Below are 72,089 nucleotides of genomic sequence, written 5' to 3'. Positions count from 1 at the left end.
AATGGTGGATATCTGTTGATATCAATTCACAGTTAACAGTTGAAAACACATTAAATAGGTGTATCCACATGCACTATGTAATAAACCATTATAAGCATTGTATATATTTTTAGACTACTTCAAAGTGCCTTCACATTGACACTTTCAAAGCACTGTATCCATGGAAGAACAAAATACTTTTCTGTGAGTGGCCCTGTTTAACTCTTTGTCAGACTTCACTGAAAGGGGCCACAGGGCAAATGGGTGGCACACGGCCACAGCAGTGGTGGTTTGGGTTGTTTACTGCTGGTGTTTTGCGGTCCATTCTAGTATGGCTCTGCAAGCTGGGACAAGGTATACCCTTTCTGCACTTGACTCCCGGGTTGTGAGGACGAGCACGCAAAGGCTTCTCAGGGTGGTAGTTTGGGAGTAGCGACACAGAACTCAATCATACAACAGGCACAATTTAGCTTTGTTGAGACGTGTGTTTTTCTTTTAGTAAAACGAGAAGTACTTTAATCGCATAAAAAAGACACACTACTCACAAGAAATGTCAGTTACCACAAGATTGCACATTACGGGTGCTAGCTGGTTAATCTACCTAGAAATCAGATTCAAGTCCACATGCACGCTTACTACCAGTGCAAATGCACAGCTTCTCCGGTTTCTGTGACTCATAGCTCAGTTACTATTCCCTTTACCATACAGTTTCCTTTAAATGGGCTTATTGTTAATGCATGCATCCCACACATGTTTCTATAGCAAAGTTCACAATCAATGTTCAGTGCAGACAGTGGTCTCACCAAAGATGTCAGGCGATTGTTAGACTTAAGCATGAGCGTACTTGCTATAGCCATACAGACAAGGAGATGCGTTGGCAAGTATGGTGTCTCTGCTCTTTTGAGCAAGACCTGAAGCACGGCCAGAGGCTCTGCCAAAGTTGTTTCTGATTGGGCAGGTCATGGCAGTCCCAAAGACGGCTTCCATCCTTTGGTCTGTCGTGCAGGTTCCTAGTCTAAGTGCTCAGAAGGTAGAGTCAGGAAAAGTCCATAGACCCTCCCTCTGGTTGTGGTCGCTTAGGCAGGTAGGGAGAGTTGGTGGGGTGGTTCAGCTCATGTTGGTTTCATCTAGAAACAATCAAGGAGGCCAAGAGACCTTCAGGCAGACACAGGACAACTCTAGTTATTCTCCTGCATAAGGGCACTCTTCTGGACTACCTCTCATAAGGGCTTGGCAGCTAGGCCACTCCTTCCTTGGGTAATTGGCTCCTTCAGGGCCAGCCATGCTTCTCCCCCCTCTCAGCACTTTAGGCACGCTCCTAGGTCACATGCAGACCCACAGCTCTTTCAGCAAATGTGCACATTTCAGATAATGCCTAATCATCGCTGGCGGAGTGGCTGTCTGATAGACATCAGTCCTGGATTTCTGCAGTTCTTCGAATACCTTGGTCTTGAAGAACTTAGAACTGGAAACAAGTCGCGTAGTTTGGATCCCAGTTTTATACACACTTCCCAGACAGGGGATGTCGATATCACTTTCAGTGTCTAAGAAGCGGTTTGAGGGTGGTTCCTTTTCATTTTTCACATTCTTTTTACACTGCAGACAGTATAACTAGCTTTGCATTTTCTTGCGGTCTTTTCTCATTACACAAAGGCAAACCTTTTTTCTTGCCTTGGATCCCCAGGATCATGAATGTAGAGAAACCTCGGCATAGAGCTAGCAGATCTCCATAACTCCAGGGCTACTGCTTAGGCTATCTCATTTTACATCTGGCAAGTTCACTCAACCACTGGACTTGTTGCCAAGTCTTGGTAGTGTACCAAAAGTTTTACCAATCTACAGGAAAGGGTTAGTTACCCATTATGGAGACTATCAAACAATCTCTCTCTTTGACTCAATATTAGCAAGTTGACATAGTATTGGCAAGTTAATTGTTATCGTTTCAGATCCGGTTTTAACACTGCAAGATGGTGTGCCTCATCTTCCAAGCAGGGTTTCGGTCAGAGCAGCTTTTGTCCATACAGGGCAATTAGCAGTATGCAGCCTTTAAAAAAGAACTTTATATTTAGTGTCTGTAGCTCCAAGGACCACTTAGGGCCATGTTAATGCTTTGCATCTTCCCATCTTCCGAAGACACGTCGACATTATTAGATTGTTCAACACAAACAGCACTTCCCAAGCCCAGATGGAAAGTGAAGCGATGTTTTTAGAATACCAAATGTATGGTGACATGGCTGTATGGAGACTCCATTTCTATTTAACATCCTTCTGAATGGACTAGCTGTGTCATTGCTACCATCTATCAGCCTATGTTCCTGCCCTAGGTGGTACTTCTACCTTCTGCTCCTTTATGGACAAACTTATGTCTCTAACTTCACAGAGACCAGTTTAGCTAAATCTCTGCCTGTGAGCGCCTTTTTAGAAAATAACAGTCTAAACCTTTTCCTATCAGCATGTTTGTTTCTGGCACACCGCAGCGGCTTGGAAACAGGATGGGAAGGATGGGCCACATCATCCTGGGCAGGTTGATCAAATTGGATGATTCAAAATTCCCTGCATATGCTATGTATGGGGCTCGAAAATGGGGAATATTAATGCTAAAGCATCAGAATGTAATACATGTAATAAATCCATCTTCTCCAGTAGTTCCATGCACAGCACACTCAGAAACGGGCATAAATTGGGTCTTGATGCCTGATAGCTTTATGCCAGTGCATCTATTGAATATGACTATGGTCCAACTATTAGGGTCTCACTATCAAGAATATGAAAACATAGTGGTAGTTAGTTAATGAAGGTTCTGCAAAACAACAGCGAACTTGCGGCTAACATAATCTCATGAGTTTGGTAAGAACATGTAGATGTACTTTTTATGATTAAGTAGCAGATCAGACAGAGATCTATGAACAGCTGAGTTTAGATCTCAAGGCTTATGCATGGAGTTTACAAGATTCAATTAGGCTGGTAATACATTCTAACACATGTGACACGTGGCCTGTCAGATTCATTCTTACGGGCAGATCCAGCTTTTTGAGAAACTGTGATAAGCTCCATTTAGTTTGCTGGAAAGGGAATACACGAATCCAGTCTGGGAGGGTAGCAGCCTCACTCGTACATGCATGAAAGGTCTTTTTCTCATTCAATTTGTCTCTCGTCTAATGATATTGGTGGAAATAGAAGTTTAGAGTTTTGCCTCTTATTGTTCACCTTTTCGAGAGTCGACTGAATAAATTAAAAAATTCCTTGAGGATTCCATGATGAAACTCCCACAAACAACAACCTTCTTTTCTTGTTTTGCAACTAAATTTTTAATACAAACCTAACGTACGTACCACAAATATATATGTCTCATTGGCCAGACTTGGGTATTTCATTCAAGCACAAATGCAAAAACAACAAGGTCATGGATGTCGTGGTTGAATTAATCTTAGACACTGGCAACCACTTGGGCCGCACCCCAATCCATCGTTTTTCACCCACCATGCCACCTCAGTATGGACCCAGCCATATACAAATCAGTTTTGACCAGGCTCCTTATGGAAACGGTCCAACCCGAACTGGCAAGCCACGTCCTCCCTGAACCGAACCACAGGCAACCCAGAACTAGGTTCGCCCTTTTTATGGTCTCTTCAGCCACGTAATTGAACTTATCTCAGCCACTGGCAATTACTTATCTGCAAAATACTTACTATGGACTTGGTTTAGCTTCTTCAGGTTCTCAGTGGGGGTAAAGGGGAGTTTTTATTTCTGCAGTAAATTGTTAGGATCTACGTGTATGTTCTGCATAGTGTTGGTGTGCTTACTCTGTTTTGGAACTTGGCACAGTTTTTTTATGAGTCATTACTATTGTGCATGGAGGCTACCATTTAACAAGGGTGATGTTGGTTTACACGTTTACACGGGAAAATCAAGTGAGATTTATTGGTCAAATAAGTCAGTCAGTGGTAGGGTAAAACAGACCCAAGACCCATGACAGGAGAAAAGAGGCCAAGTCTGATTTGATAACAGGTTAGTGGGTGAGAAGCGAGAAGGAATCTAATGGTGAAACAGTCCTCAGCCAGCATAGACTAGGAGGTTTTTACTAGGTATGTGAACCTGGACAATGCATATGGTACATGTCAGAATGGCCCTCTAGGATGGTTTCCAGAGACAGAAAGGACTACCAAGCTATGGCAGAGAGAATGATAGAGCAGAGAAAGAGGATGCTGTGGCTTTGAATGAGGAGAGGAGTGGAGGAAATGTACCGGTTGCTCTGCTATCATTAATAACCTGCATAGGATCAAGAAGATAAGATCACACACAAAGCCCCAGCATTATATTTTGAAAAGGAGTTTTTTTCTGTTATGTGATTGTGTCCTTGTTTTTTTCTATTTATCTTTTTTGGTTTTTTTCCTTTATCTTTTTCTTCTGTGTACAAATGTTTGTGCGAATAGCATATGAGTCGTGTGTTCTCAATTCGAGCATTGGTAAATCACTGTCTTTTCTCTGTGCATCATTCTAATGTGTCAGTTGCTGGTTAGCTGTGGTGTTGACTAGAGGGCAGGGTTTTTCCTCTTCTAATGACTGCTTGCTTTTCGCTGGCATTCGTGAATACTTCAGCAATGTGCAGGACTTCACACATAAACTCAAACATCATAAATCCACGAAATAGCACAAGGTGCAAGGGCCTACACAAAATCACCCATCAAAGCACAGAAAGACCTCGCCAAGGAAGGTGCAGCAGACACACAAAAATAAACATATCTAATCCAATTCCATAGTCTCGGCAAACGCAAACCCCAAGCATGCTGGAATACGCACACCCACATGAAGGAGTTAACTAGAAAGTTAAGTTTCAACAAATGGCTTTAGGTGGAGGCATTCTGATAGGCAAAACATTAAATCATGGAAGTGCCACACACAAAATGTTGGCAAAAACGAAGCAAATAGGTTAGAGGCAACATTGCACGTAAAATAGAACAGTTCTGCAGAGTAGTATGAATCACACACACTTTGATGCGTTCAACAAACTCCTTTAATCCAAATGGAAGGGTGCCAGCATGCAGAGACAGAACAAACAAACACGGAGGCTGACATTGAAATAAAACACAAGCGACATAATTCTCACTCAGTAACTGATGTGTGCCGTTATAGCATATTTCAAGCCAGCTAGCAGGGCTGGTGGCACCAAAACGAAAGTCCAAATAATGGAATCAGTTTCTGCCACCCTCACAAATGTGCCTGTGGCTCCTAAGCACATGTTCAGTGTGTCACAAATGTTGCGATACAGTACAATAGTATGTACAGGGTACACTGTATATAGTGTTGACATTCCAGACGAATGGCTGAACATAACCCGCTACATGAACAAACACACACACAGTTAAGTTGTAAGTAAACACGTTAACTTAGCTCCTGTAGGCAATCCAATGGAAGTGTCACTTCAGTTATATGTTATGCTATGTTGTGTGTATCTCTATAGCACAAACCTTACCACGGAGGGTTTCCCCGCGAGGAAGCTGCCGTGGCTGTAAAACAGCTTTCAGGGAGCCCTTCCCAAGCCGTAGCCCTCAGGCCAGAAGCTGTTTCGCGTGGAGACCCAGCTCATGCTAGTCCAGTAGTAAAAGGTTGATGAAAAATGTATTACTTACAGACATCTGATAGGTAGTTCTTTAATTAATATTTGTATATGTTCACTTCATACCGAAGTTTAGTCTGTTTCCAAGTGCTCCCAATTTTGACACAGAAAGAACTGAGGCATAAGCAAATTATATAATTTGCCTATTATCAGAAAATGTGGATGGGCTGGGAAACATCTAGTAGAACTCATGACTCCTAGTTCCACACAACACATCACCTTCAACCAATAAGTACAGCAAGGAAAAGAATTTAGGGCCAGATGTAGGAAGATTCCAATTTGCGACTTGCAAATTGCGAGTCAGAGCGACTCGCAATTTGTGTGTCACAAATTTGAATGTAGGATGGCGTCCCTGCGAGTGGCGGCATTCACAGGGATGGTGGCCTGCTACGGACAGCAGACCACCATGTCTGTGACTGCTTTTTAATAAAGCAGTTTTTTTTTTTTTTGTAATGCAGCCCGTTTTCCTTAAAGGAAAACGAGATGCATTACAAAAACGAAAAATGAAACGTTTTTGTTTCATTTTTTCAGAGCAGGCAGTGGTCCATAGGACTATAGTCCATAGGACCACTGCCTGCTCTGATTTATTTTTTGAAGTTCCATTCACAACGGGGTAGGGGTTCCATGGGGCCCCTTCCCTTTTTGCGAATGGGTTACCACCCGTTTGAAATGGGTGCAAACTGCGATTGGTTTGCGACCGCGTTCGTGGTCACAAAGCAATCGGGCATTGGACTGAGACTCACAATTAGGAAGGGGACTCCCCTTCCTAATTGTGACTCGCAAATCTGTTTTGCGATTCGGTATCCAGGTTACCGAATCGCAAAAGGGTTTTGTGCTTTGCATAGTGCAGTTTGCACGTCGCAAGCAGCGAAAATCGCTGTTTGTGACGTGCAATCTGTTACCTACATCTGGCCCTTAGTGATTGCAAATCAATTCCGAAAACCTTCTTGCGCTTACAACAAAGTCGATGCAATGGCACTAATTCAGATCCCAAAACCAAATCTACTTGATGTGCTTATAATGGACCTCATCGTGCCACAAATTGCAACAATGTACTGATGACACTTGTTGCCAGTCAGATGCATATGACCGGCTATTCGGAGGTATGGCTAAAGCATTAAAATCATTATCACCTCAAGGTGGTATGCAGCCCACTTAACTGAGGACATGGACCACTCCCTGACAGGACAATTCGATGAGTTGTTCCAGATCCTGAGTGCATGGTCTGAGACTGCTCTCTTCTGCCTTTTGTCTTTCTATCAGTTTTTTTGTCTCCAGTCTGGTAATATCCTGGTTCCTGGTGTGACAATGTCCACCTCATGGGTCAGGTATTTTGTAGGTATGTATGGCAGTTCATATCCAAGTTATTAATTTCCAAACAGTAAACAGCACGTGTACCTAATTTATTTCCTTTGGAATGATGAATGTGTGGGTTGTCCCAGCCAGCATTCAAACTTGTGACCTGTAGGGCTTTCTAGATATCAGCAACACTTAACCTGCTGAGTCATCTTCATTCGGGAAGAGGCATTGGTAGAAAGCATTATGACATGTGAAAAGTACATGCTTGAACCTGTGCAACACTGATGGCACTGTAGCAATCCTAAAGGGCGAGCTCTTGAAATTGACTGCACCCTTAGTTATAATTAGCTAGCTAAGTAGCTAGGCCACGTGCTTTTTTTTCTAGTTCTATTTAATAATACACACTATGTAAATTAATCATGCAGAAACCTTTAGCACCTTGTAGAGTCACAACAAGCTCATTAATCATGGGAGAAGGATGGGAGTGAATCAATATATTTCTGTCTGAAAAAAAAATAAAGAGTATAATATTAACTTGGTAAGATACCCCAGGAAAAGCATAGCTCAAGATGAGTATTTCACATGTCAGAATAGGAGCACCATTGACAAAGTGTATATTTTTTAGGGTCGGGACAGCATTGTTGGCAGTCAACAACTAAGAGGTTTAAAAATGAAAATTGCCCCATGTGCTGATCCCCATGTATAATAAATCAAATTATTGAACTCTTGATTTACTGTTGAAATATTAGTGAGCTATTCAGTGACAAGCTAGGGATACTGAAACAGTCATGTAATAAAACTCAAACCAGATGCTAGCCCAATTCAACATAAAGTATGAGACATAGGCCAGCCCACAAGACACGATGCCACCCCCATCTCAAGAAGAGAATGCGATGGGAGTGAGACTATTAATACCACATAATCATCTCCTCAGCTTTGCCCCTTTGTAGTAGCCTAAAAGCAGGGAAGTTAGATTCCGTATCATGTTTCTTAGGTCTTTAAACAAAAATGTAGGGGGTAACGGTCACTGTCTATCCATAATTATTGAAATCATTGTGACCCTAGGCTGTGGTTGATTTAAATATATCAAAATCAAACAGACCTGGAAAGAAACTTACATGACCTAACTGACCTCAAGACCTAACTGACTTATTACACTGCTGGGTGCATTCCGTTTCAAGAGAATACCTTTGGGCTTGCATCAGTGACATCGTTGTTTTAATGGTTGATGCATCAACTTTTCAGACACAAAGAGGACATACTAGTCTACTAGCCAGGCGAGGTAGATCGTGACAGAGCTTTAGAGACTGCACTTTAGATTTTGAAGGAAAAGGGAATGATGTTTCTAAGGGCAAGTGTGTGTTTAGCAAACGGGGTAGAATATCTAGGACATATCATTATAAGTCAAGGGGTCTTGCCTAAAACTAGATCAGGCAGCTGTGCCATTTGACAGAAAACAATGTTTGCCCTTCCTCGATCTGCAAGAATATTATGCCAAGTTCTAAAGAAAGAAGAACTTGGCATATTAGTTTATAAAGAAAGAAGCCTCATGTATGGATTGATGGATAGGCAGAAATGTTTTAGAAATATTCAAAAGAGTATTATATTAGTGGAGGAACCACTGCACTATTAGGGCAATGGAGTGTCGCCCACCCCCCTGCATTTGTTGCCCCCTTGGCTCCAGAGGCAAATGTTAGATTCACAATTTTGTTTAGACTTGTTTTCCCCGCCATGATGCTTTCATTGCACGCCAGGTCCCAATCAGCATGAGTGAGAGCATAGAGCGGGCAGGCAGGGATGGGGCTTTACAGCAGGCTTGGCTTGAAGGAAAGTGTGCATGTTGGGTTGGCCGGGTGTCTTTCTCTGTCCAACTCGACATGCGCACTTGAGGCTTCTCCTACATGTGCAATGTTAGGTTAGTGAGCTCTTGGTCTACTAAGGCTGCTTTTTTTTTCGGCTCCAGCCAATCCAGATGCAGCTTTCACGCTGTTTGAACAAGGAAGCAGAGTTGAAGTCGGCTCAGGAGATGCCTCTCTACTATGGCAATCGGCCACGTTGGAGTTCAGTGGCGCCCACAGATTTTCTCTCTGCAGCGTGCTAATAAAACTAATCGGACTTGGAGAGACGATACTGACAGCTATTGGCCTTTTCAGAAATGCAAAGAGGACCATGTTATCTATGAGGCTATCCCCAGTGAGTGAGGTCAGTGGGAATTTGAAACCTTTCATTCTTTTATGTCATATGAAACCCCCAATTTCGCTTTTGTGGCAACTCTGCAAATTTTGCTGTGCCTTACACAATATGCCTACAAACACTAATGATGGACAGAGCGCAGAACCAAACATTCATACCTAGTCACAGATCTGGGTTTAATCCATCAATTCTTTTGCTCACCATGCCACTCCAGTTTAGACCCAGTCACATGCAAATCAATCTTGACCCTGTTTCCCATGAGAACATTCCAGCCCAGCCAGGTCCTCATTGGACCAGTAACAAGCATCCTGGGACCAGTTTCAGGGCATCACCCTACATCAACCAGGCTAGCTTGAATGCAGTAGCATAGTGAGCCCTGGACCCAGGTCTGGACATACCCAGCACACCTAGGGTGACAGAAGCAAACAAACACAAATGATGAACGGAATGCCTGCCTGAAGAGGGGTGATACCCCAAAACCGGTCCCAGGATGCTTGTTTATTGTCCAGGGTGGACATGGCTTGGAAGTTCAGGCTGGACTTTTCCCATGGGGAGCAGGGTCAAGACTGATTTGCAAACTGGAATGGCATGGCAAGCAAATAAACTGATGGGTAAAACCTAGATCTGTGATTGGGGTGAATGTTTAATTTGTTCCGCATTCCATCTATCATCTGTTCTTTTTAGACAGTACACCTGGCATTTTCAAAATGATTGGAAATATGATCTTAAGAACTTTCAAAGGCTGAGAAATGTATGTTTTGGTACGTTACGAATGCTTTGAGTTATGTGAATAATGTGATTCAACGGCAGGAGAACCCCTATGAGCCGCCCGGTGCCCTTAAACATCAGCATCAGGGGACAGCTTTCATAGCAGGAACTCTCCCAATACATATCATAAGCGAGTGCTGGAGGATGATGTACACAGAAACAGGAATGAAGCTACAAGCATTAAAGGTGTAAGATAAAGATGAATCTATAGAAATAGAAAAGTATGAACAGTTACAGACAACAAAAATCAAGGAAAATGGTGAAGTGAAAAAGAGGAAAAATTTCAGATGAATATCTCTTAACTGTTTTGGCTATAAATAGATTAACTGTATAGTTGCACAATGTGTCTCTCCAGTTGAATACACTGTTTTAACCATGAACTGACAAGAGGCAATTGTAAAAAAGAGCTTTATCTCTTAGCGCCTATTTCCCTCTCTAATTTACCCTCTAATAAATAGAAGTTTTACCTAACAGCGGTGTAAATACCAAAATAAGCATAACCCCGCCTTAGTGAGATGAAACAAATATTGCGGAACACAAGGCTCACGCTTGTCATCCTTACTGAGTTTCCACTCATTTGTCCATGATTCAAACGCATTTTCTTTCTAAAGCTTGACTTATTTTGTTGTCTTTTCTTAATAAGGTGACAATTTTCAGCTGTGATTTTTCTAAGGTCAACAAGCAGCCTCGGGTTTCTAATGACCCTTCTTTAGAGTATTATTTCACAGTTCAGGAGGCTTCAGGTTTACAGTAAAGCTTGACAAAGGGGAACAAACATCTGGGCCAGTCATTAAGAGTACACACGAATTATAGAAATACAACAAATTACACTGCCTGATATTTGTTGCTACAGCAAAGAAACAGCAGGATTGTAGAGATCATCCCTAATTTGCAAGAAGTAAACACAATTCCTTCTAGTTACCCTGAATCTTGTTTCTTGAGATGGTTATAAATAGTTATACCTTTTCCAACTCACTGCACTAAAATTTGTGTTGGGAGTCTGCCCATGGTCGTTTTTATTGCAACCAGCCTGTGGTTACTCGACTTCGCTTCATGTTTTCTCAGCTCCATGTGAGACATGCAGTGCAGGCACTTCACCCACACTACATGTATATCACCTGCTCAAAGCACCCACATTACTCAGTGTGCATGCACATCATTCACGGCACACAGACATCACTGTCAACCCGTGCATTAAACCACCACATCCTAAAAGCCACTTTTTATGCTCATTGCAACTGTCTGTACTTTGTTATCTTGGCACTTTTCTTATTTTTTTACACAGTTATTATTCCGAAATAAAGGCTAGCCACTTTTTATTTGGGTGTGATGGATCACCGCATTCGCAGCATTCTTCTCGGAGGGTGAGCCTACATGTCATCATTACCAACACCCACCTGGGCCTGAGGATCATTTGGAAAGTGCAGCACTTACCATCAGCATCCTCAGGCTCACAAAGGAAGTGCAGCGGGTCAAGGTCTATGGATCTGGTGTGCCATAATTAAACACTGCAGCGGTGTTGGAACAATTGTCATAGTGGGGGTGCTGCCATCAGTGTTGCATAAGTAAAATCTTAGGGATTGTGAAAAATCCAAAGGTAGCACAAGGCACGTGGTAAGGGTGTAGTATGTATCTGGTGGTCACGAAGGTTGGGGCACACTGTTGCAAATATATTACTAAAGGATGGTGCAGTAGCGCACTGCTATTCACAGATAGCACATTTCCAGTGAAATGTGCATTACATTTTCACAATCACAAAAAGCAATAATTTGCTCACTCTTTTTTTTTTTTTAATAATCCTCCTGAACCTCCATTATGATAGTCAGACTTGCTTGCTTCACTTGCAATGTAACACTCATCCATGACGTTTACACCCGATCACCTTCAAATGTCACCAGCTGCCACTGGCTTTAACCATTTATTAAAATGTGCTATTGAAGTTGAAGTATTGAAGTTATTGAAGTTGATGTAAGTACCTTCTGCATCTGAGGTATGCTGTGATGCAAACTGATGTATCAAAAAATATATGGCTGCATTTGCTTCAAGGACTTTACGTCATCTGGATTGCAACTACACTGTGATATTAAAAGAAAACTTGTCATGCACCTAGGGAGTTGAGAAATTCAGACAATTAGTTTGGGGAAACAACTTTAATTTTCCAACCAATCATAAACTGGTATGGGTACAACCCTGTTGGCAACATGTATCAATGAGTATCAATATGATATGCAATACAAGCATGGTGTCACAAACACAGTAATTTTGAGACATTAAGGTCAGCCTCTCCATCACCCTGCACTGGGGCAAGAATGCTAACAACAACACAGGCTAAAGTGAAACAGAGGTAAGGAGGAAGGAATAGAGGGTGACACACTCCTGCAGGCTGGTGTCCACAAAAGCCAAAATGGATTTTGGGGACGCCGAGACTCTGGACCAAACTGTGTAACATCAAAATCTCCCCCAATGGTTGAAGAGAATATAATTACTGAAGGATTGACAAATTAGGACAGGAATTACAAATAAAGATAACAAAATGTAGGACTTACCCGGTGCAAGCAGGTGGGATGCAGTAACTAGTCTCTAGCGTACCGCAGACTCTGCTCAGGTGTCGAAGATGAAATACCCTCGTTGTAGTGGGAGAGAGGAGGCTTGGACAACAAGACAAACTGACAAGAGAGTAACAAGACCGTAAGCACAAACAGTAGGTAAGGGAACTAGAGAACGAAAGGAAACCAGACATGGTAAAAAACAGCAAAGGTGTGTGGATTAAACAAGATGAGCACGAACTGTAGCAAATAGCGAAGAGTCACTACAACCTCTGTTGCCAGACAAGGGAACTTTATACGAGTGGGTCTGAAATACTTGGTTTGCCACTTCCTGACCAAGTGTACCTGAGTGTGCTGGTCCTCTAGTGGGTGAGACTCCGCGTGAGTCTGGGAAATGTAGCCTTTTGAGTACAAGTCTTTGTTTGCCACTGCCCTATATGCCATCTATCAAGTTTCCAGTCTCAAATCTACTAATGTGAGTTGAGGCCTGACACATGGTAATAAATGCATGGGCGGATTCCTTTTATAGATTTCTGCCTCCTGCTAAAATAGAGAGCAATTGTGATAATTAGCATGATGACTGTCAAGGCCATCAATGATATAGACAGAGGAACGGATATGAGCATTGAAAATGATGTTTGGATGACAAAATTGCTTGCATACAGCAATCTCGAGAGAGTGATATGCTATATCAGCGAAAGGTGTCAGAGGGGAAATGGATTATCCATTATCTGGCAACCTTATTTGAAAGTAAAAAATTGGCTATTTAGGAATGGCCTTTTCTGTAGTAGGTTTAGGCTAGCTTTCCCAACTAATTTTAGACATAAATTAACTTTTTTAGCACATGCATGACAAAACACCACGAAAACACGGTTTTTGGTTGCCAGGTACGGACAGAAAATTTGAGTTATTACTATAAAGTTGCGATGACTTAAAAAAACTATGCAAGGACTTAAACTCTTAGACTACTTATCTGAACCATTTGTTAAATTCAGAACCCAGAAAATTTGAGTTATAATTGCTATAACTGAATTCCTATTCTAAATATCTTATTCTAAATGGTACGAGTGAAAACTTGTGGAAGACTCAAACAATGCCACTGCAATTGAATGTCTACAGGAAATCGTCAGCAGGGAAGGGCACCATGCAAAAAATGATTAATGAGGGTGGTTCATATTTCATATAATTAGAAATGAAAAATGTCTTAAACATGTCAGGCAAACAAAATAAACACACCTCCTTGAATCACCCACAGGCGATGGCCAAGCTGAGAAAACTGATTGTGTTATCAAACACTGCATTTCTAGCAATAGCATCTTCATTGATGTGTTAAAGTTATGACAGGCTCACAAAACATCCACAGTGTTACCAAAATACCACTGTATTTACCATTCAGCAGACAAATATAATTGACACTGTACCCTACCTGGATGTGTATTTGGAATGAACACAATCGTGTTCAACAAGATAAATGCCAAAATTAAGTTTTAGTAACACGCAACATAAACACTAGCAAAAATTTAAAACACATTATAACAAAAAAAATGTATGTATAAAAACTAAAATTCATATAGGAGATTTGATAAAGATCAAGAACACCTCAAGAGAGAATAAAGGAAAAACATTATATTTTTATACAGGCACAGAAAATGAGAGTTGGCAAAAGGTTGGTTTGCACGGAGCAAAAAGCTGGAATCTGAACAGAATTGAATATAGCAGATACAACATGTTGGTATTGTACAGAGGTGGAATGTACCAGATAAAGCATGTTGGTTTTGAGAATGAATCCAATAGAAAGATTGTTATGAACAACAGGTCGGGACTACACAGAGTTACAATATCTGTGGAGTTTGTTGGTGATGGCTACAGAGATGAGTCTGCCAAAAGGTCATGTGTCTTTTTTAGTGTTAAGGTGTGTGAAATCACATAATTTTTACCCCTGAAGTACGTTAGTTGCCAAAAATGTTATATGAAACTACACATAAATCCTGTGTGGGCATATCTCACTTTCAAAGGTCACTTGAGATACCAGCAGAAGAAAATGCCACTTGTTATGCATGTCCTGCTCAAGTATGTCAACCATTCTCTGTTCAAATCAGTCCCCTGCAAAAAATAATGTGTGGAATTTCACGCTTGTCTAATTTATGAGAGTTTGTGTAAATTGCATAATATGAAATTGCGTGAATCATGCATGTTATGTGAGTTTAACAGAACATTTCACACAGGCCTATTTTAAATTAGTAAATATGGCCTAAATTATTATGAGATGGATTGAGATGAAATTCCCTCTGTGGTGCCACCCACCTTTATTATAAATAGTTATTGTTTTTCATGTTTGTTTGTAATATATCATTATATTCATAAACAAAGTGAAAGTGCTGAGGGCAGGCGAATGGTATAGGGACATGGACTCGGATAACAGAGGCCAGGAGGGAGATGGGCAGGGGCACCAAAGTGACCTTACAGGGCGAGCCTCAGGGGTTGCAGCAGCACAGTACACTACACAGGGCTAACAGGACGTCAGTGCAGCACAACGGACCATGGAAAGCAATAAGGAGGAGGATAGGGCCATGCGCATGAACAACAGAGAGCAGAGGGGAAAGAGGCAAGGGCAGCAAGGCCACACAGAGCTGTAATGAGGGAGCAGGGGCATGGACTTGGACAATGGATGGCAAGGAGAGGGGGGCAGGAGCAGCAAACTTGGGTAGGGGGCAGCACAATGCCAGGCCCGGCGCTGCATCCAACCCCCGTGCATTGCTATGGGTATCTTAACGTTTAAATAAAACAGAAATTCAATGAAAAAACAAAAGTTACAGGGATGTTATAGTTAGGAAATAGAATTTTTTTAAAAATAATTCGAATTCACTAAAAAACAAAGGTTACAGCGACGTTACAGTTATGTTCAGCTTTTACATGCACAAAACCATATAAATTCAGCTGTTATAGTTAGAGTTATTTCAAATAATTAGAACTTGTGCCTTAATGTAACTATAACTTGCATCCTTGCGATGCACTGCTAATTACCCCAGTTATTACATCTCTCCATGACATCTGCTTTGATATCATTGATAATATCACTGTAACATCTGCAGTAAAATTACTGATGAGAAAAATGTGCATGGGGAGGGTGCAAGTTATAGTTACCGTAGGGCACAAGTTATAGTAACATGAAATAACTCTGAGTTTGCCACTCACTTCAGCTGCTGCTCTGGAAAGTTTTGCTGTGAGTCGTCAAGTGGGGCAGAGAAAGAGGGAAGGGTCCCAAAACGCATTTTCCCCATGCAGCTTCCCACAGGGATTTTAGACATGACTACAGCCCGACTACAGTGCAGCTGCTGTGCAACATGGCTGAAAGAAAAGAAAAAAGCACTATGACGCAGCCAGTGTTGACCGCTTTTTTAGGTCAAACCATTACCATACCAGAAAGCGCAGCTATCTGGTTACAAAAGACATAATAGGGGCATGCCAGAAACTGACCTAAGAATACATTCACCCATTGCTTACTAATGGCTTTGCTTTTGTCATTCACATTTGCTTGCATTTTATTTGCAGGCTTTGTTTGTTTTAGTTCCTACAGCTTGTGTTTGTCCCACCAGTGGAGCATAGCCTATTTACCACCTCTCTCATTAGCAGCTCCTATCCTCCCACAAGTCCTTGCTCTCAAGGGACATGTTATTCTTTTTATGGAAGAATTCAGTGAGAGAGAATGCTTTCGATCTCTCACTCATCTCTCACTCATGTTTTCCCCCAAAATCAGGTAAACTGAGCTTCGTGTTGCAACTGTTATCTAACTTTTTTCGGCTTTGTTGGCTTTGGTTTCATGCTCCTTTGCACAGAATCTTTGTTGCCGTTTACAGTTATAATATCCTTTCTTAACTTCTTAACACGCACACCACTGTGCGCTCTGTTTCACTTTCTTTTCACAAAGCTTAAACACAATCTTCTTTTTCTAAATGCGCATAGGCTTTTGTAGCTTTATGTTACTATTTTTAATAACTTCTATTTCTCATTACAAGCACCCTTGCGCACTGTGTCTATTTTTAACATATTGCTTTACCATTAATTCCTGTTTGTTAAAATCCTACTGTGCACACTACTGTAAATACTCCGGCAATAATTCCATGTAAAGCATGATGACATTGATCCTTGTGAAAACAAGAAAACACTTTTTCCATATCTTCAGTTTTGGTTTTAAATGAAATTGAACATTGAACCTTTACTACTCATTGGCATGATGCAACTTCTCTGCTGCACCAACTACCAGACCCACTTACCCTCCAATTCACTTACTGTCTCAAACATTGACGTGGAAAGCCTAACACTGATCCTTGGGGAAGCATGGAAATGCTGTCCCCAAATCATCTGCTTCCTTTGTAAAAACGAAAGGGGAACGTTGGGTCCTTCGCACTCATAGGCCCTGGTGCAACTGCTCCTGCTGCATCAATAACAAATACAACCCTTCCTCCGTTAAAACACAAAACAATTCCCATAGTTTTGCCATTTTTAAAATAACAAACACATTCAATTCATGTTTTATTTTTTTCTAACTGGAGGTAACCCTGATTCAAACAGTTTCCAGACTTAAAATTTCATGAGCAAGCCATCCCTTAAAGTATATAAGCTCAAAGATCTGACACTCTCACCCTCCGTTAGTCAGTCATAATTTTTTATTCGGCTACGACTGGCCACAGAAGCACAACACATGCATCCAAAACAACATTAAAAGGATAAAGTCATTCCAGTGGTAAGCTGTGATATCAAAAGCTACTATTTAATGCATTCAGACTATAGTCCATATCACATCCTAAAAATCAGGGAGTATTGTAAAAAATGTAACATGTATTTTCAAGGTCAAATTGCATCCTCCATCTTTTAACATGAAATACTATAATTCCATTTTAACTTTTAGACAAGGAAAACACAGTACTTTGCAACAGCCAATCTTTGTATACATATCCATTAGGGCCCGCTCAGTCCCTCCACCTTCTGAGGTCGATATTTTAGGTTAGTTTGCAATGAAAACAACAAGACATTTTATTATACGTTAGAGTATCTGTATTATTTTAATCCACACTAAAAAGAACTTCAATTGCTGTGCACATTAAAAGCAGTTCGATCTAGCTTGTGACAACGTATTCTCTGCATGCGCTCTCGCTTGTGAGGGGTATTATTTGCAATAAAGGACTTAGAACTTGCCCATTGCCTACCATTCCTTGACCTCATTGTTACTCTTCTTCACTGCCTCTTGTTTGGCCAGTGAGTGCTGGGCTTCACTTTCTTTTCTGTCTGTGAACCATGGACCAAGCACTGATTGCTTCAACTTGAATAGTGTCCATCCACTGATCACGCTTTAATTCAGGTATGCATTTCCGACACTTGCTCTGTTTCCTGTTCTCAGGCAGCTTTCTCCAGCTGTTCTTTTTTCAAATGCATTTTTGGACCTTGTTTATCTACTCCTGCATCTTTTGTCTTACTCGTACATTACATTTTATGTGGATTGAATTAAGCTGTTACAATGCATAAGTGCCAATCTAAAAACACTTTTACAGCTTCATGATGCTTGCTGCTACATACATATTTTCATTGCCTTTCATCCTTCATCCTCTTATGCCTGATACTTTTGTTTTAATTTTAAATTTAGGTTCTTGTTTAAGTTACTTACACCCACAACAGTAGAACTCTGGCACTCTAAGCCACCCCACTCTGTGCTACCCCACTCTATTCCACGCCACTCTACACCACTCCACAGCACTCTATTCCACTCTATGCCACTCTACTCTATGCCACTCTACTGTACACCACTCTATGCCATTCCACTGTATGCCACTCCATTCTATGCCACTCCACTCTATGCTACTCAATCCAATGTACTCTACGCAACTACATTCCACACAATGCTACTTTATGGCAGCCTATGCCATTTTACTTCCCACAGTGTCACTCTACTCCACACAATTTGCGTCTACACTGCTCTTCTTTATGGCACACCACTAACTTTTAGCCATACTGAACAGCAGCCATGCTGCTGCATATCATGGCCAAAAAGCATCGGCATAGCCAATAACTCTCACATGGGTGAGATTTCAAGCTTTTGCCAGTGATTGTTTTTTCTTTACTTTTAGCCGTGCTGAACATAGCTAAAAGACATTGACAAAGCCAAGAACTCTTGCATAGGCTGGACCTATTGGCTTTGCCAAAGCTTGTTGACCTTGAATGCAAAATTCAGCTATTCAAATTATCACCATTGCTACTCACAGCATGAATGCTTGCATAAAATATGAAGCAGTGGAGCACTTGGAATGCCAGGGACCTACAGCCTCAGGGGCCCACAGTCAGCTGAATATCCACGAGGCACCAGACATTGGCAGAGGAACGGCTCTTATACCATTCTTGCGAAGTTAGTAGGACTGTATATATAACAATAAGAACTTCACAATGTAGAGACTTAAGTCCTAGTTTAGATTTCGGCAGACTGGTTACTCCATCACAATGATGATGGATATCCTGTCCGCCTAAATATAAATTCCATTATATCCTATGGGATTTATATTTTGGTGAACAGCATATCCGTCACCGTTGTGACAGAGTAACTCAGCCGCTAAAATATAAATCAGGTCCTTATTCTACGTATATAATCAGTAACTGTTGGGTAACAGATGTTAGCATTAACCTTGAACATGACACTATGGGTCCCTAAGAACCTGTGAAAACAGATCTAACCCTTCTGTTTGGTCACTCTTGTATGCCCAAGGTAAAAAAGGTATGAAAATGCATTTTCAAACATTTATTGAAATAATCGTATTCTTGCAAAGAAAGCATGAGCTGCAATTATTAGAAAGATGAAACATGTTAATGTAATCAGCATTATTAGAAGTGTGAACAATATAAACAATTCAACCATGTTAATTGTTACTAATGTTGCTAACTCCTATCTAATGCTATACTAAAGAGAGCATCGCAGGAGTACCCTCTGCCAGATCAGTTAGGATAGTCCAACCCCCATACCTTGGTCTTATCAGGAAGCCAGTTTAAGAGCATGGGTTATCTTCCTTTGTAGGATGGAGATCAGTAGGGCTGCATCTCAGTCACAGTTCACAGCGGTTCCATGATCATCTGGCATGAAGTCCTCCTCTCAATGGGAGTAGCATGGATGCTATTTATATTAAAAAAAACACTCTTCTTATCACACTGTGACAGGGGTGCAGAAAAGCTACTGTGGTTCATCTAGTGAAAACAGGTTGCCTCCTAACAAGCACAGAAAAGGAAAACAAGGGCATCACATTCTAATTGTACATCCCTGGAAAAATGTGCAGACTACAGGGTGACAATGCCTACCAGGAATAAATGTGTGAGCAGCACATACTCATGTTAGTAGGAAATTGTGTGAAAAGTCAACATTAGAAAAACATGTCAAGCTAAAAAAGTGAATCTAAAATGGAGACCGTAAGCAGGTCATCCAACACACCACCCCACTGAGAATGTTGTGGCTTGAAAAGCCATTGAGTAGGACACAGGATCCTGAAGCTCTGCTCCTGCCCAGCCTCACGAAGCACTTAACATAAACCTAGGTTATGCTGAGTGAGCCACAAGTACTGTCGGAGCTAGCTGAGGCTGTCAAGATATTAGAGGGACCCTGGGGGCAACTGGAGAGGTGAACTAATAGGGCCTGGAGACCACAAGATGTTCAAGACAGGTGGGGGGGTCAGTTGTATTCCATGCATTTAGGCAAGAACTCAACTCCTGTACTCGCTGGAGGTTTGTCTCTCACGTATTTACTGCTAACTTCCCATTTTTTACCCTACTCTTCTCCCCTATTTTCTGAATTCACCATGGTTATTCCTACATTGCTGGCTCATCAGCCTGCCTCTTCTAAATCAAATACAAATTCTACATTGTTTCCAATTTCCTTATTAATATCTACTCCCAGGAAATCTACAGATTCTTATCTATTTACTTGATAATTATCCACTATGGAATCTTGGACATAAAATAGCCTGAAACCTGATTTCACGCTTGCCTATCCTCTGATTATAAGGTTATTCAATACCTTCGTGCAGGTAAAAAATGAGCAGTCCAGCAATGTTTTTCAACCATTCTCTTTACCTCACAAAATGTATCTGGGTTCTTTTCATCATGCTGAACTTTTTAGTGTTTCCACAACTCTCTCTTCTTAAAGTACTTTCTTTTACATTCTTTATTATTGTTTTCCTGGTTCATTATCTTCTTTTGGTTTCCTCATTATTGATTTAATTTTACTTATCTGTTATCATCCTCACATTCTTTTATTTATTTTGTGACTTCAATATCTAGGCAGATATTTCCATTAGATCTGACTGGTCTCTTCTTCTTGAGTCCTTCAAATCACCTTGACCAGCTTGTGGTCGGCGAAATGTAGTATCTACTATTACAATATTATCTAGTTATTTAGCATTTAATAAATGCTAGATTCAGCTTCGAGGTAGCTAGAAAAATGGCTCAAGGCCACATTTTGTTAGTAATTTAAAATCTAATTTAATGGACAAGTTGGATTTTATATTACTATTTTGGAAATTACACTTTTAGAAACTTGTCATTTTTCTACCTAAAACCAAAAGGCTTTCCTTCCAGTGTCCAATTGTCACCTGACCATTGATTACTCTCCTGTGGTGAGATGTATATCACTCCTAAATAATGGACAAAGAGCTCTGGGTGTGGAGAAGGGTACTGCTCTCTTGACAGGATGGCCTTGGGCTGTGGCCAACCCCTTCTCTGACCTTCAAAGAATGCCTCCATTGTCACTGGCTCATGCCTAGGCCTGCCTCCCCTTTTGTTTCTCTAATCAGGCTGGCACCAAAGCTTGTGAAAATAGAGAACCTGATCACAACTGCTTTAGGAGGTGGACGAAGGCTTGCCCTCCACCCACAGGCTGGCACGGGGCATAACATTGGACCCCCACTGACCACTCCTCAGAGCAATCCTGGACCTGTAAAGATCAGAACATGGATTATCCTACTTTCTGAAACCTGATGGAAGACTGGATATGCTTACTGTGAGCCCAGGGCACCAGAAGTGACTCCAATGGTAAGCTGGCTGACTTCCTGTTTGAGCTACAGGGACACAACAAGCTTCCAGAGGCCTTTCTCCCAGCAACTGCCCAGCTCACCAGTTCCAACTGGACCTGCTATTGGACTCTGTTTGAGTGATTCCTAACCCCCAAGTGGTGCTCCCAGGTCCTGGACCTCTGGCTGGTATTAGAGTGTACTCCTTCTTTTCCGAAACTGCAAGAAATGGGACTTAGAAACATTGTTTCAACTCTGCCAGAACCGACGGAGACCTGGATCACTGTTGATGTCGCATCGCCGATGGCCTAAGCTTAGTGTTTTTTCCCACTGAAGGAGATCTGACTTACAGAAATGTTTTTAAGTCCGAACGTAGAGGGCTTCCTCAGGAATTATACAGAGCAGCATCCAGTCATCAATAGGCCTTCCCACGCACAGATTTTGGACTTCGTCTGGTCAGAGCTTTTCCACTTTCGTTGATGGCCGCTTCATGACAGCATTCTTCAGCAACTCACCATCTTATCCCCACTACAGATCCATCTTGCCCCGTCAATAGCTTTAGTGACTTCAGTAGTTCACCCTGACAAGGATTGTGATTATTATATGAGATCGTGTTAGACCTGTCAGGTTTAGGGTGGTTCTCCCCCAAACTTTTTGCTTGCGTTCCTCATATTTTTGCTGATTCTTTTTGTTGGCCTTAAGACTCTGAGCACTTTACCACTGCTGACCAGTACTAAATCCCTTCTCCTCTAAACATAGTAACATTGGTGTATACACAATTGGAATATTTAATTTGCTTGTAAGTCCCTTGTAAAGTGGTATACCATATACCCAGGACCTTTAAATTAAAAGCCACTAGTGGGGCTGCAGCACTGATTGTTCCACCCACTTAAGTAGCCATTTAAATGTGCCTCAGCCTGCCACTGCAGAGCCTGTGTGCGCAGTTTAATTGCCACTTCAACTTGGCATTTAAAACCCCTTGCCAAACCTTAAACTCCCCTTTTATTAAATATAAGTCAACCCTAGGGTAGGCCCTAAGTAGCCCATAGGGCAGGGTGCTACGTAATTAAAATGTAGCACATGTACTTTTAAGTTTTACATGTCCTGGTAGTCAAAAACTCCCAAAGTCGTTTTTCACTACTGTGAGGCCTACCCCTCTCATAGGTTAATATTGGGAATTCCTTAATAAACTTTTAAGCTGTAATTCCTGATTGAGAAGAAGTAGCTATAACATGTTTCATATCGTTGGAAAGATCATGATAAATCCTCTTTACAGGTAAAGTTGGATTTAACATTACCATTTTAGACATACCACTTTTAGAAAGTGGACATTTCTCCGCTCCTATAGTTCTGTGTGCCTTCAAACTGTCTCCTATACACGTCTGTGGTGGGGTGACAGCTGCACTTTTAGCATTTTCTCTAAACAGCCGCAAACACAGGAAGGTTAAGTGTGTCTGAGTGCTCATCAGCATCCTGTTGGCTCTTCCTGGCCAGGAAGGGCGATAGGGGAGACACTTATGCCTAAATAGGCAGTGCCTGTCCCCCACACAAAGGGCTGATTCATTCCTACTGATAGTCTGTAGCCAGGGTTCAGGAAGAAAGGATACTTGTGCACTTCAGAGACCCTTCTTTGAAGTCGTCCCCACTTCAAAGGCACTTTCGAGTATAAGTACTGGGTCTCTCATCCCACTAAATCAGAGACTCCTGGGTCTACAACGGGACTCTGTCAGAAGAACTGCTATGCTGCACCAAAGACTGCTACTCCCGACCTGGAAGGACTGCTTTTCTTGCTGTGGTGTCCTGCTGTCTGCTGCTCTCTAACCTTGCTGAGGGAGAGCTGGACTCTGCTTTGCACCCCAAAGTGATCTCCAAGGGCTTGCTGGCTTGCCTCCTGTTGCTTGAGACTCAGGGATATCAAAGTCTCTAGCTCTTCTCCTGTGCCTGGTTCACTGGAAGTGGACCCAGATACTTACTCCAATGAAAATCAATGCATTGCCTACTGTAAGAGGTAGAACCGACGAATCGCCATTGTTGCAAGAGCAGAACCATAACACTGCATTTGGAACGAGTGCTCCGCTATCGCACTGTCACCACATTGGAACCAGTGCATCGCCGCCACTGCTGAAGGAAGATCAGTGCATCCCTTCACTGCGTGAAGAAATCCGGTGTATCGGCTTAGGACCTAGCACATAAACACTGCATTGGAAGCACCACATCGCCGCCATCCTTGAAAGAAGATCGATGCATCCCTTCAGTGCATGGAGAAACCCGGAACTGATGCATCTCCATCACTGAGTGAGGAAAATCAATGCATCTTGTGACTGGGATCAGGATTAAAGTACTTTGCTCATCTGGCCCTGCGTGGGTCCTGTAACCAGCCTGCACTCCATCGTGGGCGGCCTGACTCCTGACTTTGTCCTGGTTCAGCCCGACCTTAAGTAACCCCAAAAGCGATATTTGCTTTGAAGCGCCAGAACTCTTTTATTCTTCTAAAATTCTTGCCTCGGCTTGTACTTAGTGGATTTCTGTCATTTTGGTCTTGATTTGTTCAGAATATAATAATCTATGTTTCTAAACATGTGTGGAGTCTTTTTGTGGTGTTTTCATTATTTTAGGGTGTGTGTGTGTGTCGCAGAAATACTTTATAGATTGCCTCTTTAGACAAGCCTGACTGCTCTGTGCCAGGCTACCAGATGGTGAGCACAGGTTATCTTTTAGTATGTATCTCACTCACCCTGACTAGAGTGGTGGTCCCTACTTGGAGTGGGTGCATACTCCTGCCAACTAAAGACCCCATTTCTAACAGATTGGTTCTTACCCCCCTCAACTAATACTCCAAATTCTTACAGCCTCAATGATCACACTGCAAATTTTCATCAAAGTTCAGTTTCATCTGCCTCTTGGAGGACCCTAAACTGCCTAAAAATCAACACTGATAAAACTGAAATCTTGCTTCTCTGCATTTCTGATGACTTCTTGTTATGGGGACCACCTGAACTCAGCCCCCCAACTCCAGATAAAGAAGTTCACTCTTTAAGCTTCTAGTTTGATGAATCTCTTCTCCTTTCAAATCAGATAAAGTTTCATTTTCTTGTTTCTATCATTTCAACTTCTGAAAATTCTCTCTTTTCACCCTTTGACCTATTGTCAACTTGTTAGCAATGAGTGATTATTTTAGACTCTCTTACTGTAATTCTCTCTGCTTAGGTCTACCACAATATCGAAATGCACTGACTATTCTGTATTCAACATGCAGCAGCCAGAATTATTATCTACCTTCCAAGATTCACGCACATCACACGCTATCCCTCGTAGCTTCTCTGCTTCTAGGCCACATCAAGTGTGTGCTGTGGTGCCACATTGCTTCAGATGCGACAAGTAGTATCCTGGTATTACGGTGCAATTTACTGGAAAGGATGGGTCCCACAATTGAGTTTTGTCCTTTCATATGTTGGGGGCCCAGGGCAGGCAAAAGAAAGAGTCTGTGACGACTGCTAGCACGGCTAACACACAATATAATAAATTTGCTGCGAGATGGTCTCCGCTGATAAACTAATTCTCTTAACTGGAACGTATTTGTGCTTTTGCTTCTAACACTGATAGCCCTCCAACTATGTTGACTATAAGTTGATGTCAGTCGACAAACTGTACTACTTTTTGTTTACCTCAGTCGCCATGCTGCCATACGCCTACATCCTGATGTACACAAGGAGAATTGCTACAATGCTTGTGTAGTAAGTTCGAACTTCCTTGTTCTCTTTGCTCCATACCGCACTTGGCCTGCAGCTGTTGTTTCGGAGGGGTGAAGAGGTTACTTCATGTTGAGTTTGTAACCACTAGTTAGACTGTCTTCTTGTCTTGCTCTTTCTGATATTGACTTTCAGCCATTTTTTACTACTAACATTGAAATAAATAAAAAAAATAGCAAAAAAATATGAGAGTTTTTGGAGGTGGCAATCTGAGGAGTGACAATTTATGCCATGAGGTACAGAAATCCCAAGCCCCCGGGTATCCTTTTTGCAGGGCATACAGGTCTGCAACACGTGGCGTCATGCTAGGGAGGGACGCCATCGTACCTAGCAATGTGACTCTACTAAAAAAAAAATCACTCCGAGCTGCCGTGCATTGATCTCCAAACGATCTTTGCCTCACTCGGTGCTTAATTTGTGCTTGTTGTTTCCGGTGCTGAGCACCGGCACTTATTTGTGAGGGCCGGGGCTTATACTTATGCCTCAAGCATTTCCTGCGAGCAAAAGACACATATGGTAAAGACGGAAGAAGGAAAAACTAAAAAGCCGTCATAAAGGGAGAAAGTAGAAGGTTGCAGGATGAGCTGAAGGGGCAAGGGTGGCCATAAATGGATTGAAGAGGCCCGAGATGGCTTCAGGGTTACGCTGCCTCAGTATTCAGTGCTGGCAGATTTAATTACAGCAGCCTCGTGTTTAAGAGAAGGGCTTTGAGCACTGGCACCTCCTTATTTACAAATTAAGCACTGGCCTCACTCAACTACCAGGATTTGAAGTTTAAACTTGGAAATTAACCTTTGCTGTGGGTGGTCAATTAAATGCAAGAGCACGAAAAAAAGAACTGGTAACGTCTTTCAACACTTGTGTCAATCATACCTCCTACCATCAGCAAAGCTGCGTACATTCTCCCGGTCCTGGACACGATGTTCCATCCTGCTGCAGTTTTTAATAAGCCCGTCCCCCGTCCTGCAGACCCACCAAGTTGCAGGCGGACAGTGGACACGAACACAGGAAAACAGACTGCATCCCTCAAACCCTGCTGACATTTCAATTAATGTTGCAGGGAACGTACTGGGTCAGCAAACAGTGATTTGTGACAAGACATTTGCGAGGTCTCAGTACAAACTGTTCAGCACTGCACCAACGTGAGAGTCACCACAACAAAATATACAAAAGGACAGAGGGAAAAAGAGATGCGTCGTAGGAAAAGCTATCCAACGCTGAGAATAGAAGAGAACTCAATGTGCATCTTGCATTCAGCCCTATCTAAACCATATTAATTTGACCTAAATTACCTGCTTTTTCTCTTTTCCACCGGCCACATATTGCATCAATATTTGTTTCATAGTGGTGTCTATTCTCGTTATTGTTATTTGGCACGTATACAGCGTTAATATTGTCATTAATATGGTATCTGTTGTAATGTGATGTGCCTTTATTAAAATAATCTTTAAGTGTTGTCATGGAAGCCGTGGCATTCTGCTTCAGACGGTTGTAAGGAGTTGGCTGAGGTAGAGGTCACATCAATTTTTCCAGATTATTAAACCATCTGTTTGATAAAGATACAGGCCCTGATTCTAAGCTTGGCGGGCGGCGGTAGCCGCCCGCCAAGCGGGAACCGCCAGAAGACCGTACCGCGGTCAAAAGACCGTACCGCGGTCAAAAGACCGCGGCGGTCATTCTGGGTTTCCCACTGGGCTGGCGGGCGACCGCCGAAAGTCCGCCCGCCAGCCCAGCGGGAAACACCCTTCCCACGAGGATGCCGGCTCAGAATGGAGCCGGCGGAGTGGGAAGGTGCGACGGGTGCAGTTGCCCCCGTCGCGAATTTCAGTGTCTGCAAAGCAGACACTGAAATTCTTTGTGGGGCCCTCTTACGGGGGCCCCTGCAGTGCCCATGCCATTGGCATGGGCACTGCAGGGGCCCCCAGGGGCCCCACGGCACCCCATACCGCCATCCTGTTCCTGGCGGGCGAACCGCCAGGAACAGGATGGCGGTATGGGGTGTCAGAATCCCCATGGCGGCGCAGCAAGCTGCGCCGCCATGGCGGATTCCCATGGGCAGCGGAAAGTCGGCGGTACACCGCCAGCTTTCCGCTTCTGGCCGCGGCTGTACCGCCGCGGTCAGAATGCCCGGCAGAGCACCGCCAGCCTGTTGGCGGTGCTACCGCCAACCTCCGCCCTGGCGGTATTTACCGCCAGGGTCAGAATGACCCCCACAGTGTTGGTGTGTCCTTCACAATATAAGTTTAGGGACCAGTTTAAACCAGCTTTTATTGTGAAGGAGCAATGTGACCTTTACCCTGAGAATCAGAGGAATTGTGTCGAAACTGTCGAGCAGATAAGACGACGGTTCTTTAAATGAAGTAAGGAACAAGGAGATGACGATGATTTGCAGCCAACCTGTACGGGATTTATGGAGGTAACCGCTGACAAGTTACCAGAGCAGTGACAGTGTTGACTTTCAGTATAGGAGCACTTGTGGTTTATCTGCGGGCCGTTTACTGTTCTTTGCATGTCACGCATTGCGTGTGAATTCCAGGATCTATTTCACACCTCATTTCAATCGCATTACCAGTTTGATAGTAGATACTAGCATCAAAGTGCAAGCACGAGCAGCGCGTGTGAAATTTAGCTTCAGCGCAAGCACTACATTTGAAATTCAAACTGGAGTCTACATATGAGCGCGAGTAGCACGTGTGAAATTTGCTTCAGTGCAAGCACTATGTTTGAAATTCGAATGCAGGATCAGGGCAAGCAACACCGCGTGTGCGTTTTGAACTGTTTATATATTGTATCGTCACTGTAGTGAACCCAGGACAAATACAATATTGCATTTAAGCACAGAGAACACAGAACATTACTGTCTAACGCCGCATGAATATCTCATCGGCTATCAGAACTTAATGTTACAGCAACGAAACGCTTCTGGGTGCACGGTCGTGGCTTAGAGGAAAGGCCCTTCAGAAGTTTATTGTGGAGCAAACAAAATATGATCTGTGGACTGTGAACTCATCGGGTATCGGAACCTTGTGTTAGGATGAGGAAACGCTTCCGTGTGCACGATCATCGTTTTGAAGAAAGGCCCTTTTGGAGTGGGCTGCAGGAGCAAACAGGATACAGTGGTCTATCAGGACTGGGAACCGGAAATGTCTTGTCGCTGTCGGTAGGGCAGGTATATCAGTCAGTTTAGGTCCCTCATAATCAGTAGCCTGGTAATCCTTACCAGGTCAGCAATCCTGTTGTGGGTAACCTCAAGGGGAGAGTTGTTACACCAAAATCCAGGGACCTCATATTGAGGCCCTTATTATGTTTGACACGTGAAGTGGTGGGATGGGGGGTGTCTGCACCAAGCTATCTTGTTACTCTGAATGCATGCCCCCTGGCTGGCAGACGTACGTGTGTGGTAGGTAGCTGGTGGTGCCACCTGCTGTTGAGTACTTTTGTAGCCAGTTAGTTACACTTTCAGAGACGTATTACAATGACTCTAGTCCTCTGAGTTTATAACAGGTGATTGTTAGAAATGTGGTCTCTAGTTGGCAGTAGGTTTGCACCCTGTCCAAGTAGGGACCCTCACTCTAGTCAGGATAAGGGAGATACCCGCTCAGATAACCCCTGCTCACCCCCTCGGTAGCTTGGCACAAGCAGTCAGGCTTATCTCAGAAGCAATGTGTAAAATATTTGCACATAACACACAGTAACAAGTGAAAACACTACAAATGGACACCACACCAGTTTTAGAAAAATCGCCAATATTTATCTATATAAAACAAGACCAAATACGATAAAAATTCAACATACAGTAATAAAAATATGAGTTCTGCAGGATTTACTCAAAAATACAGTTCCTTGAAGTCAACAGCTCCACCTGGGACTATCACAATGTTGTGATCAACAAAACCAATAGTTCAGGCCGGCCGCGGCGTTGCGGGCCAGCTACGGTGTCAGGAAGACCCACAAACAGTACCTTGGATTTGCAGGGCGTCGTGATCCTCGCGGTGAGCTCAGGAGAGCGGCATCGCTGACGTTGCGGTGTCGGTTCCGGAGTCGTCAGGCCCTTGAGGTCAAACGTGTTGCAGATCGAACTCCAGGCTGATGAAGTCAGGTGCGCCGGCGTGGATGGCGTCTGGGCTGCGGTGTGAAGCGGGCGGTGCGACGTGCGGTGTCCTCAGGTCACGGTGCAGGCAGCGTCGTTGCTGAAACGCTGTCGTCTGTAGGCCCAAGCCAGAGGTGCAGGACGGGACGGTGCTTTGTGACCCTCACGAGCGGTGTCCACAGGCCACAGTGCAGACAGGATGCCTGGTGACAACACAGGAGTCGATGGTTCCGGTGTCAGCAGGAGCGGTGTCATCGGGGATGCCCAGGCTGCGGTGTGAGCAGGCAATGCCGGAGTGCGGGGCCCACAGGCCACGGTGCGAGCAGCGGCTCGGTGAAGTCGTCCTATGACAGTGTTGGGGAGACCAGGGTCGCGGTGCAAAGGGGGGCAATGCAACTCTGTGTGGCGTCAGCAGGTCACGGTGCAGGCCAGCGACGTCATTGGCGGCGCCGTGGTGGTTTCTCCTCTTGAACAGCACAAAACACACAGTTCCCAGTGCTGCAGGTCGAGGAAACTGAAGTCTTTGGTGTCCCTGAGACTTCCAACAGGAGGCAAGCTCTTCTCCAGGCCCTTGGAGAATTTTCTCAAGCATATCACACAGCAAAGTTCACCCTTTGCACTCTTTTCAGGCAGAAGCAGCAACAGCAGGCCAGTCCAGCAAAGCAGCACAGCAAAGGGACAGTACTCCTCCTTCAGCTCTTCTTCTTTGCAGAGGTTCCTCTTGATTCCAGAAAGATTCTAAAAGTCTGGGGTTTTGGGTCTTCTTCTTATACCCAGTTCTGCCTTTGAAGTTGTCAAACTTTAAAGCAAAGTCTCAAGTGTTTGCAAGATCCTTCCTTGTCCAGGCTAGGCCCCAGACGCACACCAGGGGGTCGGAGACTGCATTGTGTGAGGGCAGGCACAGTCCTTTCAGGTGTGAACGACCACTCCTCCCTCCTCTCTAGCTCAGATGGCTCATCAGGATACGCAGGCTACACCTCTGCCCCCTTTTGTGTTACTGTCTAGAGAGGTGCAAAACAGCCCAACTGTCAAACTGACCCAGACAATCCACAAACAGGCAGAGTCACTGAATGGTATAAGCAAGAAAATGCCTACTTTCTAAAAGTGGCATTTTCAAACAGACAATTTAAAAACCAACTTCACCAAAAGATGTATTTTTAAAATGTGAGTTCAGAGACCCTAAACTCCACATTTTTATCTGCTCTTAAAGAGAATCTGCACTTTAAGTTTAAGGATATTTAAAGGCAGCCCCCATGTTAACCTATGAGAGGGATAGGCCTTGCACAGTGAAAACCGAATGTGGCAGTACTTCACTGTTAGGACATATAAAACACACTAGTATATGTCCTACCTTAAACATACACTGCACCCTGCCGCTGGGGCTACCTGGGGCCTACCTTAGGGGTGCCTGACATGTAGTAGAAGGGAAGGTCTAGGCCTGGCAAATGGGTACACTTGCCAAGTCGAATTGGCAGTTTAAAACTACACAAACAGACACTGCAGTGGCAGGTCTGAGTCATGTTTACAGGGCTACTAATGTGGGTGGCACAACCAGTGCTGCAGGACCACTAGTAGCATTTGATTTACAGGCCCTGGGCACCTCTAGTGCACTTTACTAAGGACTTACCAGTAAACCAATTATGCCAATCATGGATAAACCAATCAATAGTACACTTTACACAGAAAGCATATGCACTTTAGCACTGGTTAGCAGTGGTAAAGTGCCCAGAGTCCTAAAGCCAACAAAAACAGGTTAAAAAAAATAGGAGGAAGGAGGCAATAAGACTGGGGATGACCATGAAAAAAGGCCCATTTCTAACAGTGATGTAAGGAGGTACATCTTTACTGAATATGTTGAGGCCCCCCACACACAGGGCCAGACTGGGGAAACAAAAGAAGCCCTGGCAAAGGGCTCAAAACAGCCCCACTCTCCTCGTCCCCTTGTGCAATGTCTCTCCATCTATCCATTCTCTTCTCTCCTCTTTTCTCCCTCTCTGATCGCTTTCTTTTTCTCTCTCTTGAAGCCTCCCTGTGCCTGCTGCAGTTAACATCGGGGAGCTGGGGAAAGTGACAGAGGCACCAGGAGTGGCCCTGGTCATTCATAACCGGCCAACAGGAGCTCCAGCTCATCAGGGAAATGCCCAGTAGAATAAAAAGTCTGCCCAGCCCTGCACACATAGACCTGTGTGGATGATAGGATGAAGAATGGTTCAAGGTGAGAGGTCTTGAGTGTGGCTGGAGTGCAAAAGAATGGGGGGTGCTTTGAAGGATCCTGAATCCTTGCAGATTTGCTACAATTCTACAATGGTGTTGGTAGATGCCTGTATGATCTAGTCATACAAGAAGCATGCCTACTTTGAGATATCTGTGATTGTTAATAGTGTTGATATAAAAGTGCAGGCAACACCTTTTCCTTTTGTACTTTTTTTGCACGTGAATGGGGCTGTACATCACCCTCACATCACAAACAGGACTGGAGAGGTTTCATCTACCCTGTAATTGAGGGTTTAGATTATCCGAATTGTTGATTATTAATAGAATTCCCTTGGGTAAGGCAATAGGAGAATAGAGACACCCAAATGGTCATCACCTTGTGTTTAATATTTTTTTAATTTGCAATGCCTTTGTTTAATTGATTAGAAGAGCAAACCAGGACGCCTCAATATACTACTTACCAAATGGGAAACAAACACTACATAGCAAAGAGATGACAGACATTTAAATATATTTTATTTACTGTATGATGTTATATATTATAATTGACTATATGATGAAGAAATAAGGATAAATAAGAAAAGTATATAAAAATAAAATGTAATGGAGTACAATCTCTCTATTTACAATAAAGTTAGGGGCTGGAACTGTTCTGATTTAAGTACTTGTTATCCAAAATGATTAAGGGACCGATAATGGGCTGGCATGTTATTTCATGCTGGTATAGATTGTCCACAGATCGTAACACAGAAAACTAATTTCATAAGGATTTCTGTTTCTCTCTGGGAAACATAACGTGCAGGTTTGGAAGAATGAAACTAGCATCATGGACCTACATTTATAAAAGACCTGTTGCACCTGCAGAACAAATATCACACTGAAACATCTTCATGTAGTGGCATTCTACCACTTATCCTGAAGAAGGTTTCTGAAACATTTTTACTGCTGTGAGCCAAAATGTCAACAGCGATCAGACATTTTATGTTAGGCAGGTGGTCTGCAGTTCCAATCAGTCACAGTGGACCACCACATAGAGATAATCCATTATTCATACCTCACTCATATGGGTTAAACTTGAAGCGTGCAAGACCCTTCCCCCCATTGGATTACCTATCTGGGGAAAACCCAAAGCATCCAAGCCGCATCACTCACAATAACTGGGGTCAGTGGAACTAAAGTTCTCTTTCCTCACAGAAAAGCTATGTTGGGGAACCCAACAAATGAAGAATGCAGTTGTATTCCGAACCAATGCAATATATATACACACTCGGTAGCATAATATAACAACATTATAATGACATGACATTATCACAACCTTGACTAGACCTTTTTTGTGTACCCTGGTCATATCTCGCAGAAGCCTCAGTTGGTAGAAGATGTGTTTTGTGACTACTGTTGAATTCGGGATGTGAGAACGGAAGTTCTGTTTTTCAGTGAGCACATCTGCTTCACGCAGTGTTACATGTTTGGCAACCAATTTATTATTGACTCAATAAGCCTGACTTGTGAAACAGAAGACAATTTTTTAAAATATATTCTTGTGGTAGACGAGAGACCAGAGTAGGTTATGCAACGCCTATACATTGAACAAGTGCAAAGGTTGCTGATTTTACTGTTTGCTTTTGGAAACATAATCTCTAATGTGGCACGTTTTGCAAATTTCAAAGCCTTTCACAATGATCTATACCTAATTCATCTCCTTCCACTGACTGAGGGCTGACTAGGTTTTTATAACATGCCAAGATCTACGGATTTTCACGAGTAAAATCATATTCCCAGGGTTGCAAAGGACCAGAAACAGCAGGCATGTTTATGAAACTCTTTTGTGCCTCAGAATTGGAAGGGTTAGTCAGACCTGCGGGTACAGACCAGATATTTGGCATTCTTGGAGGACTGGAAATGAGATTATCTGAACCAGGTAGGAAACGAGAGTGTAGCAGTCAAGAATTGTAATAAATGAGCTACAAATAAGCCAGAGAAAATAATGAATTACTTCAGTAGAATTATTAAGCATTATTGACTTGATAAGACGTAAAAATACATTATAGTGTGAAACTAGAGCTAGATGTCTTTGATGTTCACTGAAGTTGAGATAAAGTGGCTTGATTTATCAAAGTAGACTGATGTTCGTTTATGATGTAATATAGTTATCAGTGGGTGGCCTTACTAACAAAAAGTAGATATTTTTTGCCAATTACAAAGGCTCCAATTTTGAATGGTGGCTTTAAGCATTGAGATCAAACTAATGAGGCCAAACAACTATTGTGAAAAACAAAGTTACATTAAAATGCACCCAGTATAGTGTCGACAGTGCGCCTTAATGCTAGGCATTGCCACCCGTTTTGTTTGCATTTTTCTCCTAGGGAGTGGTTGTGGTAAAGGGTGACACATTTTAGTAGAAGGTATTAATTAGGTATAAAGAGACTTCAGAAGTACCGGATTACCAACCCATTAGTGGGAATATTTGTGAGGTGTTTTTATAGCAGTGAAGTAGAGAGGAGTTTGAAAATGGCCTTCTCTCCAACTATCCGAAGAAACATTTTAAAGTCAATTTGAGGTAGTTTCGTTGCCCTGCAGTAGGCGCATTGAAGGGCATTGCAGCTGAAACCTAATTCGCTGATTTCAGTAAACAAAAGATGCTGAAACAATACATCATTTTTAATTCACTGTCTTGTGAGGTAATTGGGATCCAGGAAAAGTCAGAGTTCTAACTAGAGAGTTGTGAAAAAAAGAAGCTACGTAAGTGCCATCATCAAAGACACAGATTATTTTAAGGCAATTCATCTACTTAAGTGTTAAACAAACAATATGCACATTTGCAAAAATAATACTGATTCCTCATGAAATATAACAGTGCTAGAACCTGAAGGTTTTACTTTCACAAGAGTCGCACTGTTCCTCATTACTGCAATGTTTGTTTTTGCAACGATTCCAGTAATATAGACGCATATGAAATCTGCCACAAGACGGTCGTGGTCAGTCAGAGGTTTATGTCTTTGGAAGCGGGCACTTTCCCTTTGTGTGTACAGCTGGGGTCAGTTGTCAAAGGAACAAAGATAGGGCGATAACAAGCAAGCTTTTCACTTTAACACACACAGATGCACACGCACGCGCGCACACGCTCTCTCTCTCTCTCGACTCTCCTGGCCTCCGCTCCATGCCTAGTGTAAAATGTGGGAAAATGCCAAACCCCTTGGAAAACATGATCCTCTGCTATCATAAATGTCTCCAAATCACTAAGGAGCTTATAACAGAAGGGGGCATATTTATACTCCGTTTGCACCGGAATTGCGTCGTTTTTTTTTACGCAATTTAGACGCAAAACTAACTCCATATTTATACTTTGGCATTAGACGCGTCTAGCGCCAAAGTCCATGGAGTTAGCGTCATTTTTTAGCGTGGACACCTACTTTGCGTTAATTATATGCAAGATAGGCGTTCCCGTCTAAAAAATCGACTCCGAGGCATGTGCGTCGGATTTATACTCCCGGGCAAAAATCACGCCCGGGAGTGGGCGGGTCAAAAAAAATGACTTACGTCCGCTTTTGCGCCGTTTTTTAGCGCCTGCAAAAGGCAGGCGTTAAGGGACCTGTGGGCTCTGAAGGAGCCCAGAGGTGCCCTCCCATGCCCCCAGGGACACCCCCTGTCACCCTTGCCCACCCCAGGAGGACACCCAAGGCTGGAGGGACCCATCCCAGGGACATTAAGGTAAGTTCAGGTAAGTATTTTTTTTTAATTTTTTTGTGGCATAGGGGGGCCTGATTTGTGCCCCCCTACATGCCACTATGCCCAATGACCATGCCCAGGGGACATAAGTCCCCTGGGCATGGCCATTGGGCAAGGGGGCATGACTCCTGTCTTTGCTAAGACAGGAGTCATTTCTATGGGGGTTGGGAGTCGTAAAAAATGGCGCAAATCGGGTTGAGGCAAAAAAATTGCCTCAACCTGACTTGCCCCATTTCTTGACGCCCAAGCCCCATATCCCCCTACGCCGACGCTGCCTGGTGTACGTCGTTTTTTTTAACGCACACCAGACGGCGCCGGCAGCTAACGCCGGCTAACGTCATTCAATAAATACGGCGCCCGCATGGTGCTTCAGAATGGCGTTAGCCGGCGCTAATTTTTTTGACGCAAAACTGCGTTGGCGCAGTTTTGCGTCAAAAAGTATAAATATGGGCCAAGGTGTCTTATAATTGACATCTATTTGCAAATGAAGATATAGCTTAACATTCTCGGAGAAGATTCCAGAACGTTTCCGGGGCTAATCTGCATAACAAACGACGGCGCGCACGATGGCCCACGTAAGTTTGCGTCGGCTCGCGGTTGCCGGTAATGCCCCAGCACAGGGAGAGAACAGCACTGCGCCACTTCTGAGTAGGCACGAGGCAGTTCTGCTCTGTTAGGTGAAGAGACGCGGCAACTCCCCTCGTTGCCCTGCGTAAATCTTGGCCGTGGAATTTCTTACGCTCAACCCCTCTTGAATGCAGAGTTTTTGTCAACTCTTTTGCACCCTGAAAATGCACTGACTCGTGCTTCTAACAGGAGTAAAGTTATGTCCATTCCAGGGTAGCAGGATAGCAAACTACGCGCAGTGGTGGGGGAATAGCTACTGACTTCTGAGTCTGTGGATGCTCACATGCTTTTATAGAGTGATCCACCCCGAAAATCCCACTAACCTGCCCATATATCGACAATGCACCTCATTGTCCCCAGTGCAGCAGTGAACTCATGCCTCTACTTGGGAGAGTATAGCACTGAGAAGAAGTCCCGCTTGAAGCCGACAGATGCTGGGGTCCCCTGCAGGTGGGCGCAGTGTGTAACTGCACCTGCCTTCGAAGGTACACCTGAAGGGTTCTCAGGGACCACTATGCCATGGAGGTGCAGACGATGCACTGCCCCTTACACATAAGCACACTCCACGTGTCTAGAAACAGCTGTTTTTTTATCCCTGCACCCAGTGTAATATACCAAAGGTGCAGGGGAAAAGCTATGCCCATATGCCAACGAGGGATTGCCCCTTCTACAACGCACCAGTGTAGCTTTTTGGTAAAAAACTTCACACTTGTATAGCACACTACTCACCCATTGCGGTCTCAAGGCACTGTACACACACTGCTGTGCAACCCCTCCTGGCTTTTCCCTGTGAGGTGCCCACTCCTGGACAGCCCCAGGGTGAAGCCAGGCATCCAATCTATTGCCTAGAGTTAGAGTGGGACCCATTAATTAGATGAAGCACCTGAGGTGAGCATTATCTGGTCCAAGGGAATTGAACCCTGGTCCCAGGCCAAATCTCTGTATCAGGGTCTGCCACTCTAACCATTGTGCCACACTGGTCAGACACTTCCTATTTTACAGAAAGGGGAGCACAAGTATCTGCACCCCCTTGTAATACCAAAGTGTTCCTGGGGTGCAATAGCCTGTGTAGACAAGCCCCAGGAAAGCCATATGGCAACACTACAAGCTTATCTGTGCTGCTCTACCAACACGCGTGTGCAATATGCAGAAACCATGGAAGAGTGCTCAAAATGCAGTACGTACAATCTTTATACTTTGGGCCTCTTTGCTGAGGCTGCGATGCAGAACAGTCTATTAATAATTGTGACTTTGAAGTGACAGTCTCTGGAGTTACCCTAACACCTCTAAACGCTTTGTCCACAATAGTTCTCGATGGAAATTGCTTTCAGTTCTTGCATACTTTTGGCTGCTCTCAAACCAATGATAACTTTGTAAAGGTTTGAACCTACACATTAAGAAATTGGAGAGCACAAAAGCTGTGAGACTGTACGTCTTCTCCATCAGATTAAATCTTGGCTACTATGATTGCTCCACTCACATTTTTCCCTTGCAGTACTTTGCAGCCAGATTCCCCCTTTCCCTTCTTCACATAGATAGGAAAAGGGGAATGAGGTTTTCTGGTGCAATAGCAGAATAGCATTACCCGAAACACGGCAATAACAGAAAACGGCCTGGCGCCCTAAAACGTTTCTAAAACATTCCCAACTAGTGCAAACAATCCTCCTCCTTAGTAAAACTGTGAAGCAGGTAAACTGAGGATAAACTGCACATCAGACCGAGCAAGTACTGTGCTGTTAATGTGAATGCAGCAGTCTGTCTGACCTCCAAGGCCTCCCTGGTGTTTTCAGTGCTCTTGTATTTGTTTCTGCTCTTATCAGATATCTTGTTTGTTGCAAACCTCTGCCAACAACTGGCTACTGTGACCCTGTCACCCGGTTTACAGGAATGGCAACAAACACGCTGACCAGAAAGAGTGCAAAGTACACTCCACTGAGCGGCCAGTGTCGGTTCCTCCCTTTCTGAGCAGGGTGTGGCATTGCTGTAAGAGATGCCAACTTTGGACCTGGGAAACCTGGTTCGAGTCTCGGGCGCCGGCTCAACATCTTGTGATTCTGGCCAAATCACTAATCTCCCCGTGCATGTGACCTTGTGTAATTTAACTGGTGATAGCGTAAAGTGCTCCAAACCTTTCAGGTCGAGTTCGCGCTATATAAAACTGCAAAACAAATGTGCAGGTTAGATTAACAGAGTTAGTAACATCATGCCAAGGAAACATCCGCGGAAATGTACAAATGTAGCAATAAGAGGAGCTGATAGGACAGAAGTATTTGTTCTTCCAGAGTAAAGCAATAACATGGCCTAACAGAGGAAAACCTTGAGATCGCACTCAATGTGGCAAAGTTGCAGAATTCAGATAATGAAATAAATATTGCGTTTTTCCAAAAGGACAGGTTTTTAAGTTTGGCTAGCAGCAGCTCTAGCTGTCTGCCAAAGGTCATGTAATAAATAACGCAAATAAGTAAAGAGCAGTATAAAAAGCGGGTTTCGCCCCACCCCTGTGTTGATCGTCTTCTTTCCGGACATTTGTTTGGACAGCAGTTATGTTAGCCTGGCTATTAAGAAGTTCCTTTGCTCATACTGATGAAGCCTTTATATTTATCAAATACAGACCCTATGACCTATGACCATACGTCAACTTCAGTGGCAGCCGGTAAGTGCAAATGAGAGTGGGGTGCACACACACAAGCACACTCACTTACACTTACATGCAGACTCGTGCGCACACACACACATTCACAACACTCACTCACAAAAACACACACATTCGTACATGCACGCGTGCACCAAACAGTCAATAAGAAACAACACTTACCTGCTGCAGCTTTCAGGAACAGAAGCCTTGGTGGAGCCAGGAGGGTTGGGGCTGCTGCCTCCCCTCATTGGTTGACCTCAGGTCAGCAGTCCCTACCTCCTCACAGTATGTACATTAGTCATTTTAAATCCAGTTGTATATGAATTGAAGTGCATTTATTTGTTACTATTAAAAGAAATTGTTAGCAATTGATTATTGTTATTCTGCACTGTAAAGTCTGAGTTTCTCGCCCACACTACCTCTGTGAGCAAGCCTTGAACTCCTGTTTCTCACCATCCTGAAGATCATGTGCTAAAGGACATGAAGCTACACCAGCTAGTGAATTCACATAACAAAACCACGAGTGAACTTGTTTTGTGCAGGAAAGCCCTCAGCTATCCCCAGGGGAAAAGAAAGGGGCTACAGTAATGTTTGCTTTAAAGGCCACAGGCTTGTGGTGGAAACTATTCACTGATTTCAGTGTACGTAGGGATGCTGAAGCAAGTGTTTTCATCAACAGATTTATTAATATTATCTCTTACATGGCAGATTATTAATATCTGTTATATGGTAATTGTGATATAGTAGAAGCAGCAGGGACACCTCTTTGTGGGTGTGTCCCTGGGGTGGGGAAAGTTGTCTACCTTGGCTGGAATATGGCTCTTGCTGCTTCCTTTCCTGCACTCCCGTCTGTCGACCCTGACTGACCCTCTGCCCACTAGGTCGGCAGCCACTTCCTTTTCTTTTGTACTGAACAAGGTTTGCTTGGCGAACCCAGCCACGGCTGTGATGATCTCGAAAAGCAGAGACTCGTTCCAGTTTATTGTTCCATCTTCTGAAGACTAGAGGCAGTGGCCCCTTTATTAACACACGGAGACTGTCTTTATACTGCAGAGATGACTTATCATCCCTTATATCATTGCATGGGCTTCCACTGGTCTAGCATAGATGTGGGCACAAGTGTCTTTGTTCTCAGTCTGATGGTTTAGAAAAGCAACACTGCTATTTAAAATTAATGATGGATGCCTCTTCCCCATTTTCCTAGAGCTTTCTAGAGTTGTTGTATGCACTTACATGGTCCAGATTCTGGATTGCACCTTGTTCTGCAAGAAAAGGAGCATGGAGCAGTCTCACTGCTACATGTGCACTGTTTGGGAACAGTATATCCTATGCTTCCTTTTTACCACCTACACTACAGCGCAGATGTGACTTAAACATGGGGAGTAATTGGCAGTGCTGCTCAGCTGAAGTCACACCACCAGCTAGGGCAGGGGGGCTTTGACAGGGGCTGCTTCAGTGCTCTGACATTTGCATTGGCAATGCCTTTTACATTATTTACAGGCAAATACATCGCAGCTGCTCTTGGTCTGTTATGTGAAAAAAAGCAACTTTATCACAAACAAGCACATTAAAGCAGTGATGTATAAGTACACATCCCATGAAGTCCCATACTTATCAAGGAATCTTGCTCTCCTTTGAGTCTCATGTTTGGGCAATAAAATGATGTGCACGTTGACTTAATGCCAAACCATGAGAAACTCTTAAAACAGGATTTTTTTCATGCAGCATTACACCCAGAATTTGGGTACAGTCACATTCTGTGCAATATCATGGTGTTAAATGATCTCACATGCATGTCAGGTTTGTTCTCAGAAATAAGTGAAAGATCGGAGCTTAGCTGAGTTCCTACTGCTTTGGGAGGAAAGAAATCTCCCACACGCTTCTGTTCAGTGAGCTGCTGGTTGCCGTGCCATATTAGAAGCAGGCCTTTCTGCTGCTTGAGTCTCTTTGGTACCACCCCATTTGTAGACATCAAGAAGGCCTCCAGATGTGCAAGTGCAGAGTGCAGGAAATGTTGCAGAATGCTAACAGAGTGTCAGGACTCCAGAGTATGGCATGGAACACAAAATGTCAAAACTGAGCTTTTTCTGTGTGGAATCACCAATGCCAAAGCCTTTCCAGTTGAAGGTGGAGTTTGGTCATGTAAAGTGCCTGATCCAAGATGGTGGCTATCAAGAAGACAACTTCTTGGTAGGTTGAAACAAGTTTATTTTCTTTTACAGCAGGACAGCAACCAACTCCTCGCAATCTCCGACCATCTCCCACCTGCCATCTCGCCGTCTCTCTCTCAAACCCTTCCCCCTTTCTACATTCTATAATTATACCATAATGAAGGCATGCACCAGGGCTTACATAGTGTGATAATTTATTACCTTGCATCCCAAACACACCTCTCTCCTTTATAATAAAACAAAGACACTAAATAAAGGATTCTAGTGTTTCAAAATGTTATAATATACAAACTTCTAGAAAAATGTACAAAATATGGAATATACTACAGAATTCTAACTATTTAAAATGTTATAACATAAAACCTTCTCGAAAAGTGTACAACAAAAGGCATATACTTTTTAGGATCAGTTCCTGATATAGCAATTCATGTGAAACACATCTACAATTCTTGTATACGTTAAAGTCCTAATACATTAATGATGAATGAAGAATTCAATAATTACATTTTTCTATTTCAAACTGTAATCACAGAATTTAGTAGGTAATCTAGTTACCATTGTGGATGGCTTGCGCCTAACTTCTTCCTCCATAATGCCACCCTTAGTGTTCATTCCTGCTTGCTTTTCGTGCTTCTGAAATTGCGATATTGATATTTTATCTTTGTTCCACCACTTATTATCCTCCAGCTTTACCACACTATGGGGGTCATTACAACATTGGCGGTATAAGGCGCTTACCGCCGTGCAGAAGACCGCCAATACACCGCCGCGGCCGCGGTAGACCGCCACAGCTATTATGACACACATCACGGAATCCGCAGAAATTCAGACACCCACACAACACCGCCACACCAAAGGTCAGCGATAAACTGGCGGAAACAAATCCTCCACCTCCACGCCAACAGAATCACGCCCAGGCTATTACGACCCACGAATCCACGCGGCGGTCTTTCAACCGCGGTATTCCATTGGCGGTACACACCGCCGCGCTCAAAATACACACACATATACAAAACATCGCCACATTGGACAATTCAAAATACACACACCTGATACACATACACACACCACTCCCACACACCTAACACAATATAAAATACACACCCGCATCACACACAAACCTCTACAACCAGAAATTCTGAGAGAAGGCCAGAGAGACAGCACAGCTATTGACAACCCCATCACACAGAGGCACACAACACCATCACCCACACAACATCCACGCACAAAACACCACATACCACTACACTCACCACACTCATCAACATATACACCACCCCACACATCACACACAACACCCTATGTCACGCCAAAGACACCCCCGCTTTTCCGAGGAGGAGCTCAGGGTCATGGTGGAGGAAATCGTACGGGTAGAACCACAGCTATTTGGATCACAGGTACAGCACACATCAATAGCCAGGAAGATGGAGCTATGGCGCAGAATAGTGGACAGGGTCAACGCCGTGGGACAGCACCCAAGAAATAGGGAGGACATCAGGAAAAGGTGGAACAACCTACGGGGGAAGGTGCGTTCAACAGTCTCCAGGCACAACATCGCAGTGCAGCGGACTGGCGGCGGACCCCCCCCTCCTCCCCCACAACTAACAACATGGGAGGAGCAAGTCCTGACCATCTTGCATTCTTAGGGCCTCGGAGAAGTCGGTGGAGGATGGGACACTGGTAAGTCAAATCTTAACTATCACATCCCCCACCCTACCTGCATGCTATCACACACCCCCACCCTCACACCCTCCCCTATCACCCCAAATCCTCACTAATCTACCCATGACACCAAGCACCCATCCCAACACCAAGCCCTGCATGACACAACTAAGCATGGGCACCCCTCACTAAAGCATGCCCACTGCACACACCCAGAACACCCCCCCCCAATCATCACCAGACAAGCCCCCACACAGGAATGCCTGCACTGGGGATCACGCACACCCAACCATTGCACACCATTACACACACAGATGCAATAATCATGTTCTTATACCCCTGCAGGAACCCGAAGGAACGTCACCACACCAGAGGGTCCAGACAACACCACTCCACCCCCAGAAGAGGCCCACAGTGACAACAGCAGCTCTGCCCCACTGGATCCTGATGACCAGCCCAGACCATCGTGGGCCTCATGACAGTCGGTTCCCGTTGCCCAGCCACAGCCCAACACCGAGCTGCCACCCTCTGGTCACCCACCCAGCGGGCCCAAACCTCCCTACCCAGGACAGGTCAATCAGCGGTGTGTCCACCACTACAGGGCACCTAGGCTAACCCACCACCCCAACAACAACAGGGACCTGGGGGCAGTGGTAGTGGGCACACGGTCCAGGGGACGGAGGCACAGGAACACCAGGGAACTGGGAGGGCTGCTGTGCGACAGAGGGAGGACAGGCCAAGGGAACCAACTCTCCACGAGGCCCTATCCTCCATCATGGGAGCATGCCACCACTCCCAGGAGACGATAGCGACGCTCCTGGACAAGTTGCAGGAGACCCTGCGTCTGCAGGACGAACTGTATTTGGGGTTCAGGGAGGAGCTCAGGACCATCAGCTCAGCCCTGGGCACCATCGTAGGGGTGCTGACGGACATTCAAAAGACCTTGAGGGACACCGTGGCACTCCAAGGGGCCCCTGACACTATCCAGGATGACAAACCGCCCACCACCTCCGCCGGTGCTAGTGGACAGGACGCCCTGCCACAGGACCACCACACCAGCACCCCATCCCCTGCAGACGGACAAACACCACGCAAGCGGTCCCTGAGATCCAGGAACAGGACAGAGCAAGATGGCAAGACCCCGCCAGGAAATAGGACCACCCTGATTGTCCCCCCACTGTCCCACTTTGTCACCCTGTCCAGATTGGAGCTGCCCCAGCTCCACTTCCAATGCCCAGATGGGCAGTGCACCTGTGAGACGAATAGACTGGACTCTGCCATGGACATTCCTCCACCATCACCCATCCCCATTTTACAACCTTCCTTGATTTTTTTAGCACTTAAATAAACACCCTTGAAAGCCAAAAAAATCTTGAGTCAGTCTATGATTTGGAACTTTGTATTATCAATTACAGTGTCATAATGGGTTACCCATTGTAAGGCTAACATACCAATGTCACACATCACAAGCCCTTGAAGGATGCAAGCAGTTGACACGTAGGTTACCACACTTGTGAAACTGAAATGGAAGGGTACAACTCAATTAACAAATAGTGAGTGCAATGTAGGTACAGGATAGAGGTAGACGTGTGAAAGTTAATGTAATGTTAAACCAGAAAATGTTCTCACCTGTGTGTCACTGGAAATATTGCTGTATGACTGACTCCCTGTTGTCGTTTTCTTCATCCTCAGCTTCATCCTCATCACTGTCCACTGGCTCCACAGGCTCCACAGCTGCCACAACACCGTCATCTGGATCATCCTCCTGCAGAAAAGGCACCTGGCGTCGCAATGCCAAATTATGGAGCATGGAGCATGCGATGATGATGTCGCACACCTTCTTCGGTGAGTAGAATAGGGATCCACCTGTCATATGGAGGCACCTGAACCTGGCCTTAAGAAGGCCGAAGGTGCGTTCGATTACCCTCCTAGTCCGCCCATGGGCATCATTGTACCGTTCCTCTGCCCTGGTCCTGGGATTCCTCACTGGGGTCAATAGCCAGGAAAGGTTGGGGTAACCAGAGTCCCCCAATAGCCATACACGGTGTCTCTGGAGTTGACCCATCATATCAGGGATGCTGCTATTCTGCAGGATGTAGGCGTCATGCACAGAGCCAGGGAACATTGCATTTACCTGCGAGATGTACTGCTCTGCCAAACAGACCATCTGGACATTCATGGAATGATAACTCTTCCGGTTTCTGTACACCTGTTCACTCCTGTGGGGGGGGGGGACCAGAGCTACATGGGTCCCATCAATGGCACCTATGACGTTGGGGATATGTCCAAGCGCATAGAAGTCACCTTTCACTGTAGGTAAATCCTCCACCTCAGGGAAAATGATGTATCTCCTTATGTGTTTCAGCAGGGCAGACAACACTCTGGACAGCACGTTGGAAAACATAGGCTGGGACATCCCTGATGCCATGGCCACTGTTGTCTGAAATGACCCACTTGCAAGGAAATGGAGCACTGACAGCACCTGCACGTCAGGGAGGATTCCAGTCGGATGGCGGATTGGTGACATCAGGTCTGGCTCCAACTGTGTACATACTTCCTGGATTGTGGCACGGTCAAACCGGTAGGTGACGATGATATGTCTTTCTTCCATTGTCAACAGGTCCACTAGCGGTCGGTACACCGGAGGATTCCGCCATCTTCTCATATGTCCCAGCTGATGGTGCCTAAGAAGGACAACAGCGAAGAACCAGTCACTATTCCTCCAGGTATGTACCCACAGTTACACACAAGACTACACCAGACAAAAAAGCCTTCCTGTATGTGTGTTGAGTATAGGCCTAGCTATGCGTGACGCACTAGTAAATGAAGCCATGTGGGCCCCTGAAATGGCGGCTGCCTGACCTCTAAACTTGGACAATGGGATTGTGGGGTAACTGCGCTGGTGTTGCACACCGTCGCGGTAGGCGGTCGTAGACCGCGGCGCAATGCTGCATTGGTTAACATTGGACCCTATGGGTCCCAGGAGCCAATGAACAGGTGCGCCGGCGGTGATGATGCGCACCGCCGCGGACGTCACCGCCGCGGTCGTCACCGCCATTTTCTATCTGTTCACTCACTAGATACCTGACCTTCGACAGGAGAGGACCTACACTGCTAGTGCTGCTGTGACCTTGGTCTGGAAGCGACGATGGCTGCTGCGTCTGGGGAAAGGGCCCCTGCCTTCACTGCACAGGAGTTGGAGAAACTTGTGGATGGGGTCCTCCCCAGTACACGCTACTCTACGGTCCTCCAGACCAACAGGTTAGTACACAGGGAGCACATTGTATGGGCTAGGCCTGGGTGGAGAGGGCTGGGTGGAAGAGGGAAGGGGGCAGAGTACATAGAACAGGTATGCATGGGAATGAATGGGCCACATGGCCAGAGTAGGGAGGGGGTCACTCACATTGACGGTGCAGTTGGTAATGACTGTTCCTCTTTCCTTGTGCATGTCATGTAGGTCAGCGCCCACCAGAAGAGGGACATTTGGCGTGCCATCGCCAAGGACTGGGTAAGCTATTATTACATTGCGCACTTTGGTGTTGACTGGGTGTCTGGGGTGACTTTTCTTTGGACTTTGGAAACATGCACACTCATATTGTGATCAAACTTTATACACATGGGTTATTCACATATATATTCCCATTTTGTGCTTTAACTTTATAGGTAATCTTATCATATTTTGTGATAATTTTAATAATTTTATTGTGGTGATGGGACTATATGTTAGTTCCCAACAGATGAATGATCACAAGAAGTCACAAATTACATGTTTTCGTTTTAGGATCTCACAAATTGTCACGATAAGATATACTTTATGGTCTGCTCTTGACGGTTCTGTACACATGTTATGAAGTAGTGACTGTTCTCATTTATTTTCAGCCCTGATGAAGTCCGTGAGAGTACTGTTCTCATAGGACGAAACACGTGTTGGCTGTGGCTGTATGTGCTACATGGATACTGACTTCAATACTGTGTTTACTACATGAACATGGATGTCAAAGGACAATTTTGTGGTTACTATGATGAACTTTTCTGTTGAAGAATAAATTGAGCTTGAAACTCTCCATGGTATTAATGCCATTATACATTACATATTGATACATTACTTACTTGGAATTATATATTCATGGGTGCCCTGACAGCTGTGGTTTTGCCATCGCCAAGGATGTCCGGACCCTGGGGGCCCACCAGAGACGGGGCACCCACTGCCGTAAGAGATGGGAGGACATTCGCCGCTGCAGCAAGAAGACGGCGGAGGCTCAGCTGGGGATGGCCTCCCAACGTGGGAGGGGTGCCCGTCGCTCCATGACCCCCCTGATGTTCCGGATCCTGGCGGTGGCCTACCCGGAGTTGAATGGGCGCTTGAGGACATCACAGCAGACACAAGGGGGTGAGTACAACCTCATTCAGCGGACTTTGCGTGCATTGGAGGGGTCTGGGTGGGGGAGGTGGGCTGTGGGTGTCCCTAGGCCAGGGCGAGTTAGGTAGGCAAGGCCCCTCCGTAATGTAGGCCATGTGGCACTCAAACCCACCTCAGCAGACTGCCAAGTTGAAGTATAGTTGCCCCTGTGGGATCCATGTGCGCAGATTCCCACCATTGCCATGTAGGCCATGTCCCAGAAATTGCATGTGCAGAGGTCAAGAGCACGGCGTAATGCAGGGGGCTGCTGCATCTGTCTTGTCCGCCAACGGTAGAGGCATGCCATGCACTAAAACTCTCTTTGTTCTGTCTCCACCCCTTTTCTGCTCTCCCTGTCCTTTTGTACATCAGCATCATCAGGCGGAGGTACAGTGGCACCGGAGCACGAGGGAGCTGCATCCCACATGGCCATGGAGGGCCACACCACAGACTCTGAATGCACCAGTGGGACGGAGGGCGAGGGGAGCTTCACGTCGGCCACCGGATCACCAACCAGCGACACAGACTCGTCCGCCGATGGGAGCTCCCCTGTGGTGGCGGCACCACCTGTGCGCCCCACTTCTACAGGTACAGCCGCCACCCCCCCTACCAGCACCACCCTCCCAGCAGCCCCTCAGCGTTCGCCCCGTGCCCGCTCACCCAGGAGGGTGGGCATCACCTTCGCCCCAGGAACTTCAGGCCCTGCCCCAGTCACCCCTGCTGCCCTCAGTGAGGAGGCCATTGACCTCCTCAGGTCACTCACTGTTGGGCAGTCTACCATTGTGAATGCCATCCAGGGTGTAGAAAGGGAGTTGCAACAAGGTAATGCATTCCTGGAGGGCATTCATTCTGGTCAGGCTGTCCTTCAGCGAACCCTGCAATCTCTGGCCTCAGCACTGATGGCAGCCATTGTCCCTGTGTCTAGCCTCCCCCTCCAACTTCCTCCACCCAGACCCAATCTCCTGTACCCCAGCCCATCCCAAGCACACCTACAGACCAGCATGCACACAAGTCAACACACACAAGTAGCTCAAGCAAACATAGGCACCACACACACCACAGGCACTCACGCAAGCCTCACCCACATACAGACACAGCAACATCCACTGTCTCCACCGTGTCCCCCTCCTCCTTTTCTCCCTCCTCCCTCCCAGTCTCGTCTACAAACACACCTGCATGCACCACATCTACAGGCACTAGGACTCGCACCAGGACACCCAGCACCACAAGCCGCTCACCTGCACTCACCACCTCCACTGCCATTTACACAACCCCTGTGTCCTCTCCCAATGTGTCTGTGACGCCCCCTCCCAAAGTACACAAACGCCGGCAATCACTCACCCAACATCCATCCACCTCACGACAGCCTCCAGTACCTGCACCTGCACCTGCACCCAAAACACCTAAAGTGACACCTCCTCTTCCTCCACTCCCAGACCCCCTCCAGCTACCCATCCCAGTGTTCGTCAGAAACTGTCCCTCTGTCAAATTGACCTTTTTGCCCCCACCCCCCCTCCAATTCATCAGTCCTGTCGTAGCGCCTCAGCCAAAAAGCCTCCAGTACCAGTGGTGCGTGTTCCAGGTTTTTGGAGTGCACCGGCCACCAGGGCAGGCAGTAGGACCCGGAGCCAAGGCACTGGCAGCCCACCCCCTGTAAAGGCTCTGAAAATGGAGAGTGGACGATGGGACCGTCTTAAGACTCCTGGTGGGACAACAAGTGACATGGGATCGAAGGCGATTGGTGAGTCAGCTGTAACTCCAACAAAGGTGGGGAAGGTCCAGAGGAAGTCTGCCCAGCCTGTTGTGAGTGTCACGGCGGAGAAGTGCGCCATCATATCCGGCGGTCCAGACACAACCGCCAGCACCGTCGTCACTGGTCCAGAGACCACCGCCAGAGTCACAGCCCAGGAGGGCCCAAGTATCGTCACTGGTCCAGAGACCACCGCCGGAGTCACAGCCCAGGAGGGCCCAAGTATCGTCACTGGTCCAGAGACCACCGCCGGAGTCACAGCCCAGGAGGGCCCAAGTATCGTCACTGGTCCAGAGACCACCGCCGGAGTCACAGCCCAGGAGGGCACAAGTATCGTCACTGGTCCAGAGACCACCGCCAGAGTCACAGCCCAGGAGGGCACAAGTATCGTCACTGGTCCAGAGACCACCGCCAGAGTCACAGCCCAGGAGGGCACAAGTATCGTCAAGTCACAGCCCAGGAGGGCCCAAGTATCGTCACTGGTCAGGAGACCACCGCCGGAGTCATTGCCCAGGAGGGCACAAGTATCGTCACTGGTCAGGAGACCACCGCCGGAGTCACAGCCCATGAGGGGCCTAGATGCCACAGCCCCGCTGGGCAATGATGGAACGTCATGCCACATACCAATGCCCATTGTAGAGATCGTCATGCCACACACCAATGCCCAGTGTAGAGATCGTCATGCCACACACCAATGTCCGTATCAGAACCGCCATGTCAAAGCACCGCTGAACAGGGCAAAGACCGCCATGGCAAAGCACCGCTGAACAGTCCTGAAACACCATGTCAAAGCACCGCTGAACAGTCCTGAAACGCCATGTCAAAGCACCGCTGAACAGGGCAAAGACCGCCATGGCAAAGCACCGCTGAACAGTCCTGAAACGCCATGTCAAAGCACCGCTGAACAGTCCTGAAACGGCATGGCAAAGCACCGCTGAACAGGGCAAAGACCGCCATGGCAAAGCACCGCTGAACAGTCCTGAAACGCCATGTCAAAGCACCGCTGAACAGGGCAAAGACCGCCATGGCAAAGCACCGCTGAACAGGGCAAAGACCGCCATGGCAAAGCACCGCTGAACAGTCCTGAAACGCCATGGCAAAGCACCGCTGAACAGGGCAAAGACCGCCATGGCAAAGCACTGCTGAACAGTCCTGAAACGCCATGTCAAAGCACCGCTGAACAGGGCAAAGACCGCCATGGCAAAGCACCGCTGAACAGGGCAAAGACCGCCATGGCGAAGCACCGCTGAACAGTCCTGAAACGCCATGGCAAAGCACCGCTGAACAGTCCTGAAACGCCATGGCAAAGGACCGCTGAACAGGGCAAATACCGCCATGGCAAAGCACCGCTGAACAGGGCAAAGACCGCCATGGCAAAGCACCGCTGAACAGTCCTGAAACGCCATGTCAAAGCACCGCTGAACAGGGCAAAGACTGCCATGGCAAAGCACCGCTGAACAGGGCAAAGACCGCCATGGCAAAGCACCGCTGAACAGGGCATGCACCGTGTAGGAATGAATGGACCGCCACATCAGGCATCCTTATCCCATGTGCAGCTGGGACAGTGACAGGACAGGTACTTTCACGTGGAGACTCATCCAGTCTGGGCACCAGTCCCCCTCCACAACCAGTGGAGACCTGCATCTACGTGAGAGACTGTGTCTTTGCACTCCCCAGGATGGCACAGTGGGCAAACCACCCACTGTAGTGACTTGAGAGACTGTGGCTTTGCACTCCCCAGGATGGCACAGTGGGAAAACCACCCACTGTAGTGACTTGAGAGACTGTGGCTTTGCACTCCCCAGGATACATCAATGGGCATGGAGCCCCGTCGTGGATCTGGCCTTGCATTCATCTGGCTGAGGTGCCCCCCTTCCCTTCCCCCTGAGGTGCCTGTAGTGTTTCTATCTGATGCCCCGGCAGTGTTCTCTCCGATTTTGGTCAGGTATCTATTGTGGGCCTCACCCATACATTTTTGGATTTTGGTGCACGGACATTGTTGTGTACATATCTGCACTACTTCTCGGATTGTATGTGTAAATAAGAGTGATTTTGAGATATGTTTATCTGTATATTTTTGTATGACATGTATATTGGCACATTACAATGTTTGCCCGAATTTCGCATTGTCTTTGCATTCTTCCGGGGGGATTGTGGGTTGTTACTGTGATTTTTGTGACTGCATTGGTGTGTATGTTGTGATATGCGAGGGTGGGGGTGTTTGGTGGGTGTCCCCCTAACTTTTGTCTCCCCCGTGTCGTAGGTGCAGTACTCACTGGTATCTTCTGCACCTACATAGCTGTTGGTCGTAAAGGAGCAGAAAAACAAGGGCAGGTAGGATTTGTAATTCGGGCTCCATGGTGTCATCCTTCCTCGTGGGATGTGTTCAGGTGAGCGTTTTCCCATAGCAAAAGCTGTTTCCGCCGTGTTTTTATCCGCGGTGCATCCGCCCCGGAAAAGGTGGCGGATTGGCGGGTTGTAATAGTGTGGGCGGTACATTGTCTCCCGCCTGTCTGTTGGCGGTAACCGCCACGCTGCTTGTCTGTACCGCCGTGGCGGGCGGTGTGTTAAAGTGGCTGTCTTTGTTGGCGGTTTCCACCAGGGTCATGATTCCCTTTTTTTGTCCGCCGGCCTGTTTGCGGTATTACCGCACCTTTAACACCGTCCGCCAGGGTTGTAATGACACCCTATGTCTTACTTCCACCACTTTCTTTTGTTCTGAGGATTTGTATTCTCCTTTAGGAATTATTCTTGAACATTTCACTCTCACACGATCACCAACCTTTAACTATAATTTCCTGACTTCTCCATTATGTTGTGCATGTTCCTTTTTCCTACATCTTCTATTTTTCTTTTAGGTATTTCAAACTGACCCATCCATTCTCTCACTAACTTGGATGCAGAAACTCGTCCTCTCAATAATATGAACAGCGATATCTTTGTGTCTGCATTGGCTGTTGTGCATACAGCCCACAACAATTTTCTAAACGTCGATCCACAATCCAACCCACTTGCCTTGGCCAACTGCACATTCTCTGTAATAACTCTATTGAAGCTCTCAACAAGACTATTACTCCTTGGGTGATAGAAAGAAGTTTTAGTGTGTCTTATGCCCATTATTTGAAAAAATCCTTGAATTGCACAGATGTAACCTGACATCCATTATTTGTTAAAATCTCATCTGGAATACCTTGTCTTCCAAAAATAGATTCCAGAAATGTGATTACATTTGTAGAATTCAGCACTTTCACAAACTTGACCTCAGGCCAACATGTGCAATAATCAATGACAACAATGCCATATTCTTCAGTTCCACCTGATAAAACTATTGGGACTAATACATCAATTACCATTTTACTTCAACCTTTCCAAGGAACCTTGATTGCTTTTATTGGACTGGGAACTGTTACTTGTGATTTATCACTGATGGCACAACTCATGCAATCTCTTACAAAATGTTCCACACTTCTATCCAAACCTGGCCACCAGAAACTCTTTGTTATCCTTCTGTTCACAGTACTCATGCCAATATGACCTTTTTGAGCTAGGGTCAATATTTTATTCCTCATTCCTTCCAATACTACTAATGATTTGGGATGGAGTAAGAGATTATTTACAGTAGATAACCCATAAAAAACATGTTTGCATTCATTCCATAATCTTTTTTGAAAATCCATTTAGACTAACCTTGAGTTATACCATGCATGATCTCCCTCACTCCCTAATCTAATTCAAATGTATTCTTTCAATCTTGCTCTGATATAGTTCCCTCAGAATGGTCCGATACAGTGCACACAAATTCTGTATTGTCCTGTTGTGTAGCCATTTTAGTTATAGCTCCATGCACATTATTTTAACATACTAGGCCTGCCGCTGTGCACTTTAACCAAGATATATTTTATTCAGCTTCACTTTATAATTGTTACAATAGCCACTTTTATGGTCTTGTTTTATTTTTCTCTATCTAATTGTTTTTGCCTAGGCCAGCACTCTGTTCTCAAACAAGACATTCTTGCTCACTCTGTGCTTTTTCCAAGGCTGCAGCAAGATAGGTTGCTGGTGAACATTGTATAAGTTTAGTCTCTGACATTCATAGAAAATACACATCCTTAAGTAGGGACATTTTCTTAGAACATCAGTTGTTTTATTATAAAAACACTTCCCTGTCCCTTACATGTTAGAGGGAGATTCCAGCCAGAGAACCACAACTGTATGCTGATTGCCGAATGCTTTGCTACAGCTGCTTTTGCAGTCTTCAGGCCTTTGCTCAGGTATGGGGATGATGTCTTCCCAGGGGAACCTGAAGGGCAGAATTAGAGCTTAACACGCTGTGCTCTAGTATAGCCTAGGTAGGAATTAGTCTATTGACTGTAGTGATTATATGGTAGCATTATTTCTATGCTTCACTCTCCTTGTCACAATTTTAATCTTGTCATGCTGTATCGCCCTGGTTATTGCAGTCCACGCTTTGCTATCTAAGATGCAGTTGTTTAATTAAAAACATTACTGAAACATACACTGCCTCTGTTTGTCATTGTGTATATGAGACTCATGTAACTGAGAGAAACAGATGAGACCTTAGTGACCACGGCTTCCCTGAGAAACCAGTTATGTCATGCACTCGGCTGCCCAATCACCCGTGCCCTTGGGTAAAGGTGAGGCACTGCTAGTTAGCCTGAGCAAGACCCGGATTAGGGTGACATGTGTCACCTGTAGTGGGTCAGACTCAGTCTCCCACACCGCAGGCGATTCTGCCTCTCGAAATCCAGTAGTTTCATTAGAATAATGAGAGCCTACGCAACAGTCCTCCCTTAAATTATCATTAACTTCACCTGTTTCACCACCTGTTAATCATGACAAACAATCTGCCAACACATTTTTTCCAGGCACATTTTCAACTTTAAAGTTGTGCTCTTAAAGTCTCTATTGCCATCTGGCAATTATTGGTGTGACTCTTTCTCCTCCTTTTGCTGTAAACAACTGCACTATTGGTTTATGATCCACCTGTTCCATGAATCAAGAACCCCATAACTATGGTTAAAAATGCACTATGCCAAACCAGCATGCCAGTGCTTCACATTCAATTACAGAATATGTTGCTTCAGCTCCTCTCAGCCTTCTAGAAGCTGAAGCACCTACTTCATCCTTCACATCTCTCCTTTGCCTCACAACGGCTCCTAACTCCTTTTGCCTGACATCCTTCATAATTATAGTTTGGTCCCTGGTATTAAAAGGCTTCAACAGAATGGCATGGGCAATTTCTTTTTTGATAAGGTTAAACTCTCTATCACAACCCTTGCTCCATACAAATCTAAAGTTCTTTTTCAAAAGACCCCTAATGCTGAATGTCTTTTCAGCACAACAGGGCACAACTCTTTTACAAAACTCAATTAGTTTCATAGGGGATCTCAACTGATCTGTATTTCCTGGAAAACAAAATTCTTAAATGGCCTTCACTAAGCTGATTTTTAGTTCCATGCCCTTGGCTAATAACTTTTAACATAAGTAGTCTATAGAGGTCACATTCATTTGGAACATTTCTGGACTGAGAGTTATACCTTTGTTCCTTAATATATCTAGTACATGATGCAATCTCTCATCATGCTGACTACAATTTTCCCCATAAACTAATACATAATCTTGAAAGACTTTCACGCCACTCATGCCCTTAAACAAACTTTCCACTGTTCATTGGAATACAGCAGACGTGCAGCTAATCCAAAGGGCATGTGTTTAAATTAAAATAACCCTTCAGGGGTAACAAAGGCCATGTAATGTCTAGAATTTGGATGTAAATTGATTTGGTGATATGCTGATGTCATATCCAGTAAACTTAACACTTTACTACCTTTGAGCGTAAACAACATTTCTTTTATGTTGGGTAATGGAGGTTGATCTATCCATATATGTTCATTAGGATCACGTAAATCAACACACATTTGAATAAATCCATTGTCCTTATGGGCCAAGACAACAGGTGCAACCCAATCAGAAGATGCAATGGCTTCTATTACATCACTCTTATATAAATTGTCAAGTTCTTTTTTTAATTTTTCTCACAAAGCTAACGTCAGGAATCCCCAAGGTGCCTCCTGTGTTATCTGTCAGCATCCCCAGGGATTAGGGTTAAATCATATCTCTGTTCTTGGTTAAACCTTCATGTTTCTAAGTAAACATAATGTGCTGTGTTACACAATTTGTTTTATCAGTGCTTGTTTTACCAATGCTTGTTTGCTAATGTGAGCCGGTGTAGACATGTGCTTCTAATTGGGTGTGGTGTATTAGGTGTGGTGACTCATCCACATATGGAAACTCAACTGCTTTCCTGATTGGCTATAAATAGCAGAGTGAAGCATGCCCACCCCTAAAAACCAAACTGCCCTGACCCCGCCCATAAAAACAAAACTACCTCGACTCCACCAACCTGCCCCTAAAAACAAAACTACCCCAACACCCCACCCACCCTGAACCTTAAACCTTCCCCGACCCCCACACGCCCTGAAAACAACCAACCCCCTACCCCTGCCCCTAAAAACAAAACTACCCCACTCCCCACCCCTAAAAACAAAACTACCCTTACCCCCCACCCCAAGCCCTTAATCCACTCCACCCTTAAAAGATACCCCCAACCCCACTTACCTGACCGCGCCCTCTCCTGATCCACTCTGCCTTTTTCTGTGCCTTAACCACGCATATGTGTAGTTCTACACAAGCGTGGTTAAGACACAGAAAAAGGCAGTCCTTGTTCCGGCAAGCGTGGTTACGTTGTAGACGACATTGTTGTTCCGGAGTTGTTATTCAGGACGTTTCCCGGTGTGCGCACCTAAAATCAAAGACAGTGTTCTGGTTGCACAAATTTATCAAGATATTGCATGCTACACTGGGACGTGCACTGCTCAATGGACAAGCCAACATCACATATGAGAATTCCCAGCCACTAACATTGCTGGGACCCAGTGTGCACAGCAGAAATGACATATTCACAATTTTCACCAAAAAGCTCAGCTATTCTATCTTTATCAGTCGATTCAAATTCTATCTTTATCAGTCGATTTTAAAGATAAATCAGTACAGATGTAGCTGTATAAAAATGTTTCTGTGCTAAATTCAATGTCAGTTTAACAAAACTATGACAGCTCAACAATTAGTCTCCAAACCATTTCATGATTATTTCAGTAACTTTCCTTCTTCCACCGACATTATCTATATATTTCCACTACGTCTGTGCGATATTTCTACTTGCTGTTTTCCAGAATATATTGTTTCACAAATATGAACAGGTACATGTTCGAGGTTGTGGGACCCATATTACTCCTCCTCGTCACTCCTGTTGTCTTCAAAACAATAACTACTTTCAAACTGAAAATAACTGTGATATACAGTAAGAGTTACTTATTACAAAAAAAATCATTTTTTCGTGAAAATCTGACTCATCAAAAAAGTTATGAGCTATGTTATCATCCTTATATGTATTTTTTATAGGGCAGACGTCAACCAAGTATGAATCTGCGAACTGGACTCAAGAAAAACAGGTGAATTGGATTAACTCCTTACATAAAACTGACAAGTAACCAAAAAAGGCATAAAGACAAAAACAGAAGGACAACATTTGAAACAAGTCTCAAAATGGTGCACCGAAGAAACAAAACACTAAATAAAAAAAACGCAGCAGGCTAAAAGAGGGACAAGGAAAAGTAAAAAGAGGCTTAGAAGAATAGGCGTTAGTGAGAACTAAAAAGGAGGTGGTTTATGAAACTGTGAATAAGAGGGAAAGCTTGAGGTGGAGAGACTATATAAACTGATGACACAAGCATTGTCTCTACAATCAGAGTGGCACCCAGTGCACAGCTTCATTTTCGCAGTGACCTCTCAATTGTGTTGGCCAAAACACGGTCTCATTAGTGGTTTCTGAATATCTTTATGCAGTTTTGGTAGAGCACTCAAAATAAGACCCAATACATGCCCTTGTAATAAAAACTGCAATTTCCATATAGTTATCATCCTCTTCTAGTGCTTGAGCCACCAAAACCTTGACAAGCATTGGGAAAGCCAGCAGGTCCCCCTTTTTGGACCTATTGGCCTAGCATGGGTGCCAATTCACCAAAATGCCCTGGGTAACAGAAGTGACATCACACGCCATTTGACCTTTACTTTGACTCACACACACTTTTACACAAACACACACACACTGACATAAACACACTCTCACCCTAAAGCAGGCATACAACATACATTTATAAGCATCTTTTACAGCTGCCAAACAGGGTCATATTCCACCTAATTGTATGCTTGTTTTATTACACTAATAGTGAATACAATTATTCACTATTAGTGTAATAAAAAAGGAAAACCAGTAAAGTGGAGCTCCCACTGAAATCTATAAGGACAAGCTGTCTCTGTGTCCCAGGAACTGATTTTGCCACCTCTGAGGCCAGGGCTCACTCACAAAGGCAGTGCCAGGGATCACCCAGGGAAAGCCAGGGGTCGCCGCTGCAATCACTGGTGACGCCTGAATGATGTCCATATTTTTTCGCCTTGTTGCACTGCATCCCTCCTGCCTTTTACATGGCACTATGCAAGCATCCCTACAAAGAGACACTGAGACTTTTTTGTTTTGCTATTGGAGTAGGTTGGGCCAGTAGGTAAAAATAACAAAAACGTGGAAATGTTTTGTGTTTTTAAAAAGCCTGTGGCGAGGAAGAACAGGAGGATGGAAGCAACATGGGAGGATGTAAGAACACAGAGGGCGTGGGTGACGGAAGGGAAAGGAATGGCAAGAGACCAACGTGGATCGGGAAGGGAGAAGTACACAAGCGAGCAGGGAGTGGAGGAGGAGAGGGAAGAGGGAGCTGATGTGGGGAAGCAACAGGGTGGGTGGCGATGGGGAGGAGAACCAACAGGGGAGACAGCAAAGAGGAGCAAGTGAGGCAAGTGAGGCAGAAGCACATGGGTCAGAAAGCAGCAGAGGGAAGTACACAAGGGAGAGCGCAACATGGAGGGAGGTGGGGGGAAGCACATGGATGACAGCAACAAAGACTGCACGGGGAGAGAAGCACATGAGGAGCAGCTGGAAAAAAACATACTCTCATGGAAAAAAAGCAGTGCTTGATAAGCAAGCAGTATAAGTATAGAAGCCAGCCAACTTAAAGTAAGATAATGAGGCAATGTTCCATGGGAGGGGCAAACAAAGGTTTACAAACTGGGACATGAATAAGAATTAAGCAAACAAGTGTGACAGGGAAACCAACCAATGAGTTGGCTCCAGGCCCTGTACAGTGGCGTAACAAAACTAGAGGGCCCACCCTGCAAAGTACATGGAGGGAGGCCCTCTCTGTCCCATCACCTGCTAGTTTTGCTGAGGGGGGCCCCTGGAGGTCGCCACCCCCTGCACTGTGGGTGCTGGAGGGGCTTATGTTACACCACTGACCCTGAATGTTCTTGTAAGCCCACAATATGCCTTGTCTAGTAGTCGAGAACTACTGCATGTGGCTGTGTATGTAAGTGAGATGTATTTGGCATGGGAACAGACTGAGCAAGCTCACACAGCAGGCTCGTATTTTAGTTTCTTAAGTGAGGTAAGCATGTATTTACAGAGTGAAGCATTGTTTTTTGTCAATTTGAATATTTAGTGTCCAGTACAAGGGCAAGAATCACATGCTTTGTCAAGTGAGGAACATTGATTTCTGAATTGTAGGAAAGTTATATTCATCAACACTATTTTGAGCCACATAGTCTTCCCTTGTTCCTTCATGTGCATTAGTACTTCTGAGCCGAAATGTTTATTTTTTCTCTATTGCATTTAAAAACGTTCTTTGGTGCTGTCTAGCCCAAGGCCATCATGGGACTATGCACAATAAACAAAACAATTAAAGATCATAATAGAACTAAACACAATAAACAAAACAATTTAAGAACAATAAAACAATCCTCAAAAGTTAAACACTGGACAATTAAATATTATTGTACACAGAGATTTCCGAATACGTTTTAGTAACAATCGCTCTGAAGACAGAATACCTCCAAATAACCAAAAAGAAGTAACTTTGTGTTTTTTTTTTCAAATGGTGATAAAAATGTATCCATCCAAAGGGCAGCTGCGAGTGTTTTCCACGTCCGCATCTAAATGTCTTCTATCCTAAATGTACCATCATTCCTAAAGCTCTGGAGTCCTCATACCATATTTTTATTGCTTTTTCTAGCTATTCAGGAGTCCAGAAGTGCACACAGATACACCATTTCAATAGGGAAACAGTACAGGTTTTTCTGTTGCCATAAGACTACTGAGTACTGGTTTGGCATACACACACTGTGAAACAAGTGAAGGCTGGGTTTTTCTTGGTGGGTTCCATGGCAATGATTGGGTCAAAAGGTGCAAATAAAGACAAATTCAGAACTCTATTGAAATCAGACTACATTTTCAAAATACTGAGTAGCTTAAAACAAACAAAAGAAATAGTGAAACATGTGTCTTTCGAATAAGAGTGATGTATGCCTCTTTTAATCGCTACTTTTGAAGATTACCGAGAAGTGATGGTGTTACGAATGTTACCAGCACCACTGATCAGCTGGGCAGCACCAGGGAATCCTCGCATGTGTGTACTTGAATCTACTCAAAGCAGAACCGTGGCTTGAAAAATCCTCCCTAAATCACCTGCAGACAACAACTCTTTAACCTGTCTCAAAAGGAAAAGGCGAAAACTGTCTGACTTCAAAGATAAGGTTGTAACTAAAGGCCATAATCCAAGCATACCATAAAGTCTGCAACAACAGGAGGTGGGGTCGGGGGGCGGGCTAGGGGAGGTTACCATGATGACTGAGCTCCTCCAGCTACAGCTACGCTTACAGATGCTAAACTTTGATATGGCTTTGCAGAAAGTCAACTTTTAATAGATTCTGCTCTAAGTAATAGTTGGCTATCCACTGCAAGCTCTAAAGTAATTTCTCAGGTACCCGATGTCTTGGATGAATGGAAGCCACAAATTCCACTTTGTCATGACATACTGATGCATGAAAACTGGCAGCTTCTTCTTTAGGTATTTTAGAGGCTGCATACCCAAATAGACAACATGGGGGGCAGAATGGAACCCCGGGATACCCAAAGGGAGTTATAGCACAGTTTGGTTCATAAACCCACAAATAATGGATTGAAAACAATTAGTGAGGAAGCAGGAGATACAACAGCCTACACTACAAAAACCCAATGCACCTTACAGAATATTCATGCATGCCCGAGGGTCAGTATCAGTATCCCCTAAAAGATTCACAGAATCCAGCCAGAAGCATCTTTATCACCAACTAACAGCAGAGTATTATCCAGCACATAGAGTGGCAATCTCTCTATCGCCTGTCTTCATAAGAATCACCAGTGGAATCCTCCAAGAGTCATGTACTCCCTTCAGAAAGATCATCAACAAAGAACATTGGGCTCCAGAAACATATTCCTCATTAATGTGCAATTTGGAAGGCCATCCATGTTGGAACTATGTTCTAGTCATGATAGAATAAATATTATTAGGCATGCAAACACCTGCATCCTGTCAAAAATATATTTCAAGAGATTGGGCTAGACATCTGCATCAGCTGCAAAATCAGTCTTGTATTTATCTTGGTACCAATAGTGCATCATCCAGAAGAAAGCATCAAATGAGCTTAGACTTACCCACAAAATATGACATTTGGGCAAACTGATATCAACCTAACCTAAGGCCCTATATTTCCTGGGGAACCAGTGATCAGTAAGTGACCAAATTAAATGCTCCACCCAAGACTGGTGAATCTAAAAGTAGGACAGTTACTCTTAGTGTACAAAGAAGAGTTCTTAGAGGGATTTACAAGATCCCCCTGTCCCAACGTCTTAACACTGTCAACTGCTCAGTGCACAGAATTACTAGAGGCTTCTCTTTTCAGTTCTTGATCCTTCATATGATTTCTCCTACAGGGCATGTGGTTAGGTGAATTATTCTTGTTCATTTATAAATGTCTCTAGGTTATACAGTGAATTAGTTTCTTGCGTTGTGTTGTGTTATGTTGTATTATTGTGTGATGAATGTGTATCCAACTCATGACTGATATCCTTCAGGCAGCCTTAGGACACATTGAAACTGTTACATACTTTTATGACTTTAAATTAATTATGAACCCTGGTTTGGTACACTGTGGCTTTTGGGCCCGATGCCTGGGACCGTGATATACCAGTCTCTCAAAAAGAGCTGCATATAGCACTTCCGTGAACCCTTACGACCCCTTGTGTGCTATTCAATAAAGTGGTAAGTGCCATCACTCTCTTAAACTCCCAAAATTCAATAATTTGGCAGCACTACCTCTGCAGTACACAGATAGGCTCGAGTGGCCTAAGGAGGGGAAGTGTAACTAGGGATGGTAGTGTGGGTAGGTGTTAGACCTGGCATCCTTGGCATGGTCTCCCCTGTCCGTTTTTGTCCCTGCTTCCCATGTTTTGACTGTGCGCTGGACTTTGTTCTTGCTGGTGTTGGTACTCTGGGCACTTTACCACTGCTGATCAGTGCTAAAGTGCAAGTGCTCTCTGTGTAAATTGCATGTGTAATTGACTTTTCCATGATTGCCATATTTGATTTGCTAGTAAGTCCCTGGTGAAGTGCACTAGAGGTGCCCAGGGCCTGTAAATCAAATGCTGCTAGTGGGCCCGAAGCACTGATTGTGCTACCCACATGAGTAGCCCTGTAAACATGTCTCACACCTGCCACTGCAGTGTCTGTGAGTGCAGTGTTAAACTGCCAATTCGACCAGGCAAGTGTACCCACTTGCCAGTCCCAAACCATCCCTTTTTGTACATGTAAGACATCCCTATGGTAGGTCCTAGGTAGCCCCACGGGCAGGGTGCAGTGTATGTTAAAGGTAGGACATGTACTAATGGGTTTTACATGTACTGACAGAGAAATACTGCCAAATTAGTTTTTCACTGTTGCAAGGGCTAGCTCTCTCATAGGTTAACATGGGGGCTGCCTTTAAATAACTTTTAAGTGTAGTTTCATTTTGGGAGCAGATGGAGAAGTGGGGTTTGGTGTCTCTGAGATCACAATTTAAAAATACTACTTTTGGTAAAGTTGATTTTTAGATTGTCAGTTTGAAAATGCCACTTTTATGAGGTGGGAATTTTCTTGCTTAAACCATTCTGTGACTCTGCCTGCTTGTGTATTCCCTGTCTGGATCAGACTGACAGTTGGGCTGTTTGTGAATCTCCACTAGACAGTGACACAAAGGGAGCTGGGGTGTAGCCTGCATATCCTGATGGGTCACCCGGGCTAGAATGGTGGGAGGAGCTGACATACCTGAATGGGCTGTGCCTGCCCTCACACGTTTCAGCCCCCAACCCCTGGTGTGTGTCTAGGGCCAGGCCTGGGCAAGGTAGGATTTTGTGAACAACAAAGACTTTCCTTTGAAGTTTGCCTACTTCAAAGGTAGAAAGGGGTATAAGTAGTGGACCCAAAAATCCCAACTTTTTAGATTACTTCTGAACTCAAGGAGGAGTACTGTCCCTCTGCCTGTGACTGTGCTTTGTTGGGTTGGCCTGCAATTGCTGCTTCTGCCTGGAAAAAGACATAGACTGGAATTTGTGGTAAATTCCTGCTTGTGAAGTGTCTCGAAGGGCTTGAACTGAGCTTGCCTCCTGTTTTCAAGTCTCAGGGCCATCAAAGACTTCCTCTGTCAGCACTTGGACTCTCTTGCTGATTCTCCAACCCTGCCAAGGGGTGCTCTATCCAGTCCCTGGGCCCTTGAAAGGTGATGCCGGTGAAACCAGGACGTAAATCCACACACAGGAGCCGTGTGGGAAAGAATCTGACGCACCAACTGCAACTCAGCTGTAAAAAACAACGCACCACCTGCATCTCGGCTGAGAAATCGATGCACCACCTACATTGTGGCTGGGAAATCTACGCATCGCCTGCATCACAGCTGGAGAAACGATGCAACATCCACTTGCGGCTTCTGAAAACGACGCAAACCCCACGGAGCGTGGATCCTCGTCATCTTGTGGCCAGATTTTGCATGCATCCTTGCTGGGTGTCAAAAATCGGCGTGAATCTGCCCGGACCCGAGGTGGCCATCCGGAAATCGATGCATCGCTCTCTTGCGGGACCGAAAAACAGCACATCGCCTACCCAACTGGAGAAGAAACGACGCACAGCCTCACTTGCAAGTAAGGAATCGACACACCACTGACTTTTCCGATGCACGCTCGCCCGTGCGGCTTTATTTTTTACACTAACCAGGTGCTTTGTGTAATATCAATGCATCAATTGTTTTCTATGGAGTAAAACTCTGTTTTATTTAAAAATTCATATCTTTACTTGGGTATGTTGGATTTTTGTTCTTTTGGTCTTATTTGATTTAGATAAATATTGGCTATTTTCTAAACTGGTGTGGTGTCCATTTTGAAGTGTTTTCACTGTATTACTGTGTGTGTTGATACAAATACTTTACACATTTTCTTTGGGATAAGCCTGACTGCTTGTGCCAATCTACCAAGGGGATGAGCAGGGGTTATCTTAAGTGTGTATGCGACCCTGACTAGAGTGAGGGTCCCTGCTTGGACAGAGTGCAAACTGACTGCCAACCAGAGACCCCATTTCCAACAGGAGGGTTATCTGGAATTAGATGGAGATCTGATGCGTCAAGTGCCCAATGACACAAGCTGGATTTATGCACTACCTAATTGACATAGTCATTTTCCATATCTTATCAATGCATCTTTGTATGCTTTGCTCCAAAACGTGTTACCTCATGGATGTTGAAGGGAAAATGAAAAATACACTAACCCCTTTCAACAGATTTCACTGCTGTAGTGCTCTTTGCCAATAACACAATCACCTTCTCATTTGTACCCCTCTTAGTATTGTTGTTTCCAATGGATAAATGATCCTTCCCACACATGCACATATATTGTTCTTCCACAAGCAGCACAAGACAAGTGGTGTGATATACATGCACACTACAACAAGAACTTTGTTGTACAGTTTCCAAAGTTTAAAAGCAACAGTTTGTGTGTGGGGACAGTCCCCCGTTCTTGGCCAGGACTGATGCTTCTTCCAACCCTTAGTGTTTTGTCACAAAATTGCACAACTCTAATCATACGTTTGCACACTAAAAGGCACCCTTCGGCTGATGCAGCTCATGTCAGCCACACCTGATCACACCATACTACTTAGGATACAGATCTTCAATCTGTAGATCGAACCTGCAAAGATACTGTCTCCAAGTCCCAAGAAGGCAGTTCCACTCAACATGTTTCATGCTTCACCATACTAGTTTTAGGACACTAAGCATCGGTTCCATCCGACATGCCAGCTTTTTTTGGAAAAAAAGTATGATCAAAGATGATAAGGAAAAGGGCCTTCGAGAGCACTGTCTTAAAACAAATATTGGCAAAAATACCTTGTATAATCCGAGGAAAAAACATGCCTTTGTTGCCTTACAAGAACCACCTTCAACAGAATACACTGCTGTAGTGCTCTATGCCAGTAACACAATTACCTTCACTGGTGTACCCTTCTATGTTTTGTTCTCCATGATGACAGATGATCCTTCCCACACATGCACATATATTGTTCTTCAACAGGCAGCACAAGACAAGTGGCGTGATATACACATATGCTGAAACAAGGTCTTTGCTGTACAGTTTCCAAAGTTTAAACGTGATAGTATATTGGGGTCGTGGTTTGGCGCGCGGCAAGATGGCGGCGCCTTTTTAAGCTCTGGAGAGCCCGCCACTGATCCCAGAGGTAAATGGATGGTGTGAGCGTCCTTCGACATCTGAAAATGGTCATTTCTCCCCAGTAAGAGGCAAGGAGCCAATCTGAGCTACTCCGGTGTCTTCGCAGACCTTTGGGATCGCATATTTCTTTTCCTGCGCAGCACTCCACTGAGCGAGCAAGATGCCTGACCCACAGCATATGCTGTGTTGTGCTGACACTAAACAAAGGAAAGTGAGAGTCTCTCCCACACACAACGTCCACAAATCTAAGGTACATAGCTTGCAAAGCCCTTAACGGGAATTATCTGAATCACGTCGCGGAGTGAGATATGACTGTTTAATAATAATAACTCAGCTTGTGTGTGATCCAGTGTTTCTGGAGGCTGGTCATAGTGCTGAACGAGTTCATGCCTTCTTGGGTGCCCGCAAAGAGTCACTGGCTGCTCCCCCACATCTATGATTTTTTTTCTTTGTGTACTGTACGGCTTATCACAGCCTCCTTTTGGGAGCAGCATATGTGGGCCCAAATCGAGGTCCATATATCACTTCGAATAATCCAACTGACTGCGCAGTAACAACTATCGGTAGATGCACATGTTAAAGATTAAGGGCACTCTTTTTGCTCCTGCTAAAGGTTAGCCCATCCACACATATATCTAGACCAGTTTAGTTCTCATGCATAATAAGGCATGTATCATGTGTGACTTCGAGGTGTGGACGCCCAAATCGCATTTCTTCAGGCTCCACTAGCATTGCAGAGAGCAACATGGTGGAACCCAAGGACTCCACCACTAAAGAAAGAGAATCCAAAACTGCACTTAAGCAAACAAAGCACTCACCACCCACTCTAGAGTCACCAGTTAAGGAGAAACCAGATACCTCCTCTACACTTAATGCAATTCTATGCAAACTGAACACTATGCATGACGTAGCCCAAAGCACCAAGACCAATACTGATCTTTTCCAAGCTGAAGTAACAGCAATTCGTAGCGACCTCAAAGATCTGAAAATAAGAGTCACTGCCACAGAATCCAGGATAAGCAGAGTTGAAGACTGTACCAATGAACAGTCCCAAAAGTTTTCTGATCTTTAAAAGGTGGCTGCGACTCTGAAATCCCAAATAACAGAACAGGAAGATCGAAATAGAAGAAGTAGCCTCCGTATCTTTGGTCTTCCAGAAGGAATCGAATCGAGCTACAAATCAGCAGCAGAATTTCATATCTCATGGATTCCTACTGCCTACCAACTAGACTTTGACAAAGACTTAGAGATCGAAAGGGCACACGGGGTCCCCACCTACAAGCTGATTAACTAAACGACACCGAGAACCATGATTTTTAAATCACTCAGGCCCCAACACACAGAATAAATCCTGGCCCAGATGAGGAAACTTAAAGTGGTAATGTGGCAAACATGGAAAATATCCATCTCTCAAGACTAGGCAAAAGAAACTGTGATTCGTTGGAAAGGCTTTTTGGCCTTACGGAAGAGACTAACGTTGATGGGTATCTCCTTCGCCTTCAATGGTCCATCCAAGTTCTGTATTACACACAAAGGCCAGACGAAAATCTTCCCTGACCCTGCGGAGCTAACGAGGTTCCTGGACAATAAATCTGAAACACAGATGGAAGCGGAAGCCTCTAACTCCTCATCATCAAATTATACTCCATCCTGAGCATCCTACACAGTCGATTACAACATACAATTATTGTCAGAGCATATTTGATGTTGCTATACCTTGGCAATATATTTATCAGAAACACATTACCTTGATATATCGTTTAGGGCTTTTCCAAGAATACCCTCCCGCTTCTTCACCTACGCAGGGTTAATGCCTAAGCCCTACGACCTAGAGACTGTTTTTTCTTTTTCCAACACCTTTGTAGTTAGACTCATTTCTCTCACTACATTAAATCTTACACAACAACCATATTATGTTGTTAAACAATAAGGTTGATTGATAATGTATACCTACATACTGTCAGGAATGTCACAGTTAATGTGCTTTAACATGTATTTCTAAGATGATGTGGCCAAGTTCTAGACAGTTATACCTAGTCCACTTTCTGTTATGTTGAATTGTTGATTCATAATCATTTTACCTATATACACTCACCCACACCCCGGTGGAAATTACATCTGGTTTTAAGCCGTATTCTTTCCATGGGGTCTTTATGTAACACTCACTGACACATACTTGTTCAAATCCTTGACATGGGCACCAGTGATGGGTGTGGCCGTGCTCCTACCCATTGTTTGTGCTTCCTCCCCTTTTGATATCCATCTTAACAGACCTCCCCTGGTGGGAAGGGACACCATTACAAGCCTTCTAACATCAATTACTTCTGCCCTTCCACTTGTGGATGTCCCCTATACCCCTCACCCTTACTTACCCTTCTCTCACCTTCACGTTGGTATTACATGTGTACGCTGATTATGGATCGGTTCTCTTTATCTACCCAAAATCTAATCTAATGTGGTTGTCAATCAATAACTTCTTTCCATATGTTGTCCATTAATATAGTATCACTAAACACTAAAGGGTTGAATCATCCAGTGAAAAGATTTTTTTTTAAAAAATATTGTGAAGACTTAGCAGGTGATATTATACTCCTACAGGAAACTAAGATTTTCTTCAGGGAAGCCCTTTCTCTGAAGAGAGGGAGGGTGTCCAAGGCACTATGCACTGAAGTGGCAGGAAAGAAAAATGGGGCACTCGCACTTATCTCCAAGAGTTCTGGACTGTCAGTTATTTCATCAGAACAAGATGATAAAGGGAGATGGCTTCTCACTAGGGTTTCTAATGACACCCAGGAAATATACAAAATGAACATTCATGCACTGAACACTGATGGCCATGAATTCTGGGTCAGACTGGACAAGATACTAACTGATCTCCAACCTAACTCCTCCCTGAATGTGGGCGGAGATTTTAACCTCCCAATGGACACTATCCTAGACTGCAACTCTGCCGTGCAGTTTAGAATACCCCAATCTCACAAATACATGACAAAACTCTGCCAATCATACAAACTCACAAACTCAAATATGTGTAGAGAATTCATAATCCAACCAGCAATGACTTCACGTTTTTCTCCTCACCCAACTCCAGATTTTCATGTATTGATTACCTCATAGTTTCTCTTCTCGAGTACACCACATCATCCAAAATCCACCCAATTTTAGTGTCTGACCATGCTGCAGTTTCCATGACCATCCTCTTAGCACCCTAAGAGCCCTAAATTTCCCATTAATCATTTTGGGCCCTTGGAGTATCTCGAACAGACTCAATCTTGATGAGAACGACATGGCTTTATTGGATCTCCTTCTAACCATTGCAATTATGGAAATCTCTCAAACATGGCTCCCCTCACACATGGTGGGCATGGGTAACATACCTAAGAGAAGCTAATAAGTTATTTGAATCATCCTCATGCTTTCAAATGGCACCAAATAATATCTGGCGAACTTTAGACCACTTTATGGAAAAATAAGTAAATTCCACTTAACAGATTTCTTACTGCTTCTATACAACCACACTATAGACTAAACTTACCTAGCTACACCTTCACACCAACGCCTCCCATCCTCTTTTCACCCCCTTTTTCCTCTCCTTCCCCTTACCTTCCCTAGTTGTTATTATCACCTGTTTGACTAGAAGATACACCTTCTTCCATGTAACAAACACTCTAAGGGGGTCATTCTGACCCCGGCGGGCGGCGGGAGCCGCCCGCCTGGAGGGAACCGCCAGAAGATCGTACCGCGGTCAAAAGACCGCAGTGGTCATTCTGGGTTTCCCACTGGGCTGGCGGGCGACCGCCAAAAGGCCGCCCGCCAGCCCAGTGGGAAACAGCCCTCCATGAGGAGGCCGGCTCCGAATGGAGCCGGCGGAGTGGAGGGTGTGCGACGGGTGCAGTGGCACCCGTCGCGTATTTCAGTGTCTGCAATGCAGACACTGAAATACAAGGTGGGGCCCTCTTACGGGGGCCCCTGCAGTGCCCATGCCATTGGCATGGGCACTGCAGGGGCCCCCAGGGGCCCCACGACACCCCTCACCGCCATCCTGTTCCTGGCGGGCGGAACCGCCAGGAACAGGATGGCGTGAGGGGGTCAGAATCCCCCATGGCGGCGCAGCAAGCTGCGCCGCCATGGGGGATTCCCAGGGCAGCGGAAAACCGGCGGGAGACCGCCGGTTTTCCTCTTCTGACCACGGCCGAACCGCCGCGGTCAGAATGCCCAAGGGAGCAACGCCAGCCTGTTGGCGGTGCTCCCGCGGTCCCCGGCCCTGGCGGTATTTACCGCCAGGGTTGGAATGACCCCTAAATCTCTAAAATTACAAACGTTATCTTTGGTTTCTATATTCTGTCTTATTTGTATATGTGGATTATTTTTAGGTCAACCATACTAGATATATGGATAATATACACAATACCTGTAACTGATTGTTGTGTGTTCACCATGTTGCTATCCATTTAAGTGCATCCTCTGGTCTCTGTGTTACTTAATTTTTGTTTTTTTTTATGCCTAAATATACTAATAAAAATGATTTGCCAATATACTGTGATTGCTCTATCAACAGAGGACTTCAGGTGTGGCCAGTTTGGTGGCGACAACACAAAGGCCGGTCTGCATGGGTCTATCCTTTAAATTTAGGAACAGTAAATGATGGGGATAGAAAGAACAACCAGTAATTTTTGGCAGTGTGTCTGCATCCATCAAGCTTTAATTGAGGCCCTGTGTTTCTAGAGTGAGATATAGTGTAAGAACAGTAACCAGTAGGAGCTAGTTGCTGTGTTCTCACTCTGACTGACATATAGTTCTCTTGATCAGGAAACAACTGATGACCATGCACTTCTCTCCTTAAAAAGCCCAACTCTCTTTCACTTATATAAGTCTACGAATTTCTTGAATTGGTCTCATCGCCTTTTTGGTCCTTCAATTTCTTCCCTGAGATGAAGAAAGCCCTTCTACATTGTGCTCCGATCGGACGGGGTTCACATTGTACATATGAGAATTGCTGTACCCAGTAGTGGGTACCCTACCGTTAAGATGCTGCAAGGAAGTCCACCTTGTTGCAGTTTCTTTGGGTGGTTTACTTAAGATAGAACAGAGTAAGTCACAGGAAGAGCCTTAGGTGTAGCACCCCACCAGGAGCTACATTGTTTCAAGCTCAGTGCCTAGACCACTGCCATGAAGACATAATTTTGAAGGAACGACTTCAATCAATATTGCAGAGTCAGTTGTTGTCAGGTGATCTTTGGTCTTGTGAGCAATGTGCATCTTGGAGCTAAGTGTGATATAAATGTAGATGCCCAGGGACTTGGCACATTTGGCAGGTTGTGATGCAAAACCATCTAGATTGATTTAGTCAAGCAGTTCCTTGGCAGCTAATTCTTGCCAGTGTTACCATTGAGGATAAATCCTGTTTTAGCATGATTCAGTTTGAGGTATCTAGGATTATATAGTTGTCATTAGTGGAAAACACAGTGTTTCCTTCTGGCTTATTCAAAGAAGATGATTTGAGGTTCGGAAAAACAAACTCATTACTGTAGAGATCCCAATCTTTGATAAAGATTGAACATTGTTTGATAACTTAAAAGGTTAACAAGCATAACAAGACCAAACATATACATATTTAGAAGTCGTTTATAAATCCATCAATATAAAGGTACAACACATACATTAAAATAAGGCAGTGGTACTGTAGTTAAGTATGCAAGAGTGCATGAAGAGGTCCAGCCAGAGACTTTGAGAGATCAACAAAAGAACTTTAAGTTTATTTGCCTGACTCAACAGCTCAGCTGAGAATGAAGCCCTCTAGCAGTGACAAAGAAGGGGCCCCCACTAGCAGCCTCCAGGAGCTCAAATGATATATTAATTCAGACTCTCTTACCCGCCTCTTCTACCTGAAAATCAGCATCTAATTTGATGGATGGGCCTGATGCCCTTCTTTTCCTCACACAGTAACTTCCCCAAATGGATTAACTAACACTATTGGCATTATCAACAACAATGACCCACAGAGTCTAACATCCAGAAAAGCTGAAGATCCAGTCCTAAAGATAATCAGGCCACATAGTGAGAAACCAAAGGAGATAGCTCTTCAAACTAAGCAGACACATCCATCAAGCCATGCCATACCAGTCCCCCCAGATTACAAGTGAGATAATCAAGAATCAATGTCTGCCCAGGCCTTGCTTCAAGAGAAGCCTAACACTCTCCCACTACAAGAGAGCCATGTTCGTTTGGCCAATCCAAGCAATCTAATTTGCATCCAAGACACTAAGGGCCTGATTTAGATCTTGGCGGAGGGGAATACTCCTTCACAAACGTGATGGATATCCCGTCCCCCATAATACGATTCGATGATATCCTATAGAGACAGTTGATGAGCTATCCATCACGTTTGTGATCGAGTATTCCATCTGCCAAGATCTAAATCAGGCCCTAAATTAGAAGGGGAAAAACAGCAGAAATGCTATTACATAAGGTGAAAATGTAAGTGATGCAGACTAACGGTGCTGTAAAACAATTAAGCTATCTACCACAGTCATCTGCCATGGCAGAGTCACAGTAACAGTACGCAACCTATGCTCTGAGTCTGGATAAAGCTAGGTTTGCTGCTAAAATCATATAAATTAATCTTTGCTAAGTGTTAGCCTGCCTTCTGTATCCTCTGAACCGAGTGACTATGAGGCCAAAATTACAAAATAAAAACCATTGGGGATAGGAAGAAAACAAAGTGTCTATCATTGCCTGCCTCAAGTGAACAAGACGCCTCAGAGAAGATGAGCAACTCTGGGTTTTTTAGAAGCAACGCCTGCCTCCACTAAAACCATGTTTAAAACTATATTAAAGGAGATAAATGCAATCAAAAAGCTTCACACAGATCAGACCTCTTAAATTGAGACACTGCCTAGCAAAACTGACATGGCAGACAACTGTTTCTTTATCCTGGTTGAATCCTGGAAACACATTGAATTTAACACACCAGTTGTGGAATCAGCAGCTCAGGAGAATCAAAGGAAGAAAAAAAATCAGCTGAAAGCAATGAGTCTATGTTTGGAGAACTGGAGAATAGATTATGACATTCTAATTTAAAAATCATTTGAATCCCTGATAGGGAGGTACTGCAACATAAAATAATTGACTCCATGTATCAGTACCTTTTTAAAGAAGAGATTTCTGATGTCTATGAGTCCTGCATATGAAAACAATAATTTATCCATCATCCACACTCATTTGACACCATACATCGCTCCAAAGGCAGGAGCCAGAGTACGTACCATCATCATCTGTGCAGTGGTTAAGGTAGGTAGGTCCAGTGTTGTGGAGGGCTTTGCATGCATGGGTGAGCAGTTTGAATTGCCAGTGCTTCTGAATTGGTAGCCGAGCATAGCTCTCTGAGGTGGGGCGTGACGTGTGCCCTGCAGGGCATGTTGAGGATGAGTCTGGTGGTGGTGTTCTGGGTGATCTGGAGCGTTTGTATGAGTTGATTCGCGATGCCGGCATATTATTCATTGTCGTAGTATATTCTGTGGGTGATGACGGCCTTGGGGACTGTGCGTCTGGTGTCAGTGGGGACAATTTGAATATCTTGCGGGACAAACATAGGATGAAGAAACAGGGTGAGGTGACAGCGCTCACCTGTTTGACCATTGTGAGTCTGTTGTCTAAGATGATGCAGAAGATTTTAGCATGGTCGGTGGGGGTGGGCGTGGGTCCCAGGGTGGTTGGCTACCAAAAGGAGTCCCAGGGAGAACTCTTGTTCCAGAAGATCAGAAACTTTGTTTATACAGTGTTGAATTTTAGTCAGTTTTGCATCATACAGTTTGTTAAGTTTGACATACAGGTGGTGAAGTTGGTCCTGGTTGTGTGGTTGTTCTCTGTGTGGGA

Source organism: Pleurodeles waltl, chromosome 5, assembly GCF_031143425.1.
Source record: "Pleurodeles waltl isolate 20211129_DDA chromosome 5, aPleWal1.hap1.20221129, whole genome shotgun sequence".
NCBI lineage: Eukaryota > Metazoa > Chordata > Amphibia > Caudata > Salamandridae > Pleurodeles > Pleurodeles waltl.
Note: the sequence above shows the minus strand (reverse complement) of the source record.